This window comes from Patagioenas fasciata, chromosome 4 (assembly GCF_037038585.1).
Source record: "Patagioenas fasciata isolate bPatFas1 chromosome 4, bPatFas1.hap1, whole genome shotgun sequence".
Lineage (NCBI taxonomy): Eukaryota > Metazoa > Chordata > Aves > Columbiformes > Columbidae > Patagioenas > Patagioenas fasciata.
The window spans coordinates 45,921,382-45,983,892 of record NC_092523.1 but is presented as its reverse complement, the minus strand read 5'-3'; the positions used below and the strand labels follow the sequence as shown (position 1 = coordinate 45,983,892).

The following is a 62,511-nucleotide window of genomic DNA, read 5'->3' as shown; positions in this document are numbered from 1 at the left end:
TCTATGGACATAAAATCCAGCGCAACCAAACACAGGTCATTATCCACACAACCCAATTGCCTTCCTCCATTCTTCAGAAAATGTTGTATACAACAGGCTGATATTCTCCACAGTGTTAAATAAGCTTTAATAACTTCTGCAGCATGCATTTAAAAGTGTTCCATTTTTGTTTTATTTGTTGTGCAACACTTAACCGCTTTGGGCCAGTTAGAGGGTGTCATCTTCAGGCTGATGTGCTTCTAGCTGCAAAATTCTGTGTTGGATCTCTGTGCACATCAGGCAAGGATTTGGAAGTAGCCCAAGGGGACTTTCCTAATCATGTCATTATTTTCATTCTTATGATTAACATCGTAAAACTGAGCAATTAGCATGACAAAATCTTGCTGATCTCTACTTGGAGCATGGACATGCACTTGTGAAAAGGAAAAGAGAACGAATAGGCAGCAAAGTGATGCTAAATTGGGAGAAAATCTGTTGAAACTTTTAAACCACCTTGCTTCTACTGCCCTTATAGATGTGTCTCCTTTACTTTTCCAGTAAATCCAAATATTTTCTTAAACATCTTTAAAATTCTGTTGCCTTAATAGAACAGTAGTCATACATGAAAATACAAAAGCACCCTTACTTCTGCTCTGCTGCACAGCACACTTGCTATTATATAATTAATTGCTTGATACAATCTCATCACAAGCCATTGCTGGAAAAATATGCTGAATCAGCTGACCCTGGGCAAAACACCGGTCTTTGTGCTTTCTTCAGAGCTCCTTCTGCCATGTATGTTAGAAGAATCTGTAACTGAGCAGTGATTTCAGCTCTCCTTGCCAAAAGTGAGTGGAGTAAGCAAAAGTCACGTTATTTTTGTAGTTGCATGTTCTGTGCTTCATTTCACTGAAACTTTTGGCACAGCAGAAATAATACCAGTGTTCTTTTGTTTATTAGTCCTTAAAATACTAATTTATTTAGCCCTTTGTAGTAGAAGTAAAGAAAATAATAATTCTGATTGATAGCTACAAAACACTTTGATCTCTGAAATATGAGCTGTGCTAGATCACTATGTTTAATCTTTCCCCTGCTTTTCTTACCCAGGAGCCAGATAATACCTGATTCCTACTTCCAAAACCATCTTTTCTTCTGGCTCGGGCATTCCCAACTGTTTGAGGCTGGGAGAAGTCTTTAGAGAAATAGTACAGTGTGTTCGCTCTGTTCTTTCCATTCTCCCTCTGCCCTGTCCCACACACACCTCAGACACTGGGGTTAGACAGACCTTTTTGTATAGCTGCTGTTCCAAGTGTGCATGTGCTTGTTAAGTCAGGGGGGAGAGTCTTAGCAGAAATTACCAATAAAAAAGAGCAAGACAAAAATCTCCAAGTTAACCTTAAGGCCTCTCAAGCCTACAGTTACTGAGGAGTGAAATAAAGGCATCTCTTTCTAGGAAGGAAGACATTTCCTGTATTTCCCAAATTGCTTATCCTAGGGCTTATGTTGAAGGGAAGTTGTTGTCAATGATGACCAAGTGGTAGCATTTTCATTACTTTATCCCTAACCTTAAGGACTTGGCTGCTTAATAGGTACACTTCTTTTGTAGAAACTAACTTATTTTTAGCCACTGAATTTGGGCAGATGGTATGGAAGAATAGTGGGAATTGCGGAGCATGGCTATGGCTGATGGCTCACCTGGAGTTTCAGGCACAGCATTGACATGATTTAAGAGCACGGAGACTGGGTTGACTGAGGGTTGCAGGGCCCTGACACTGACTGGGGAGCAGTGGCTCAGAAGGTATGATGTAGCCTTTGTGAGCTTTCTAGTGTAAAAATGTTTTGATTATCAAAGTCTATATTGTGCTAGTCAGAAGTCTAGACAACTTTCTGTAAGTTTTCAAATAAAGAGATGTCTCTTGCTGTTATATATAGTTAATTGAATAGAAATTGGCTTCAAATCAGGATAATCTTTTAGCTTGTAGTCTTAAATTTAGTCTTGGGTACGTCTTGTCCAAGATTGTTTTGTGTCTATATTTCCATAAGGTTTTCCATCCACGTTCTGTTTGGTACCTCCAAACACATCAAAAGCTCTGATTGATAGACTCTGGGAGCAGACTTGGGCAACTGTGGGTTTATTCGCAACTGTATTCAGGGACCTGTTCTAGGGGAAGAAATGTACTAAAGGTACATTTGCTGTTTGTGAAGACATAGTTAAAAAGAAAAATCACCTAAGTTGTCTTTAAACATGTAAGAGTCTAAACCACTAATGCTTAATAGGTCAACATGGATGTAGGAAGGCACAGAAACTTTTCTGAACAATTTCAAAGCAATAAACTTTGAGCAAGCCTGATTCAGCACCAAAGCCACAAAATTCTTACTCACCAATTTTTAGTAAGACTTAAATGAAGCCTTTAGTCTTTATAATCATCTTTCATGATGTTAAACATTGAACTTAGCCTATGTTAGCCTACTTGCCATCTGCTTAGATGCCCTATATTTGTCTAGTTTTGTATTTGTGGTAGTTCTCAGATTAATGAGATTTGGTTTTTGGATGCATTTCAGACAAACAGATAATTCACTGTAGAAGTTACTGTTATTAGGCACACTCCTAATTCTGAATGAAAAGCTACCATATTCTTCATCATTAGTAAGGAATCTGCTCTTTCAGCATGGCCATGTTTCATCTTTATGGCAGTTTAGGAACTTGGCACATGTGTTAGTTTGGCATATGTATTAATTCTCCTCACACAAAATACAGAAGATATAAACTGAGTCAGGCGTGTTAAGTTGCATTGTACATCAGTATTGTTTGCTATGTTACTTTAAAACATCGGTAATTCTTTAAAATAAAACTTTTCTAGGTAAAGTTCACATATTTCTTCACATGAGAAAGAGAGTGAGGCTTTCCAAAGTTCACTTTTCAAGGATATCCAGCACAGATAAATAGTTTTAGGCAATAAATGACACAGGAAGAATATGGAGCACAGAGAAGGGAGAAAAGCAAAATATTATTGTCTCCTTTGTATCTTAAAAAGGAAGTTGCAGGAACAGCTAGTTTTCTGCTTCTACAAGCTGCTAACATTCTTGTATTCCCATCTTTTTTTCCTTGTGTGTTGCTTGGTTCTGGGATGGACTATTCCACTGAGGCATTTCAGGAGCTTTCAATAGAAGGAAGATGCACATCCAACAGAAGTTAGTAAAAATATACTCCAGCAGTTCTATGATTGTAATCATACTGGCACCACAAAACAATCCAAGCTGGCCACCTACATCAGCTGTAATAGATGGAAATAAACATATGTCATCCTAAGCATTTGATTTAGTCTAGCAAGCAAAAAAAAAAAAACCCTGCCAGGTTCAAGTGTTAAATAAATTCAATAGATGTAATCCATCACTTTAAGAAAACAGAATTCATATTCTTAAGAATGTTAAGAAAGATATTAGTCTTTCCAATAAACATTCTAAATAAAGCAAGTACAACACAACACATCGTACTATGAAACAGATACTTAAAATATTTCCTACTTGTATGCCTTTTTAACCATTCTCTTGCTTCTCCTTCCCATGCTCTTACAGTCCTTCCTGTGCTATAGACATAAACTAGTGCCAAACTTAATTCTTGCTCTCAGCTGTTGTCCATACTGCAGGTTCTTTAATGCGATGACAGGAGACATATCAAAATTTACCATGAGACAGACATGATTATTACCATTATAATATAAAAAGTATTGCTTTTTGTTTAGAAACCCACATAGGCTATGACTCAGGATGGAGAGACTGAATAAAACAGGTTTGCTTCTGTGGGGTTTTTATTTTTAGATTAATTATTAACCAGCAATAAATAAATACTAAACATTCACTTACCTATCAACTCTGATATAGTCAAGGCCTTCTGCTGCTGTGTTATTTTGTAGCTCAGATCATTATATTTAATGTCAATACACACAAGGTTCTTCCTAATGACAAATGCATATTGTATTACTTGAAACAGTCAGAAGTGCTGTTCATTTTTACCAACATTTATCACCTGGGACCAGGTTCAGGGAGAGTGATGGTGTCTTTTACAGAGAAATTAGATGAGTGTTATCAAAATGAGTTAGGTGACTGAAGAAAGTAAAAGTATCCTAATAACAACAGTGGTAACAGGAGTTTCTCAGATGAGTAGATCTTCAGGCTGCATTGAAAAAGTAACTCTAGATCTATACTGTGAGACTTGTACTTTTTAATGGTCACAGAGATAAGTTTGAGTGGAATTGTCAAGCATCCTGACCTACAACAGAGAGTGCTTGGAAGTGTACCCTACCACTCTTGATTATATGCAGCTGCATATTTAATTGTGCTTATTTTCATGGGCATGTTTGTGCAGAAGAGCCCTTGTCCTACACTTGCATGTTTACTTCTATCCTCTGCTAATAGCCTCGCTTACCTAATTATATTCTTGTCTGCTGCAAAAGTGGAAGAGTAGGTAAATCTCAGTTGGAGCAAGACCTGTGGAATGATTCAGTGTGAGTAAAGAGCTCATCTTTATTATATTATGTCTACATAAAGATTCTGCCTGACACCTAAGTAGAATATAAACATAACAGTTGTGGAATAAAACAGACCACAACTGATTGCACGCAAAATGTTGTGACCTTTAAGAATAAAAGTAGCAATTATTCTTCGGAAGTCTGAACAGCTGCAGGATTTGGGTTGATGGTGATAATGAGCTCATTAAAAATATTAATGAAAATAAAGTATTTGCTATACAGAAAGATCACTGCTATCTCTTTAGGTGATAATTCTAAAACTCAGGTAGCACTGAGTAATAAAAAAATTCTTATTCTCTCCACTTCTATTAATAAGACCTCCCGTCATTGTCATGGAGTTGCTAGCAGAGCTATCCAATAAATATTTGTCTTTTCCCTTCTTGCATCTTCAGAAATCAATAGATTTCTACATCTTATAGTTTGGAATATGTACTTGTTAATATGTGGGCAGGATTTCTATTGGTTTAAGGCTTGGTAACAAGAGAATGTTCTGGATTTTCACTTGCTTAATTGAATAATAACTGTGTTGCGCATGATGTTTACAGACAATAAAATAATCAACAAAGATAAAATGTTCTCAAAGGATTAGTATCTTTTGCGTATAACAAGAGGTTTAATTTTCATAATCTTCAGTGGGGACAGAGTCTTTAGTAGGGCCTGTAACGATAGCACAAGGGATAATGGTTTTAGACTAAATGAGGAGGACTTTTTTATGATGAAGGGGGTGAACCACAATGGAATAGGTTTCCCAGAGAGGTGGTGGATGCCCCATCCCCTGAGACATTCAAAGCCAGGCTGGACGGGGCTCTGAGCAACCTGATCTAGTTGAAGATATCCAAGCTCATTGCAGGGGGGTTGGACTAGATGACCTTTGAAGGTCCCTTCCAACCCAAACTATTCTGTGATTCATATAGGTCCTGTTCACATATAAACATATATGATCATCTGAAGACTGATGGCTTCAAGAATGAGAAAACTGAAGTCACTGAAAGAGTGAAACACTCCTATTTCATTACTCATATTTTCCACAGTTCTTCATAAACATATTTTGATATTGTGGATATTATGAGTTCATGTAGCATCTTAGTACTTATTTGTACTGCTGACATCTGTGTCTGTGAGGAAGAGGCAGTTCAGTTCATTGACTTCAGTTGTGGAAGGAGGATGGATTGCTTATGTGGATAGTAGATAGGTTTGATAACCCTGCCCTTTCTTTATTCTTAATTGTGAAAGTGGTCAAAATTTTGTTATAAGAGATCAATGACACAGAAGGTAACACAAAACATTACTTTTTAACTGCAGTATCTATTTTACGTTATCCAAAAGCCTTAGATGTATCTAAATATATTTTAATATATATGAACATGGATAGATGTTAACAAATTTTGTCTAAGAGATTATCTCACAGACATCATTAATACTACCCATAAGAATATATTTTTAAATTGATAATTTCTTTATTAGACAAGGTGTTAAGTGAGATTACCTGATGTATTCTGTGCTTTTCTTCAGTTTTTCAGAAAAGTATTTTATGGCCTTTTCTCCTCCAAAATTTGAATAGGTGACAGTAGTAGGATAATCTGTTTCTTCACATGGGACAGGGCAAGTAGAATTGTGAGCTCCTACTGTACATAATCCTTTTATTTCTATATCATCTGAAATTTTGTGAGACGGAATTTACATAGCGTTTATTAAAAAGTACACAGTTTAAAGACTTTTTAAAACTTACAAAGTTACCTTTCACCAACTTTGATAAACATATGGGTTAGGTATCCTGAGAGAAGCAGATACTTAACAGTTTTGAAGGATCAAATAAGTATTTTTAACTGGCACTTGGGAAATCAGTGCACAGTAATAAGGACTGAGATTTTTCTTTTTGGTCATTTTTTCCGAAGAAATTCAGCATGCATGAGTCTTTCTTCCTTCATTGGGGCCTTGTGCGTTTACTATTTCTCATCCACAGTTAAACAGTAGGACTACAGAAAACTTTTAGCGTTCTGTGCTTGCTTTCTAATCACATACATAACTAGTATACGTACATATATAATCCTTGGTCTTGATGTCTGCCTGCAGTATTTTCCAGAAAGTCTGTTGTAGTGACTTAAAAATTTTGTATCTACTGTGTGCAGACTATTTGCTTATGGAAGTGAGTTGCATTTGGAGCACTCTGAAAATAGAGAATTCATTTTACTTTTGAAAATATAAAACCTTTAAGGCCAGTGATTTAGAACTATATTTTGTCAGTTAGCAAACCTGTTATTTTTATATCTCTATATAAATAAGTATATTTTTATATAACTCTGCTCTTCACTTTTCTATCACAAACAAGAAGAATACAACATTTGAGCTGTAAGGGTGATACCACAAAGATGCAAAAATGCAAGCCAGAGGCTTGATAATTGAAAACAGATTAAGTGAACGTTCTTCCTTTTTAAACCATTTTCGATTACTAAAATGAATTATTAGTTCTGTGGGGTTTTTTGTTTGGTTTTGGTTTGTTTTTAATTGGCATCTATTTAATGCTCTCTCTGGTTCCTATTTTTAGAATATTAAATGAACTGGGATGTACTCCATTTCAGTATTACTTTCAGTATTTTGTTTTAAGTGATAGATATTGCCTACTATTTGGAATTGGCTTTGAAAACATGAAGTTATTACTTACAGACTGCTGGATAAACACAACTGTAAAACTTCAGCAAATCACATTCTGTTCCATTTCCTTAAAAATAAACAACAAGCTTCAGGAACTCCAATTAACAATCTAACACTTAGCTCTGATTTGTACTAAACTGCAATGTCATGCCATTAAAACCTGCTCGTCACTTCATGCTTATCGTCATTATACAATTGAGAAATCAATTCAGTTGGGCCCAGTGCAGTTACCAACACTAGAAGGGGAACATAGTGAGGAGAGACAATGGACTGAGCCAGGAAGCTTGCTGTTTGTGCAAACATCTTTACAATGTGTGCCACCCAGAACTGCCTTTAAGATTGTAGCTCACTCTGTTTTTCCTAGTGGATATGAAAAAACAAAGTTTTCTGATTTCAAATGGTCTCAATTTCAGCCCAGGTTTTTCCCCTTGCATGGAAATACTCCTTAGCAGTTTAGCACACCATTAAAAAAGCATTGCCCTCCTTTAGCAATCACTGTATAAAGCTTTGACCCTGGGTATGGGAGACCTAGGCTTAATTTCCTTCTCAAACCCCTTTCCATGAGAGTTTCCAGGCAATTACCAACCTCATTTCCAAGAGACTGTCAAAAAAACAGGCTAGAGACTACTCATTACTGGGTCTCCCTTAGTGAAAACATTCTACCTTGCTTCAGGATATTTGAAAGTACATTGAGTCAAAAGTTCAGGCGTGACACTGACTTTCTTGCCCACTAATTGACAAAGAAGAGCTGTGAGAGTGGAGATTTTTGGTTCCAGCTCTTGCTTCAGAGAGAGGTGACAGTATTATAATTACTTTTAATGCTGAAAAAGTGGGAAGGAGAAGTTAGATCTGGTTAGATCTCAGTGTTACTGTGTTACATTTTTCAAGTGATTAAGATGCCTGGATTCTTGAGTGGGGAGTATTACAGCATACACTTGTACTCCACATTTTGGGATGATTAGGTGGCTCCATGCAGCCTTTTGGCTTTTACAGAGCCCTCTTCTGGTGCTAGACTCTTTCCAGGGTTCATGTGGAAGACTTCAGTTTCTGTTTTCAAGTAATCAGTCCTGTCTTGGCTGCTAAACACCTGCAAGATAGGTTTTCTATGGTACATGTGAAAATCTCTGACTACTTATGTATTTAGTTCCAACTCTTTAGGAATTCAGGTTGAAGAGTACAGACTTGTCTCACAACCCTAAGGCATAATTTTTTCTTGCAAGCTTTTTGGTCTGTATCCTAAGCATAGTCAATGACCCAGATGCTAGATCTAGAGCTGACCTGATATTTTGCTTTTTTCTATGAACTGAAAAAAAGAAAAAAGAGACTAGTTTTAATGAATCCCAGCTGTAGATATCCCTCAAGCATATGCCTCATCTCCTTTGCTGCTCAATAACAGGTGAGGTCTCCTATTAAGATCATCAGCATATAGTAAAATGATATTTCTGAGAAATACCTGGAAGAATGAATGGCAAACAGCCACACCAGTCCTGTATGTACCGAGCTTTGCATTCCTGCAAACATCCATTAGTACTGTAAGTCTTGTGGTACTGAAGCTTTATATCAGGGTTGCACTCTCCCCATGGGTATTCTTGGATAATTGACTGTAGGATAACAGTAACAGAAGATAATTTTTTTTTGCCTCTTTTTAAAATTTAGATATTATTTTCTCACATTTTGAAGTGCTGAAGGAAGGCTGTTGAAGACATGAGCAGTAGCATTGTGATTTAATTGGAGGCAATTGCAGTCCATGCTTTTAGGATTATAAAATCATCTCCCCTCTCTCACAGCAAAAGCAGGATCTGATCAGACAGACTAGCATAAAAGGGTAGTCAGGTCCCCTTGGATTCCGCTAGGAATCTGAGATAACCGTAATGGTAACAGAATGTGTTGATGGGGAGATGCCATGGTGTACTTGTGTTGTTATATGTCAGAGAGACTGTAAGATGTTAGTAAAGAAAGGCTGACTTTAATAGATACAGATTATGAAGACCAATGACATCCCCTCCAAAAATAGCTGTAATTTTGTTTGTGGCTGGAGGAAATGTTTTTTTTTAGGAGTCACTTTGGCATGATAAATACTTTAATTTCCAAAATGTGTAATTCATTGTCTCACTTCAGAATAGAATTAGAGACAATAAAGACCAATTATTTCCACTTACCTTCAGCTGTCGGATTGCGACCTGTGCATGCATGCCAACTGGTGTTAATAAACCTAAACCATCAAAGCGTGGATGCTCTTTGGGTGAATGGATAACAAAAGTCATACCAGCATCAGTATAACCAAGAGCAGGTTCATCAGTGAATTGTTCCTGATAGAAAAGGAATTTAAAATTATTTTGGCTTTGCTTACCATCTGAAGCTTTAGGTATATTTAAAATGGTGCTATACTTTTTGTATTTGGACTCGTATCTCTACTCACAGTTATGGCACTTTACAGAGAAGTATAGAAGCAAACTGACTTGAATTTATTTTGTTGATTACCTCTGTGAGTTTCCTTCCAGTTACTATAAACTTTAAGGTTTTTTATTCCCTCTGGCATCTCCCAATTTCAAACCAAGAAGACATAAATGAACATTTACTCATGACCTTGATACTTGTGCCTTTTATATGCAACTACTCATCACATTTTGGCAAACTTTCCATTACTTTTCCAGAACCTGTCACTCCTGCCTCATAATTCCTAGAGAACAAAAGTGAATGTCTAAGTTATTTATCAATCTAGATTTTAGTTTTGTCTGGATGGTCGGGTAGTGAGGTGAGCTGGGAACTGGCTGAAGGAAAGAAACCAGAGAGTCATGGTCAATGGGGCAGAGTCTAGTTGGAGGTCTGTATCTAGTGGAGTGCCTCAAGGGTTGGTACTGGGTCCAGTATTATTCAATATATTCATCAATGACTTGGATGAGGGAATAGAGTGTACTATCAGCAAGTTCGCTGATGACACCAAGCTGGGAGGAGTGGCTGACATGCCAGAAGGCTGTGCTGCCATCCAGCGGGACCTGGACAGACTGGAGAGTTGGGCAGGGAAAAATTTAATGAAATATAACAAGGGCAAGTGTAGAGTCTTGCATCTGGGCAGGAACAACCCCAGGTTTCAGTATAGGTTGGGGAATGACCTATTAGAGAGCAGTGCAGGGGAAAGGGACCTGGGCGTCCTGGTGGACAGCAGGATGACCATGAGCCAGCACTGTGCCCTTGTGGCCAGGAAGGCCAATGGCATCCTGCGGTGTATTAGAAGGGGGGTGGTTAGTAGGTATAGAGAGGTTCTCCTTCCTCTCTACTCTGCCCTGTTGAGATCACACCTGGAATGTTGTGTCCAGTTCTGGGCCCCTCAGTTCAAGAAGGACAGGGAACTGCTGGAGAGAGTCCAGCGCAGGGCAATGAAGATGATTAAGGGAGTAGAGCATCTCCCTTGTGAGGAAAGGCTGAGGAGCTGGGTCTCTCTAGCTTGGAGGAGACTGAGGGACGGCCTCATTAATGTTTACAGATATATAGAGGGTGAGTGTCACGAGGATGGAGCCAGGCTCTTCTTGGTGACAACCAATGGTAGGACAAGGGGTAATGGGTTCAAGCTGGAACACAAGAGGTTCCACTCTAAATTTGAGAAGAAACTTCTTCACAGTGAGGGTGACAGAGCACTGGAACAGGCTGCCCAGGGGCGTTGTGGAGTCGCCTTCCCTGGAGACATTCAAAACCTGCCTGGACACCTTTCTGTGTAACCTCATCTAGGTGTTCCTGCTCTGGCAGGAGGATTGGACTAGATGATCTTTTGAGGTCCCTTCCAATCCCTAACATCCTTTGATTTTGTGATATCACAAGGTGATATTCCCTGAGCTTTCTGGGTTTTGTTGGTCAAAGACAATTCTAATAAGGTCAGAGAGTACAGTGCAAAGACCAGATCTTAACTAGCATTGAGAACTTAGTGCTGCTGCTGCTACAACTGAAATTCAGTATTGTTTAGAAACTGGCACCATATGAACTTCTCTAATGGGCCTTTTATTAAAATGAAATTATGTTATCCCAAAGTGCTTGTATAAAATTAAATTACTACTTTGACATGTTTCAGTTTTAGGTGAAATGTATGTATATACATATGTATGCCTCTCACAACTTTCAAAATCATTTAGCTGGGAATAGAGTCAATAATAATTCTGACTTTTAAAATCTGTATTAGAACTTTCCTTTAAAATACCCTCTCATAAATAATCTTGATACAGAATTTTGTGCATGAAATTGTGAAGATATGTCTAAAACCAACCAACAAACCAAGCCCAAACCAAAACAACTCTGCTTATTTATAAGTTATTAGATGATTTGTTGTTTATAATCATTAGGATAGCTGTACCTGTTGGACATCAAAAAGCAAATGCAAACCTCTTCCAGACAAATTCACTCTTCTTGTCGAAATATCATTGTGATTAAAAGTAAAGCAGTTTCCATATTCAGTGAAAACATGTTTAAAATCCTTCAATAAAGGAAAATAGGGAAGAGTAAAATGAAAGAAAGATCACTTGAAGTTTTCTTAGTGAATTACAGTGCAAGAGATGGACTACTGTAATTGTGTGGGTTGTGTTTGTTTTTTGGGGAGGTCTTGTGTGTGTGTGGTTTTTTATTTCTTTTCCAAAGGTAATGCTAAATATTACAATCAGAAAAGTGGTAATTGGTGAAAATATTCAAAAATATTTCATCCCTTTCTGTAGAAAATAAAGCTTAAAGGATAAATTTCACATAGTTTATTAATATCTATGAGCATCTCATTATTTAAAATTCCTGTGGACTCTGCATACAGTTACCCTGGCTCTCTATATTCTTGGTCTCAAGAACAAAACTACACAGTCGTGTCATGCAAAAACCTCTGTCCAAACTGACCGTCATTATAGGCCATTTATGGAAGAGGTTGTTGGATACAGCCTGCAGGTGTGCCAGCTTTCAGAGGCGGCTGTCTGTGCAGAAGTGGCACTAAGCAGAAAGCAATTTAGCCTGAAATCCCCTTGTGCAGCTCAGGGAGTCCAGCGGGCTGTCTCTGCAGTCAATGGGAGAACTGGGGCCCTCAGAGTGCTTTAGAGCAGAGCTGTTTTCTCCATTGGCTGACTCTAAAGGGAAAACAGGGGGATTGCTGCAAAGCTAGATGTCTCAAGTTGAGTGATAAGACTACATCCCCTTCCCCTCTATGCTACTGTTTTAGTAAAATGAATATGTTTACCTGTGGATTACATGGCTTTCCAAAGAAATCACATTCTAGCAATGTGCTGCTGTTCAGATAAAACCCATTTTTTCTCGTAAACTCTTTGATGCTGAAGTTCTGGTTCCCAAGAAGAAAATCATGTAGCTCTTGAGAATATTTCTTTTCCACATGAGATTTTTGTTGAGCTCCAGACACAATGTTCCAAATTAAAAAAATTATTTTGAGGTTGCTTACTGCATGAGCTTGAAATCTGTCAATGGGAAGGAGAAAGAGTTGCTTAGAACTCTGCAGAGTCATAGGACTGGTCTCAAGGCTGGTCTCACCAAATCTGTGACATGATTTGTTGTCTGTTCACAAGCTGTAAGTAATTATTGCTCACCACATTGCACTTTGATCTCTACAACACGAATAAACAATATCGTCTCCATTTCTACGAAGGTGTTTCCCATATCTGAAACTAGAAAATAGACACCTTCCCAAGGCTATTCTGGACAGTCATATTGGAAACATTTCTGTTGTGTGGTTGTTTATTAAAAAACAAAGAAAAACAACAATGAAAGAGAGTAGATTATCCATCTGCATAAACTACCAAGCAGATTTGTAGAACTGATGAGAAGCTGAACAGCTTACATGTGGAAAGCTACCTGGGAGGAGCTGTTCCTTTCAAAAAAGCTGTCTTGATCATTTAGAAAATTGATTTCGAAGTGCATCTGCAGTAGTCTCTTATACCTGCTTTACTGATGCAGTACACCCCAGTGTAGAGACAGTCTAGCTTCCCATGAGCTCTGTGCATGGTGACACAGTGGTATAAACCAAGGAGGATCCTTACTCTAGAATCCACTTGAAAAATCTCAAAAACATGATGAGGCATTGGAGGTCCTTTCCTGAGGTACAGCACTGAAGTCCTTTATTGAAGTAACAGTTTGCAGAACAGTTGTAAATATAAAAAGAGAATAAATACAAATGAAACTACACTACCATGTTCTTTAGAATTGCCATTTTATGTGATCCTATTTTTAAAAACCTATCGATGCATTTGTATAATAGATCGTAATGCCCCAGTTTAGGGAAGATTAGTAGGAATAACTCTTTGTGACTGAATTTGAGTCAGAAAATAAAGACAAAGGTAGATTTGTGCCTCTTTGTCCTGCCAACAGAAAAAGCCAGTTACTAAAAACAGGAGGGAAGGATAAGCAACAGATGGATGTGGCAGCAAACTGTCACTTGGACAACCACCCTGCTTGGTAGCTGACTACTTGCAATGTGCTGCTGCTATAGTTACAAGAAGTGAGGCATTTTTATAATAGATAGCCCACTGTAACTAGAAGGGACTTGTATCTGCAGTGCACGTCACGCACTATAGCCCAGGATGGATTTATGTAGGGCGATGGGAAGGACGCACAGCAAGGCAAAGCAGCTCCAGATATGTGAGACTTGGACTTCTGGCTGAATCTACCAGCAAAAGGTACAAGATAAGGAAACAATTCTTGAGGAAACAATGTGGATAAACTTTCTGTATTTCTAAACCTGTTCCTAAATCGTATATTTACCCTAGAAATCAAGCACAGGTTTGTTACATAATTTTCAAAGTGGCTGCATCTGAATCTTGGCCATTATATTCAAATGTAGAAATCTGTAGTGAAGTTCCTGCTTAGATACTTTGACTTCCAAAGAAACCAGACGCTTCTCTCGTGTAAATCCCACTGTCATCAGCTGGAAACATAAAGGCTGAGCACCTCAGAAAAAGAAAGTGTCTGCTTTGCCTAAGACTTCCATATTTGTATGAGGTTTCTATTGTAATATCTCTATTTGCAAATCTTCTGTTTTTAACTTAGATGTGACTGATAACTGTCCCTTAATTAAGATGTAGAAGCAACACTCATACACGAAAGAACAAAAAACAACCACCTCCCTTCCTTGATTCTGATATTTTTGTCTTCCTTTAAATCTCATGTGGTGGTGTGGAACACGTGCTCCTCAGAGCCATATTTTCCTTATTTCATGTGATTTGTTCAAGCAAGTTGTGGAACCTGACTGCTTTCAGATAAAGAGGTGTTGCTTCTCAAGAGCAAACAACAAACATAACTTTTACCTGTTCAAGTTGCAAAAAGTCACAGCAGGGAATTTGACATTTTCCACATACTGAACTACCACTGTAGTTGTGGTTGGCCAGCTGAAGTAGTACATGAAACGACTGCGGATTTGCCAAATGACAATGGTAAGGCAGCCTGTGACTACTAACAGCCACAGCACTTTGCGAGTCTTGCTCCGCGTTTGAACAATATTGTGCACTCCATGAAATGAAGTGGATGAGGCAAACTCCTGATGATACTTCCTTCTGCCTTCCAAATGTGGCAGCAGTTTCTCCGTCAAGCACAATCGCATCTTTTCCAACATTCCTTAATATGGAGCAAAGTGAAAACACAATTTTAAAACTAGCATTTAAATGGCACTTAAGTAAACCATGTAATTTTGATATTGGAAAGCAGTTGTAAAATTACTCTTTGTTTGTAAATTCTCTCTTTAAGTAGTGAACTTGCTTCTGAGGATAAAAGATCTGTGTACTAAGAGATGAGCTCAGTGCAGCCTGACAACAGAGTGTATCTTGTAATATTTTAAGCACACACATTTTTAAGCACATTATTATAAAAAAGTGGTTCCCCTTCTGTGGAAAAGATTAGATTTTTATATGCTTCAGTGATCTAAACCCATGGGTTGCTGTGAACCTCCTGTAAAAAGTGAAGCATCTGATTTTTACCATAACATCCCATTAAAGGCCAGGTCCTTCATACTTGCTCTGAGAAATAAAGTAAAAAGGGAATGATATGAAAGGGATTTTCACTCTTTCACTATTTAAAGTTTCCATGTACAACTTGAAAGGTTACAGGTTCAAAAGGAAATCTGCTCCTTTTTTTTTTTTTTTTTTAAGATTTGTATTTGTCTGATTTTTGTGACTTTGAAACAAGGATGTTGTTAGTTGTCATCTACCTCAATTTTTTTCTACAAACTGATGTAAAAAAACCCCACCCAAATCAAACCATTTTAAATTCTAAATTTCAGAGCTATAAATAGTAAATAATAAATAGTATCTGAAGATATATTATTTAGATCAATGCTTAACAGCAATTAAATGCTTCCCTGATTCAATTTAAAAAAAAAAAAAATAGATGTAATAGTGTGGCATGCATAGTAGGAAGAGAATTTATCCTCTATAAGACTGATTTACTTGGGGCTATTACAGTTTGGCAAAGGAGCGAAGGGAGCTAAGAGTGATCTGCCAAAGCTGTCATGACCACAACAGTGCTCTAGGACATTGCTTTGAACTCTACACAGTTTCTGGACTGTGATAATGAAATCCCAGGTAGTGCTGCATTTCAAAATGTTTCTGAAGGGCAACAGTTTTATGTTGTTCTCTAAAGCTCTACGTAAGAACTTCGGTCAATACTGGTATAATTTACTGTGACCCCTTTTTATCATCAATACAATAAAAGTATTTTTGTCAAAGATGTGAATAAACTTGGTATTTATAGAAGATGCAGAGGATGGATAAGTAAAAAAGCAAGGAGGTAACTGAATGAGAGGAATCCAGGTCCAGGAACAGTTTGGAGCCAAATATAGAACATGCATGGAAGAACTAGTAAGGCAGCTCATATATTCAGGATGGGCTGCAAACTCTTCAGCTTGGGAAATTGATTACTGGAGGAGCCCTGAGAACCATCATGGTCAGTCGGATAAGCTTGATTTTCCAGTCATTGTTGTTAAAGAAGAAATGACTTCCCTGAGTGTATAACCAAGGATACACGGCCAGGGACACACTATTAAAAGCTTATATAAAAAACCTCAGGAATTCACAGGATCTTTAATGTTAACACTGTAAATTGAATTTAAAGGGGTTTAAAAAAATTAGTCATCAAATAATTGATCACAATCTGTAACTACTTGTAAAGTGAACTGGTAGATAATAATAATAGGCTCTTTGATCTAGTGGAGAAAAAGATGTAACAGGATGCACTGGAAAGAAGAGGAAGCCAAGCTCTTGCATCGCAAAAATAAGGTAGGTACAACGTATTTATTTTTATATTCCCAGTGTTTAATTGTGATTGGATTTTCATTAATAGACATATTAAGAAAGAGTGGCTTTTTACAAGTTAGCTCATCTTCAGCTGGAGCTCTTAACTGGAAGGAGTTCTTTCAGGAAGGTTAAACGTGGCCTCTGTGCAAGGGTTAGTTAGTTTAGATAGATTTGTGATTTCCTCTTTGCCTTAAACTAAAAATCATTAAAGTATGGTATCATTCAGAGAAGTAATTGCCTGGTTAGAACTATGGTAGCTTTATTTTAAACACATAAAGAAGCAACAGCTAGAAACTTTTACTCACTTCTTAGCTAACAGTACAGGTGTTTTTCTAAAAGCTTTTTTCATCTCTCCCTTCTTCTTTATAACTTGCAAATGCACACTACTGCTATTTTTGGACAAAGTTACAAGAGAAAGGAGACAGATTTTCTCATTTTGGTTGTCAGTCCTGAAAAAAAAGAACTGTGAAAATGTAACAAAACTCTTAGTAAAGCACTCTAAGATGTCTAGTCACATACCTTTAGCATCTGATCGAATGAATCTCCCAAGTTGGTCCATGAGGCTGTACTTACTTCTGTAAGAAAGGAAAGGATGACAAGATGCCTTATCACTGTGATCACTACTAGGTAATGGCTTTTATAGAAAACTAAATGGGAGGTGATACTCAATCACACATAACACTGGGCAATTTACCTGCCAGGGTTGCTATGTTTTGCCTTTAAATAACATGGTCTGCAAAGTAAAAGAGAAGATTATTTTTACGACAGGATCAGATGTATTTATATACATTTCAGCTACATATTATACTAATAATGTTTTGGGTGTTGCATCACCTTGCAATAAGAAATACTAGAAAATTCAGACCTGGGATATGCTTGAAAAATGCTTTAGGAAATAATACTTAAAAAAACCCCTTCACATTCTGTCTCTGATCTGCAGGGGACGAGGAATGGCTGCTGCTGCTTTCATTCGTTCTCTCAGTAATGATCCAGCTGACTGCCCACAGTGTTCTTGCATTTTCAGGTGTCTTAGCTTGGCCCCTCAGTGCCTCACTGTCTAAATTTTTGCTAGCTGTTTTCTGGCCATATTATTCAAGCTGTGAGCCGCAAGGTAGAGCACTGAGTGCCATGTGCTCATTCCTGTGTGACAAGCAGAAGATTTCTGCACTCAGCTTCTTGGAAATCCCGGCTCCGTTTGCCACTTTTGCCTCACCGCTGAGGCTCTCTGCCAGGACAAGCTTTGCACAGCACCTGCATCCACTCAAGCAGCAAAGTGCTTAACAGTTAACTGGTTTTCAACATTTGTATGTAACTAATCCACATCTAATGCGCTGCCAAGCAGTTATTTGCAGATCCATTGAGTCTTATTATTGCAAACCATTCATGGAACCCAGACGACGCCTCTTGCTTGAGTTCTTAAACCAAACTATGTTGGTCTTTTATATTGCTATGTGCATACAATTAAAAAGTACAAGGTTTTAAGTTGCTCTCTACAGAGCAAATATGATTCATCTTACTTGGTTTAAAAAACCAAAACAAACCAAAAAACCTGTGAGTTGGTGCCTCACAAAGAGCCTTTATGCTTATGCAATATTTTGGACAAACATGACTTGTGTTCTCCAGTTGTGTTTTACAAAACAAAATAGTTTTAAAAATATTATTTCTCTTATGGTTGTTTTACATTAATTCTTAAGCAAACACTAGGGGGCGAAGGCCAGCCATCTTGTATTCATCTTTCCCAAATGGCTTGCACAAATAGCTTTCAGATTATAAATTGGTTACCAGGAGATTGGTTTGTCTGCTTACTCCTTGCAGTGTGTATCTCATTATCTAAACAGCACATTTCCTAAAGCTTAATGCAGTAAAGGTAAGGAAAACCAACCAATGACAGAGGTGGTCATGGCTTTTTGTATTCATACATATTACAAATTTTGTATTCACAATGTTATTTGAAGTCAGTTTTGTGGCAAATGCTAGGATATGAGGAAAATTGGTAACTAATTGTATATACAACCATCTGTCTTGCTCTTTCCTTCAAAGTAGGTACATCAGTGGATTCGGTAAGGAGGGGTGGGTCACTGCAGAAGAAGGGGCTCAAGGAATCTGAGGACTCATTGGGTCTCTGTCTGCATTGAGGCAGAATCAGCTATGACTGGAAAAATTATGAGCTCTCATCAATGTTTTCTAGTGCTCTACAGATACTAGAAATTTATTTATTTTTTGTTTTCTGATGTCTGTATTATCTTGCCATTATTTAAATAAGGTTACTCCTTTTCCCATCCATATACAGGAAATTGTTTATTATTCTTCCCTTTGAATCACAGAATCACAGAATGGTTAGGGTTGGAAGGGACCTCTGGAGATCATCTCGTCCAACCCACCTGCTAAAGCAGGTTCACCCAGAGCAGATCACACAGGAAGGTGTCCAGGCGGGTCTGGAATGTCTCCAGAGAAGGAGACTCCACAGCCTCTCTGGGCAGCCTGTTCCAGTGCTCTGGCACCCTCAAAGTAAAAAAGCTTTTCCTCATATTCAGCTGAAACTTCCTGTGCTTTAGTCTGTGCCCTTTGCCCCTCATCCTGTTGTTGGACACCACTGAGTGTGGTCCCATCTTCTTGACATCTACCCTTGAGATATTTATAAACATTGATGAGATCCCCTCTCAGCCTTCTCTTCTCCAGGCTGAACAAACCCAGCTCTCTCAGTCTCTCCTTGTAAGAAAGGTGCTGCAGACCCCAGTCATCTTCATAGCCCACTGCTGGACTCCCTCCAGTAATTCCTTTTCTTTCTTAAACTGCGGAGCCCAGAACTGGATGCAGTATTCCAGATGCGGCCTCAGCAGGGCAGAGTAGAGGGGGAGGATAATGTCCGTTGACCTGCTGGTCACTCTCTTCTAGGGTGCATTAAGAATGAGTTTCCATTTAAAATTTCCAGCATAAAATTTTCTCTTTTCACAGTTTTGCCTTTTGTTGCTTAACATGTTATTTTTTTGAATAATTGAAACATCCAGACAATTTCTAAAGAATTTCTTATTCACTAATTTGGTTATCACAACTGAAGTTCAAAAGAGCTATTCTTTGCATCACTGAAACTGCATATTACTTGTTTCAGTGCATTAAAATAATTTTGAATTTTGCCCCCATCTGGTATCATGTGACTATACCTTCCAGTCTGTTTTCGTTCATTCATTTAAGAGGTGTGCAACATATTCCATTATCCAAACCATTAATGATAATATTGAATAGCATCAGATTAGTAGATTGTTATCAGTTTTTGTCCAGCCCTTTGCACTTGCTAGCCAGCTGTGCCATGGAGCAAACAGCAGCACGAGTACAGCCACGTGGAGGCATTGGAGTAGCTTATGGCTCCAGGTGTACCTGACTGGTAACCAGGATTCAGGTGTTTAGGAGGGGAAAAAACAACAGCCTTCCTAAAGAATTGCACCTTGCCACGTGTGGCTGCAAGGCATTAAAAGAGCATAGGTTTGCCTTGGGACAACTCCGTGGCATGCATTCAAGATATGTTGTTTTTCCCAAGTTTATAGTTTGGTTTATACCGATGCATTTCATTGCTGAAAGGAGGAGGTTTTGGCAATAACAATGAATGAACATTTTCTCCATACTTGGGAAATAATTAGCAGACAGACATGAGGAAGGTAAATTGTTCCTCTGGGACAATTCAGAGAAGAGGCTGCTTCACCATCAGAGTACAGCTTGTAGGCAACCCATGTAAGCATGATCAGCATGAGTGCTGTATATGTACAAAATGCAAGTGTAGGAGGAACTGGTGGTAATCTAAGAGTTCCCTTTCAAGCACAGTTTTGAGACAGGAGATTTGGTACCAGCATTAACAGAGTCAGATACTGTCTGATGTGAAAGAAATTCTGCTGCGTTCCTCTGAGCCACAAATGATAGACAGCAGTGGCGAAATTGTGCTGGGATATGTGAAACATAAATGGAGGTTAAAGGTATGCTGGGAAGTGACGACACAGTTCTTTGTGTTTAAGAAGTAGAACAAATACAATATTAAAAAAAAAAAAATAAAAATTCCTCGCAGCACTATCTCTTCTCTTTGTTTGTAGTTTACAAGACCTTGAACTCTGTTCCTCCCCCACATACAAATGTCTGATTGGATTATTAATATTGCATCAACTTTAAGCTTGTTTGGTTTAGCTTTGAGTCACTACATTTTATTTTTCTTAAAACCAACTGTTAATTTCAAATGCTACTCAAATAGCAAGTCCAGTTTTGAAAAATCACGAAACAGTCATTTGAAAATAGGGCATGTTTTGGTACCAAATTTATCTTGTCCTCTTCGCCTTTCTTTCATGTGTCTTTATTCCCCTCTCTGTCTCTTGTTATATTATTAAGTTGGCTGGGGAAGTGATTTTTGTTCAGTGCTTGTATAGCAGCCAGCGCAGTGAGGTTCTGGCTTATGTCCCAGGGTGCTTCACCTGTGCAATTTGAGTTGCACCTTGTCAACCTAAACTTACCACTAGCTGCTGTGCTGCATTTCACTATTATGGTTGTGTTTGTTATCCAGGAGACAAATTATTTCATCACTAATAATTTTGTGGGACTAACAATGCTCACATCTATACATTAAAAATATATTTGCCTTTTGAATGCTTCATCTCAAAAAGGTCACAACACAATCTACACAAGTGCAAGGAAGGATGACTGGTACTATAAAGGTATAGTACAGTTATTTCTCATAAGCCTATAAGCCATGACTTAGTACCAAACGGAAATTAAAATCACTTGATTACTTGTCAGGAAGTTTGAAACTAGCACAGGGAAATATTCTTTCGTGTGATATACACTTCAGTTATGGATATCATTGCTGCAGGCTGTGGATTCACATAAGGAGGGTTATGAAGTGCAAGGACACAGGCATCTTAGGAAGTCCTGGACTATCAACATTGGAAAGTTAGATGGATATACTGGGGAAATTATCTCACTATAAGCTTGCTTCTTAGTTTTGTTTTGGTTGTGTTTTAATATTTGATTGTTCTGCTCTAATAGCTCTTCCCAAGGCACTTACTGGCATGACCTACTTGGATCTTTTGTCCAACTCACTGCAGCCACCATTACATAGGTAGAAGCCATCTCTGCTGGATAACTCCTGGTCTGTAATTCTGGGACAACAGCGTTGGGAAGCTTCAAGTGCCACTTGTTTGTAGCCAGAAGGTCTTCAAGCTCTTTGTTCAATTTAGTGAACACTGGAAAAACAAATTGTTCTGTGATGATTTTGTAATCAAAATGAGAGTTTGAGCAGAAAAATAGGTAACACTGTCCAAACTATTTGTGTGTGCATTTTTTCTTCTCCATAAGTGGTTTCATGTAAGATAACTTGAGATTTGGCTTGGGTGAACAGGTTACTTCTAATTTAGTAGGAGAGAAGACCCTTGTTGGATTCATGACAATGCATCGGAGGTCATTCTTAACTGTCCTCATCAGATGGATGTTTTAGACATGGGGCCCCACACAATAAGAACATGCAGATTCTTGGCTCCAGCTGTATCTACAAAATATACTGCAGGACATCTCTGCCTTACATCAAACCTCTCCTTGGCCAGGCTGGAGGGATGCTCCCTTTTTGCCTTTACAGCAAGTAAGTTCAGTTTGCCTGTGCTCTGCAACCTTGTTTCAGCCGAGATGAGTAAAGCTATCCCAGCTTCCCCATGTCAACAACTGGGGAAGGGAAGGGGGGCGGGAAACAAAATAAGGGGAAGAGGGTGGACTAAAACTTTCCCATGCTCGCTCATGAAGGCCATGATGGTTCACCTGAAGGCCACAAAGTGCAGTTCTTGGAAGCTGTGGATTTTTTTTTTTTTTCTGCTGTGTTTAACTGTTTGTCTTCTATTCAGCCCAGTCACGAAACCATTCTCACTCTCTACTAAAGGTTAGAGTCCTCTGATGTGTTTCTGGGATGAACAGGGGTCTCTCTGTCTTGACTTTCATGTGTTAAAAGTAAATAAATAAATAACTACATAAAAGCTCAAGGGCACACACACACTCTTGGTTTTCATAGCCTTGCTCGGTCATCCACAGCATGAACAGAGAGTTGTGTGTGTGGTTACATCTTCTTTGTGGTTATGAGTGTTCAGCACAAAAAAGGGAAATGAGGTGCATTTTGAGAAAAAAGCAGTACCATCAATTAAAATAAAGGTTACATTTTGCTTCCAGATATATTCACATGGATGATCTTTTTCATCAAGACTCATTTATGATTCTGCTAGTATAAAGAGATGGCAAAGTAGCTGTAAAATCTCTGTCAGGGTATGAAGGCCACTCAAACCATTTAAAGAAAATTCAGATCCCTACAGTGAGCCCTAAATTTGAGCAGCATGGCAGAAGCACGTGTATTTCTAAGGGTGTCTGCAACCAAGCTGGAGTTGAAGGCTCTGAGTTGGGCCAAACCTGAGAGCTCTTTTAATCTGTGCTGTTATCTACACTGCCAACCGACAGTTTCATCATCAGGTAGTACAAGTCACTTTTAAAAAAAAAAAAAAATAATTTAGCACCAGGTTCATTACACATTTGTGAAGCCTTACTGAGATCACCTGAACGTAGCCAGTAAGATGAATGAATGACAGCTCTGCATTGTCTGTAGTTTTATTTATTTATTAAGACCTATTTCTCCACTGATCTTGGATAGTTTGAGATCTGTTGTAGTTGGAATGGCTAGAGAGCAGAACTCAGCTAGCATGAGATTAAATTTCCTTAAATGAATGGTTGCAAGGATAATGTTATCCATGATATTATCCAGTTTTTTGGTAAATGGTTGGTCTACAGACCTTGGCCTGGCTAGATATGCAATGCAGGTAGGAGTTACTAACTTTAAGTCCAATACTACTTTTTGTTTCTCTCTATAAAACATGAATACAGTGGTCTCACTTTGCTTGTTTTTGAGGCAGGGCAGGGAAGAGGTCAGGCTTTTGCTCAAGAAGTTGACATGAAGCTACTTCCAACATTTCTAGATTTCGAAGTGAATTGTGGACTGTTAAATTACTGAAGCATCAGATCAGACTCATTGAATTTACTTACATTTTAGACAGAACATTTATTTAATTTGGGATTAGCTATGAGAGATGATAGAAAAGAGAGAGTAAATTATTTCTGGTTTGTGTGCAAAATCAGAGACTTCATGTACTTTGCCTGGTAAACATGGGTTTGCATTTAATGTGAAGAATATAGTCTGTACTATTCTCTCTATAAAGCATATACAAAATATAGAGTATGTATTCTAGATGCTAAAAACATTTGAAAACAAATTTACTAAGTAGTCTTTTCTTAAAAACATATATTTTTTCTCATAAAAATATATAACTTTAGCTTACTATCTTCATTCTGCATTGTATATGAAAGTAACAGCTTACTTACTTTTAATTATCCCCGCTAGGAAAAGGAATTGTTAAATTGTTGAGGCTTTTCTGGGATCTGAGTGAATATTGTGATAGCAGTGTTTCATGTATTGAGAGCACCACAAAAAATATTTCTGTTTCTTATTTTAAATTGAAGTACAACATACAAACATGTTTAGAGGAATATATTTTTCACTCAAGTGTAGGCCTGAAACAAACTGCTTGTGTTTCTTTTTTCCAATGTCTTTGCAGTTTTCTGATGATTTGGAGAATCATATTTTTGAATCCTCTCATGGATATCATAGAGTTCTTTGTTGATAGTGAAATACAAGAGGAACTGATGCAAAGGCAGATATTGATGATAAAGGACGCAGGGGTGCTTGGGAAAGTCCTCTCAGCAGGAGGGTCCTGGGGATAGCTAAGCTTTCTGAATACACTAGTACAAGAGGGTTTAAGTGGAGAAAGTGAACATGGTCATCAAGCAAGAGCAAGGAGAAGAGGCCATGTTTAATTCAGATTGCCATGTTTCATAAGTGTTACTAGGCTGGTGTTTTTTAGGACAAAGGTGCTTAGGGACCAGTCAGCTCTGAGGCCCTTAGAGAGTTTTAACATGTTGGAAATACTGGAAATAATTTTCTAAATCATGGTAGTCTCGCTGATTTATTTGGTTGACTGAACCTTGTCAGTCGCTGAATCAGGTGAGAAGTTTGTATAGTGCTTGGTTCAGATAGCATCCTCAGCTAGGTTTTGAGACAGTTCGGTAACCCTGAATTGATTAAGGGTAGTATTACTTCCCAAATAGGGAGCTGATGTTCTGTTAAGCACAGAGTTTAAAAGGACTCTGAGACTTCAAAGTCCTTCACCTACTGAGTAGATAATACAAAGCCTGCAAGCCAGAGACCATTGCTCTGGAGTTTTATTACACTCTGTGTCCCACAGAAGAAATTGAAACCGCACAAGGAAACAGACCGTTAACTTATTTGGTGGGGTTAAGAGTTCGATGTTTTTCAACTGTCCTTCTTTTTGTTAGTTTTTCACTCTTTCTTCACTTGTACTGTGAGAAAAGGTAACAGAAAGTTTGTTTTCACTGTGGAGTCTCAGTCCAGATGCTTCAATTGAAGGTATAGAAATGACAAGATAAGCCTTCCTTATGCATGCCTTTGAGATCTGTGGATGCAAGAGGAGATTACTATGTTTGTAACCAGGCTGTTTGAGTGCAAACTGGATGGTGAAAAGCCATTTTCAACGTTCAATTTCTGATGTATATGCCAGTGCACTCTTCGTTTTCATCTCTATTGCCAACATCCTGAGCAGATATGTACCTGTGTGTGGTGAGTGGATTATTTTACTCTGTCAGGCTTTACATCATAAAGGAGGAACACCTTGACCTTGCTGATAGGTTTCCCTAGTGAAGTCCTACTTTTCTTGTGGCTCAGTTTAGTTTTAAGCTAATATTTGTACAGCTTGACATACAGCATGAGGCTTAGCAGAGTGTGTGTCCCATCCCCCATGAAGTACAAATGACATTTTTATGAGGCAACTATTCTTAAGTGGCTGGAACAGCCAAAACCACTACACAGACACCATCAAACAGTGGAAGCCTTGCAGACAGCAAATGGTTTGGGGTCACAGGGGCCCTGGAGCTTTGTTTGCAGTAAAACTGAGCTTTAACTTTTTTTTTTTTTTTTTTTCAGAAAATGCTGGCAGGCAGGAAAGAAGCACACACTGGTTACATGTTACTTCATTGTGTGTTAAGCTGATGATCAAACAGAATTGGGTAACATTTGTCAACAAACGAGAGTAAAACTTCTGTGTGAGGAAATAAAATTAAGGAATTTTCATGAATTAAACCTCTGGAAAAATAGCATGAGATGTACCTGATTATTTTTATTTTTTTTACTTAACCTTTGTGCATTTTTTTGAAAGTATGTCTATTACTTGAGATCCATTACAAGCATTATTCAATCTTCCATATAAATATGTTTTCCCTCCCTTTCCTCTTCCATATGTTTCAGCTCTTAAACTTAAAAGTATCTTTTGATACAGAGGGCTGCAAGTTACAAACCTGCTTTAACAATTCCTGAATTTATTAAATATTGCCTTTTTCTCACAAACAGACCTCTCATTCACTTACCCCTTACACCAGTGTTGATCCTCAAAGAAGCAACTGATGGAAATCTTGCAGTAAAAACTACAAAAAGTGTTTTTCATAGGACAAAGCACGTATGCCAGCCATTCCTGTTTTGACTGACCAAAAAAAAAAAAAAAATCCTGGAGAGCAAACACAACATGAAATTACTGACCTTTGTGCTGCGATAGTTTCTGTAATTACTGAATAGCGGGGATGGGCTGAGGGCTAAGGAGGAGAATTTGGGGGCTGGCCTAGGCGGTGAGCTAAGGTTACATATAGAGTGGCTGCAGTGGATTTGGGAACAGTAACAGAGTATATTCCCTGGTGCACAGCTTGGCGAGTTTGGATCCTGGAATCATGAGCGGGTGCCCCTTCGCGGGGAACAACTACCCGTGAGTCCCTCATCCCTGTGTTTTGCTTCATAACATCAGTTCAAATGATATTTTGTTAATGTAAAATATGTAAGCTCAGAAAGGAATTAATGATTATCGACAGACAGCTGTAGTGATTGCTGAAGGAAAAGGGATTGTACAGGGACTTGTCAAGCACTTGTTATTTGATGAATTAGATGTAATGCTACCAGCTGTTACAGTGACAAGAGATATTTCAGGTGTACTGTTTTTGTCAAAAGCCTGTTTCAGTGATTCATCTTCTCAAAACAAAGCATTGTTTCAATTTTAGATGCATCTGTTAGTGAAAAGGCAGGTATATTCATAGTTATTTAATTGAATAGTTTCCATATTTACCTAATTATTTTCTTAGATTTAATTTTAACAAGCTATCTTTGGAAGATGAAAAAGAAGACAAATCACAAGAAGGGATAAATAAAGCCAGCAAAGGTGGACTTGTCTATGGAGATTACCTACAGGTAAGTTCAAGGATTTCATGTGTACTGCTCTGGTTACTTTTAAGACTTGAGCCAGGACCTGTGACTGACTCTTCTGGCAGTCATTAAGACAGGTGCTAGTCTCCGCTGGGAGGGTCGGAGGTGGACTGTGGGATGGCTTCTCAAACTGCAGGCAAGCTGGCTATTTTGGGAGTTTCACAGGGAATTAATTTGTGTTGGTATATCTAAATTGTGAAGCGGTGCACCAGGAAAGTCTTTCTTTGGCCTGACAGTCACCACTTGGCAATTATTCCATGTCAGTAAGGCTGTGTGCAATTTCCCTGAATTATTGCATGGAAGCCCGCGCTGGAAAAATACATTGCAGAAATTGGGAGTACAAAAATAATGAATAAAAAAGCCCACAACTAAAAAGAATTTTAAAATAAGTAAAATTTAACTGGCAGAAGTAAGAAAAGAATCAGACATTTCCTTCTTTTTTTTTGGACAGCAGGAACTGAAATGAGCAGAATTACTCTGTACTTGTGAACAGAAGTCTAATTTGTTGACATATTAGATGGAATCTTGCACAGATTTCTTTTAAAGCAAGAATGATGAGATTGTGAATTTGACTCAGTAAAAAAATCAGTAATGCCAGAACTGAAATAACTAGTACAGTCTCAAATCAGAGCTCTTGTGCAGATATGTTATTGCATGATTACAGAGAGTTTAACTATCGGATCTCTGTTTTCCCTAAACAATGACAGCATTAATATAAGATATGGAAAAATGTGCTTGATATTTTGCTTCCTCTCTCTGTCTCTCTCTCTCTTTTTTTTTTTTTTTTGGTAAATGATTAAAAATACTTTAAAAATTATTTTCTGAGCTTTACTAGTTGAAATACTTATACCAACTTAGGCAAGATTTTTTAAAAATTAAAAATAAGTTTGACACCTGAGACCATTTAGCCTAACTTCTCATACAACCTGGAATGTGAGGCCTATATATAGATATATTTAATATTATCCTTAAATATTAGTTCTACACTGTAGGAATACCATTACTAATAGCAGAATTAAGAACTTTACAGAACAGTCTTATCTTTATTTTTAAGCTGAACAAAATATTGAATGCTCAAGAACTTCAGAGTGAGAAGAAAGGAAAAAAAATCCATGATGAGCATCTTTTCATTGTGACACATCAAGGCAAGTGGTTGGGAGGAGTTCAGTGGTGGCTGACCAGTGCTTTTGCCACAGTGTGTTATTTAATGCTGAAATGTGCAGTACACAATTTGTTTTCATTTTAGACACAATCACTACAATTGCTCTGTCTTTATTTATGTTAATATTCACATATATATCCCTATATAATTTGTAAGATTGTAATCAGCTCTGTGCCTAAGAAGCCATAAATATAACTTTTGGATTTGGCAAACCGAAATTTGGTTGGTTCCATTTCTAGAGAAATTAAGGTAGTGAAATTCATCCCTGTCTGACTAATAAAGGCCGCTATAAAGTTTATTGTAGGCAAATTTTGTGTGCTGGCTTCTGCGTTCTCTGGAACTTCAGTCCAGTTTTAACCACCTAGAGGGTCTCCAGAAGCCTGCATACTTGTTAGGTGCTCCCTAACTGCTAATATCCACGTGTTTTGCAGGCACTGACATGGTGAATTTTTCCTGTTATTGATAGGAAACATGTAGATGACATTAAAAATGTAAGCAGTTCTGGAGTTAGCTTTTACTGGAGTATCAGATCTAGATTTTCTATTTTTCCCCTCTTGTAATGAACATTCTGTATGTTAAATACCTGATGTGTTATAACATGCCTAAAAAAAAAATCTTTTAACATTCTTGATGCTAGATTATTTCATATAACAGTTTACATAACGTACACCACATTGCAACAGGCAATACGTTTGTGTATCAGCCTCTTTGTGTACACAGCAGTGTAAATGTAGACTATTCATTTCAAATCAAAATGAAAGAATTTTACTTCTTCAGTGTTATGAAAAAAAAAAGTAATGTTGAAGTTAACGTTAACAATGCCTTTCTTGTTGTAGCTTATGAACTTTGGTTTAAGCAGATTCTGTGGGAAATGGACTCTGTGCGAGTGATCTTTCAAAATGGCCACGTAAGTTAAGAACAAACATTAATTTTGGGAAAATTCAGCCCTCTCTTTCTCTTGGCTCCTGCCTTCCAGCCTGATATATTTGCGATTACTAAAGCAACACATGCTCTTTTATAAAAACAGCATGAAAAAACCCCAATGAAATTTGGCTGAGTGGCTCTTATATCCTGATAGTGCAGATAGTTGATCTGCAAAATCTCTTTCCCTCCTGAAGTCTGCCTTTTGCATAGATCACTCTCCAAGACCAATTCGATTGGCCAAAATGCTCTCACGTTCTCCTACTAGTACTGGATGACTGCTGAAACTTAACTTGGGAATATTCTACCTCAGAATAAGCATGCTCAGAGGCAAAACTGAAAACCAAAGGGCTAGCAGGTATTTTTATGTTGAAATGTCACTTCTCCCTTTGTTCAAATTTTTGAAGTCTGCAGACTATATTCTTCCATCCAATATCTGCTATATGAAAGGAAGACTCTCATCAGTAATTAAGTATTAAGAAATCAAACAGAAGAGCAATAATAAATGACAGTGTACAATAGTATGAGATTTTCTGAAGTTTGAACATCTCTGAACACTTAAAGCTAAATATGTCTCATAACAACAGATAACAAAGGAAAACTCCTGACCTGATATGACGTGGAGGGTGTTGGCCTCTTCTCCCAAATAACAAGTGATGGGACGAGAGGAAATGGCCTCAAGTTGCACCAGGGGAGGTTTAGATTGGATATTAGGAGAAAATTCCTCACTGCAAGGGTTATCAGTCACTGGAAAAGGCTGCCCAGGGAAGTGGTGGAGTCACCATCACTGGAGGTATTTAAAAGACATATAGATGAGGTTCTTAGGAACATGGCTTAGTGCCAGAGTTAGGTTATGGTTGGACTCAGTGATCATGAGGGTCTCTTCCAACCAAAATGATTCTATGACATCCACAGAATAAGGCTGACTGCATGTTATTTGAGAAATACCTTGAATAACATCATCAGTATGTGTATATGAAGAAAATTTGAAACTAGACCAGACTGAAAGAAGGAACCTTTTTATCATAATGCCCAATTAAGATGTTATTTGTCCTCCACATTAATGATTTTGTTGACTTTTTAGTTGAACATTATATCAAATTATAACCGATCAAAATAATTTCTTTAGCAGAATAATTTTTCATTATTTATTTTTGTGAAAAATGAAACTTTGCTTATAATCAGAATATGAAATGTCAGTGTTAAGGTTAAGTGGACAGCAAGATAATTAAGGAAATGGTTATAATCTGTCATTTTTGTAGTTTGGCACTTCCCGGTTGTGTGCCCTGGTCTTAGAGGGAAACTTGATCCCATTAAAGCTGTAGGCAAAGTGTTCATCTTATCCAGAAGAGAACTTCTGTTTTGTATTTAATATTTTCTGCTTCCTGCCAGATGTAGTCATCTCTGTTTGCTGATGCACGTCTTATTAACATTTTTAGACATGCTTTGCTGATGTATCTCTCAGATTATTCTGTTTCTGAACTTTTAAGTGCTTTCCACACCTGCCTTATTACTTGTTCCTTCACAATAACATAAATTATCAAATAAGTGATTATAATAGAAAGCATAATATATTACATTATCTATCTTTGAAAATCATATTGTAATCATTGGACATGATAATGATATAAAGTATTTTGATCTAGAATTTGATTTCTTGTGGTGACTTCTATTTCAGTCAGAAATGTAGAGAAGAAAAAAAATCCTATATATTTAGCCTAGTTGTAATGTATCATCAGTCAGATAAAAACAGATTTCAGTCTTTGAAAATTATAGGTTTGTTTTCCAGTTAAAAACAGGACTCTCTGTTCAATATGAGATTCTGCTGCTGCTGTGGATGTCATGTTGTGAAAGGACTTGGGAGCTATAGTGATGTACAACAGTTAAGAGACCTGAGATAAAGAGGCAGAATATACAGAGAACAGCGTTCTGTCTGGTTACAATCTTTATTTTTTTCTACAGGTAAGAGATGAGAGGAACATGCTGAAGGTTATTACTCGAATGAACAGAATTTCAATGATTCTGAAATTACTTGTGGAACAGTTCTCAGTTTTGGAAACTATGACTGCATTGGACTTCTTTGATTTCAGGTAAATACTTACTACTCCTCCACAGTAAGCCGTGAGCTGATCATTCCCATCCTTAGAACTGATTGCCAATTTCGCATGTGCCCAGGCAGCCTGTAGTTACCTGCACCATCCAGCAAAGTGAGAGCACACCCTTGAGAGGCAACCATGACTTTAGAGTGCAAGGGTCAATTCAGAAGTTGAGCCTGAGTGTGAGTCCAGCATCCTCTGCAAAGAAATACAAGTTAATTGTTGATGTTTGTGTGGTGCTGCTGATTGGCTTTAAACTAAGAAGCTGAAACAATAGAAACAGCTCACAGTTCTGTTACCAATTTATTTGAAACAGCACTGCGAGTTCCATGGGAAATCATAGAAGTGCTTGAGTGAGACAAATGCACTCTCTGTAGATTGTCAAACAGGTATTTCAGCTGTCTTGGATTGCAGTGTTTCCTTGCTTTATGTTTTCAGTGGGTCTGCAGTGCTGGAGGCTTCAAGTGGCTAAAGGAACCATTGCTGTCTCTTTCTCCCTGATAACTTCTGCTCTCCAGTACCTGCCCAATGTGTCGCTGAGCCAGTGGGTGGCAACTCTTCTGCCTTCTGCCCAGACTTTTTTTGGTATCCCCTGGCTTGCCTCACTCCTCCATGGTCCTTCCACTCCACTACCTTGTCTGACAGCTTCATCTCATCTACCTTCCTGTTCTTGTTCTGCTTGTGTCCCTGACCCATCTGGCTCATTAGCTCAGTGTGGTCCAGCCTCCCATCCACTCCTGCATTTTTTAGTATCCTTTCCTTTCTATCTTTTAATGATACGTAACTAAAGAACACATGAAACTACAATTTTGCTTCTCTTGGGAGTTTGAAACATCTGTATCATCTAGCATTATGCTACAGCAGATGAAATCCATGGGCTAATCATCTGTTTTGATGCATCCCTGCTTCTGCTTTTCAACAACATACTGTCATTTGATAAACAAACATAAGATCAGATCAGTGATCTGTTTCTGCCATAGAATGTCCTGAGTTGGAAGGGACCCACAAGGATCATTGAGTCCAACTCCTGTCGCTGCATGTGACAACCCCACAGTTCATACCATGTGTCTGAGGGTGTTGTCCAGTCTCTTCTTGAACACTGTCAGGCTTGGGGTCTGCCAGTACCATTATCTAGCGATGTGGGATTTCAGATTACTTTTACTAATAGTGTTTTTTTCAGCATGGTCACGCGATTTAACTCTGAAAGGATCCCATTAATGAATTCCTTAAACAAAACCCACTAAATGTTTTTCTGAACGTTATTGTATACATAGAAATTATTCTGTATAACAAGCCTATTTAAAATGCACTCATTTGCACTTTTATGATGTGGAAATTTTTGTAATAGCTATTTGGAGTGAAGCTGCTTATTCTGTCTGGGAAGGAAAGGATATGCACTAACGTTTTTTCCTGTTTGTCACACACATAATGCTGCTATTTTAAAATACAGTACAAACACAAGCGTGTGTGTGCATATCTGTGCAGGCATAAACAATATGTAGCTAGAAAATGAGAATATTTTATACATACGTTGTAGCTGCATTAAAATAGCTTCTTTTTTCTTAATTGCAAACATGTAAAAAATGCTCAGATATCTAGCTGATATCTTCAAATGTGAAATATCTGTATTTTTTGAGAGCCAGAGAACCCCATAATTGTGAAATAATATCCTACTTTTTTGTATCTTATTTTCTTCTGTTCCCAAAGATACTACCTAAGCCCAGCCTCAGGTTTCCAGAGCCTGCAGTTTCGCTTGCTAGAGAACAAAATTGGTGTTCCCCAAAGTCTGAGAGTCCCCTATAACAGAAGGCATTATCGTGATAACTTCAAGGGACAGGATTATGAACTACTGCTTAAATCAGAGCAAGAACCTACGCTACTGCAACTTGTGGAGGTAACAATGTCGGTCTTAGACCTTGCTTTGTTTTCCCATTTCCCAAGAATGTCCTTCATCGGTGTCAGTGACCAATTCTTCTTCCTTGAGAGAATCAAGAGTGCTGGCAATTTCCTAGTCAGTTGTGTTTTGGATTTTTACCGAATTTTCAATGAAAGAGAGTTAGTCATTAGTAAACCACCTGATTTTTCACAGCATTTCCTCTTGTCTGAAAAGTCCATTAAACTAGTAAATTGCACTGCGGAAATATGAGCTAAGAATACAAATGTACTGTTTCATTTGCATTGTTTTTCATGACGCTGAACCCTTTTTAGAAGAAAACTAAAAGTATTTTCACTGTTAGTGATGGTTACTAGGGAATTCAAAAATTAAAGGAAAAATGACAGTGCAAAATGGAAAGGAGAAAAGATGTTTAACCAATGTTTCATTATCGCTTACCTTGATTGAATTACTTCATTTTAGAGTTATGAATGACTCAGTAATATGTCTAACTCCCTTGTCATTTTCATACACAAAATTAACATAACTTTCTGGAGAATAATGCAGTATAAACCTCAATAAAAGCATCCACTCTTATTAGTCCTATCCATTTGCCTGATGACACCTGATGTAGAATATATAAGAAATTTCTCTAGCTTTTCTTCATTGATTAATACTTCATGCTCTTGTATCTTTCAGATGAGGAGCTGAATTAAGTGATCTCTAAAGGGAGTTGGACTATAAAGATTCCTAATTTTTTCCCTTTCTAATTTCAGTCTCATTATTAAAAGGAAATCATAGAGAACGCTTTGCTATCTGCCAAATAAATTTGTGTCTTGTATCATCACATACTGTGGTGTAAATTAATGACAGACTGCTTGATCAGTATTCAGCCTGCCTGACATGACAAAAACTGGTTGCATAGATGCTACTGTATCTTCCTCCTGAGATGTATCTTTACAATGATCCTGTATATCTGGGATAAGACTGTTTTTCTGTATCTATGAGGGAGTTGGTTTTAAAGATACTGCTAGAATGGAACAGCTTTTGTCTTCCGACACTGATTATTTAATCTGCAACCTGTGAGTGTGTTTGCACAGCACCGTTATGCAGGTAGAAATCTTCTATGTGGATGTGCTTCCTCCAGCAATAAAAAGCTCTATGGGATATTAAACCAGAAAAATTGTACCAGTGCAATTTATGTTGCTATACCATGAAATTCTAGGGTAACGTGCTTGCATTGTTAATGTTTGAACACATTGTTATTATTATTAAAGGCATGGCTGGAAAGAACTCCAGGACTCGAGGCAGAAGGATTTGATTTCTGGGGACAATTTGAAGTGAATGTTTTAAAAGGTCTAGAAGAGGAATTTTCCTTGGTGCAGGTATATAGTGTACTCTTTATCTAGCCATAAGCAAAGACAGATGGCAAAATGACATCCTGACATAAATTTGACTTTTGGCGCACTCACAGTTTCCCACTCAATCTTCAGCAGCCTCTGTCTGCAAGAAGGAAATACAAGCTTGTAATTTGACACCTTAGACAGTTTAAAATGTGATATATGGGTGATTTTGATTGCAAAACTAAATAGATAGTAGCAATGGAAGGGTTGAAATCAATTTTAACTTCACCTTTAGTTGATACTTGCATCTACAGTTCACAGTAAACACAAAGTTTGGGCCCCTGAACTGTGAGTATGGAGTGTCACTATAAACAGCCCATTTTTTAACAGTATGTGGCATTTTGTTGCTATGTGATCATTTTACAATCAATTACACTGGCAAATCAGTACAAGAAAATCCCTGAATATTGTAAGACCTGTAGCTTTAACTACATTTTAATGGAAAAAAAAACCCCACAGGAATTAAATTGATTTCCTGAGAATATCTGTTCAGAAAGTTGTAAACTCATCTAACTCTTTTATTTACAACTTTCTTACCCATAGCTGTGCAAGGATACCTTTTTTTTGCCTTGAAATAAACAATCAGATTTCAAACAAAGGAAGTTTAAGTGCTTTTAAGGCCTCTAGACCAAAATAAGTGATAAGCTGCCAGTTTGTTTGAACATTCATTCATCTGAATTGTGTTGACAACTATTTAATTGTACATTTTGTGTTAACTGTATTTTTTAAAGGACAGTGAGTCAGTGACTCATCAATCCTTTTTGAAAATACAGTTCTTATGTTTAAGAGGTAAACTTAGAGTATTTAAGATTAAAATAGAAGTTACGTCATGGATCATTCCAGTGCTTTGTTTGCCCTGTTGAATTCTAAAAGAAGTTTTTGTTTTAAATATCAAAGGCCAAACCAGAATCAGAAGAAAAAGATGACTTATTATCTGAATTCCAGAAACAGAAAGATGTATTGCTTTCATTATTTGATGAAAAACGCCATGAACACCTGCTTAGTAAAGGTAGATTTTATTAATCTACGTCAATATGCACTTTTTTTTTTTTTTATATACTTGATACATATAATCGCATAATAGCATTAAATTTGCAGGAGAATCAGTAACAAGTAAGGACACCTGTATTTTGCAGGAGAAAGACGATTGTCTTATAAAGCACTGAAGGGTGCCTTGATGATCTACTTCTACAGGTAATGTTAAAAATTATATCTTTAATGATTACTGGCAGGAGGAGCAGTGAAGGTTAAGGACAGCAGCACAGGTTTATTTAGGTTGGAAGAGGCCTTGGAAAGGAATCTAATCCAATCCTCCATGAAAACCCAGATTAGTTAGATCCAGCTGGAAGGTCAGATCAGGCTGCTCAGGGCTATATCCAGTTGAGTTTTGAATATCTTCAAGGATGGATGTTACGTGGCCTCTCCAGGCAGCTGGTTTGTGTCTGACCAGATGTTGCTCTTCAGACTGAAACCAGCCAGTGCCTGGTTCACACTGTTCTACAAAGTGTCCTAGAAAGATTTAGAGTATTTTTCCAAGTATGAGGGAAAAGGCAGAGATCAAGACTTACACGGCAGAAGCATGTGTTAGGATATCTAATGACATTTCAATACTATTTAAGCGAAAATATATATTAAGTCATTGTTATGCATTGGTGAAGCAATACTTGAAAAATAGTGTTTCATAAGAGATCTCACTGTCTTCTCTTTCATTTTTCAAGGGAGGAGCCTCGCTTTCAGGTTCCCTTTCAGCTTCTTACCTCCCTTATGGATATCGATGCACTCATGACCAAATGGAGATGTAAGTTTCCCTTTTGGACTGTGACATTTTCTCTTTCAGATGCAACTGAACTGTTCTGTTTCACCCTCTTTTAAACAAGTTGTACCCAGAGTTTTAAAACTGAGCTTCTGACATCATCCTTTATGAATGACTTTTTCGTGTTTGTACTTCAACCAGGAGGAAAGATGAACAGCTTCTTCTGTGATCATTACATACATAGCTATAGCTACACTTCTATGACATGCTTTAAGTTAGGTGAACAATGTCATTTCAGGGACAGGTCTACATTTGTTCGATGTTTGCCAAAACATCATCATGACAGCTCTTCATATGCAAACATTCCTTCTGCTTCTTCCATATCTAGAGATCCATAAATGAATGGATTAATTCTGTATTAGCAGAGCATAACTGTGTATAATTAGTGTATTCATTCTGTATTAACAATAATTTTATATTAGTTGACTGAAGAGTGGCATAATTAACTCCTGCATTGCTGAAGACCTACCTGTTCTGTATCTCTGTAAAGATCTCTGTACGATTTATAATATTTCAGTGATACACCTTGATGTTACCCTTTGGTTATAACTTAACACTGAACATATGCCCTGTCCTTTTTTTGCATTGCTAAGATAACCACGTCTGCATGGTGCACAGAATGATTGGCAGCAAGGCTGGCACCGGAGGCTCCTCAGGCTACCAATATTTGCGCTCAACAGTGAGGTAAGATTAATATGTTGCCTTCAATTAATGTAGTTTGTAGATACTCTTAATGCCAGGAGACAGATTTCAGGCAGCTCACTGGAGGCTGAAGGGCTGTTGTTTCTCTTTTGGGATTCCAGAATTTCCTCCTGGCTGTTGTACTTTTACTTACCAGGTTGATATATATAAACACCGAGCCTTTTGGGGCAAAAAAACCTCCTTTTGATCACTGACGCAAAGTGCCAGTTATAGTTCTCAGTCAACGGATCTACGCATGACTGTAACAGCAATAATATTAATCCTGCATTGTATCGTTTGTGTGCAGGCTAGTCCAAGTTAATGAGGTGATACAGGCTGGAAGTGAGTCCCATCTACTATCCAAGTGATGACAGTTTCTTTATTCCTTAGCATGACCTCTAACTGTACAACCTAAGCTACTTCAGCTTAGGATTTATTATATTCTCGAAGCTGGTAGTAATTAACACTCTCAAGCTGTGCAGAGCAAAAATCGGAAACGTTTCCTTCTGTTGGATGAAGCAGAAAAGGAACTTAAAAGGGATGGTTGGGGCCTGAGCACAGAACTCTCTGAATGGGTAGAACTTTTTTATATAAAGTTTGAGGATTCAGCTCATTAGACAATTCAAGCCTTTTAACTGCAGCTATGTCCTGACAGCCCCGAACAACACTTAGGTCAAAAAGCACAAGGCTATTCAAAGAATCTTCTGCTAAGAGCAGCTTCTTTGAGGTTTGTTATCAAAGAGAAACTGTATGTAGCTGGTGACTGCCATGTATGGCTGTGGGCAACAATTCCCATCGCAAACATCATAATAGAGGGTGGAAGAGAAAGCACACAGATTGAATTTGAAGACTAAAGGTTCAATGTTGGGTTTTTTTTGTTTATTTTGGTTTTTTTTTTTCAGCAAGGCTTCTCATTCTTAATTCCAGGTTAACATTCTTCCTAAATTCTGCTTTGTATCTACCACAACAATGGAGGTCAGGAGATTATAGCCTACATACTCTGCATTTTCAGAAGAAAGATGTGACTACGTCAACCATATTTCCTTTTTACATCTGATCTGCTAAAGCCTAGAAACAGTTAGGATTGGATTTTTGCTTTGGAGTATTCAGGAGGAGAGTTAGTGCAGAAACCTTATTAAAGAAATAGAAGATATGGAATGATTCCTAAGGATTTTGAAATTCTGTCCTTCTATGATGTTATCACAGTATTAATTGTTCTGATTGTCTCTTCCAGTGACAGATACAAGGTGTTTGTGGATTTGTTCAATCTTTCAACGTTTCTAGTGCCAAGACACTGGATACCAAAGATGAATCCAACCATTCACAAATTCCTTTACACGGCAGAATACTGCGACAGCTCCTATTTTAGCAGTGACGACTCTGACTAGCCCGCCTTTCTAGACTGGTTGCTGCAAAGAACTTCAGGGCTTTCACCTTGAGTGGTGCTGCCCCTCAAATACAACAGCTGCTCTCATGGAGTATGGGTGTGTAAATATGTATTTATGTATGACAGCTATGTGAATAGAATGATTGGCTTATGGAAGAAACTTAATTGTGGAAAAAAATCATCTGTATTGAGTTAGCCTACATTAAGACTAAAATGATACCCCAATTCAACTCAATGACCAAATTAACTCTTAGTTGGCTTCTTAAAAGCTACACCTAGAGAAGATTGCTCAGAATTATCATTAACAGGTCTTATTTGTACGTATTTTTATATTTGTTTGTGTAATGGCAACTTCTAGTTGAAGATGTAATTAGTCTCATCATCTTCAGAAGAATATTGGTTTCTGAGCTCCAGTGGAATTTCAAAATGAATTTTGGGTTAAGAGTTTCAAAGGTTAGATTTGAAAAAGTCCTGAATCTATAGAAACCAAAGTAGCTTGAACTTTTACATACATCAAGAATCATGTTGCTATATGTTACATGTGAATGTAAATCCCTTCTGTAGAAATACTGTTAAGAACAGCAGATATAAATAAGTACTTACTTTGCACTTCAAATAAAGCAGCATTAAAGCTCATAGTTTGTTAAGTCTTCTTCTAAAGCAAGCATAAAGTCCAAACAACAATACGACAGGTGTTTAAAGTGTTTTTTATTAAAAATTTCATTGAAATAAGGATAAAATGGATATATGATAAAAGCAAGGCAAATTTGGCCATAGAATATTGATAAAGCTGTGTTGTCTTCTTATTGATGGATTCTCATCTTTTTAAATGCTTCCCTTGGAAATACACTGTAGGCCTTAATTTCTGGTGAGTTGCTCTTTATCTTAGCACTTTAGGTACTTATACTTGGTAGTACCACCTCAAAAACACTGGTGGAACGTCTGTTTTTGATACTACTATAACAACATTACTCTCATCAATGCCAATTAGGACCTTTGGCTATTGTTTTCCAGTTACAGAGGAGTGCTATTGTTGTTTGTAAACTGCTAAGGGAAGGCCATACTACAGAAGACTGTAAGACTACAGAAGACTTCCCCTCTTGTTAATCTGAAGTTTTCAGCCAGTAAACTCAGTAAGTAGCAGAACATGAAATAGTGAGAACATAGCACTTGGTCTTCCTTTAATTTAAAATATTAACACTTAGAAGTAGAAGGACTAAAATTATAATACTCACAATAGACTATTATGATTGCATTTGTCATAAAAAGATAATAATGCAGTGATCTATTGACACGGTACAGTAACTGAATGCAAAAAATTACAGAATTGCTTCAATACTTTTCATAGTAGTGCTTTAGAAAGGATACAGGTAAAGCATTCAAGATTAAAGACTCAAAGCATTTTGGAATTACATGTTTGGTTGTGAATTTTAGTTACCTTTGTCTGCAAATGCAATTTTACAGGTCAACAGGGCTGGAACCAACTTTTGATTGCCAGCAAGTCCCACCTATATTAATTCAATTCATGTAGGGAAATTTAACATCCATTCTATTTGGAGTATTGTATAACTGCTGATTTTCTAAACGTGCCCAATATATATTAACAAACCCCACCCTCACCATTTTTTCTATAATAAATAAGGTTTTTAATTTCTGCTTTGCACTGGCTTAACTTAGTTATGAAGTAGAGAAGAGAGGAGGCATGGACCTGACACAGCCCTCAAAGCACGGAAAGGCTGATTTGCAAACACATACATCCTGCCAGGACAAAGGATGTTAAACCAACTAGAACTGCCTCAGTTTGTCTCGAATACAGTTACTACTTTTCTATCCATCTAACAACTATTCCAGGCACTTTCCAAAACACACTCCCAGCTCTGAAGAGCTCTGAAGTTGTATTTACCTGATAAAGGTCTGAAGACTGAAACTGAAGGACTGCGGCACTTCAGAAACAGTGGATGCTCAGAAAACAACTTTGGCTCTCCATTTCCCTCTTCTATTATTCTAGCTGTAGAGAAAAAGTAGGATTTCACAAAAATGAGGCAAAAATGTATTTGTCAGAGGTGCTAGAAAAGCCAAGAGAGGCATCAAAGCAAAACAGAGAGAATATATTCTTCCACCTGCCCTTCCTTCCCAGCCAATAAAAGCAGACCTAATCATGGTTCTTCTTATATTCAAAGCATTTTGATTATATTCTGTCATACTATTGATCATTTCATCCAATTCCTTATTTTTCATCACTACTTTCCTTGTAAGCTTTTTTTTTTTAATGGAGTAGTATTCAACAGCTGGATAGACTTCACATTCACAGTTTCAGTCCATCTTTGTAACTTCTTTTCGTGTACTCTGCAGTTGATTCAGAGTCTTCTGATTCCATGAGAGCTTTGATATGCAACACACATTCCAAATAAAACCACATTTAAAAACTCCCACCAACTTATTCCTGTACTGCCTAAGAGCAGGAATTGTCCTTACAGTCATTTCTTATTTCAGAAAATGTTGCTTTGAAGTAAATCTTCTCATAAAGTGTGTGCCAAACTATTATCCAAATGTTAATCATAGTCTTGGGCCAGTAAGTGTCAAACAAATACCGATGAAACTGTATCTGCTATACCTACAAATGAAACAAAAAAAAATAATAAATACCAGAAGTGGAGGCCTGCCAGAAGTAAGTTCCTAGAATTCACATTCATACAATGGCCTCTCTTCTCCATGCCATGACAACAGGTGAACTGCTGGTGGTGGGGTATGGACTCAGCTGCAACCTTTCTATTTCTTCATTGCCTCGCACCATTTTAGCTGTGCTTTACAATCCTGCCTCCCCTGCTTTCATGTTCAAAACTTTAGATCCTTTTTGAAGATACAGCATTGGCCCAATCTGGTGCTGAAAAGCAACCTAAACCTTAATATTCTCTTAGCTTTTTAATCATATTCCTTAGCAATGGATAGACGACATGAAGCTATGCAGCTTTCAAAGCTCAGCAAGAGACTAGTGGTCACAAATTCCATTACAAGATGCATTTTGGCACACAGACACAGGACAAACTGGGCTTTTACTTATGCTCAGTTCTTTTTGCATTGGTGCATTCATTGCAGCACTGAAAGCAAAGTCTGACTACAGCCTGTGAAGGTATTAAAGGGCAACGGCTCTTATACCCTCAAAAGTGTTGTCAGAGCACATCTAAATCAGAAGACATCTGTGGGGGAAAACAGCAACTACTGGCCTTTCCTAGATTCTTCTTGTGGGACACACTACAGAAAATGTGAAAGATCCTGCTTTATTGAGAGAATGGATTTTGAAAACAACACAACTGTTCTTCCAGACTACTTCTACAATTGTTTTAATTATCACTACTTCTAAATTTCTCTTCCCAAACTGTTTATATGACAACAACAAGAACAAAAGTTTCAGCAACATGGGAAAGCTGTGATTGGATACATTGTGCTGATCTTCACTGAGTGTAGGGAAACTGAATATTATCAATTCTTATCTGCAGATGACTTACATCATCTAACACCTTTTACAATTACTGCGAGAGCTACTGTGAAACATCCATGGAAGGGAAAAGCCAACAGAGGACCTACAGTGTTAATCTAACAGGCAAAAACTCAATGGACACACACCACTCACTATCTAGCAGTCCAATCCCAGCAATTTGGGTCAGCAATGTTCGCTGGTAAACAGGAGCTTCACCTGCCTTACCTCCATATTCAGTAACTCAGAAGAAACTGTGTACTTAACGCTACAAAATGCCCTCAAACACCAAGAAAAATCTCAGGCTAATGGTAATAGGGTGGGAGAGGGAGCTAGCACTGAACGTATATACCTGTATCCTACAAGAAAAGTCACAAGCAGGGTACACAATTCCCATCATGGCCAAATCCACTTTCCATCTTCGTGTGCTAAACTGAGCCCAGAGAAAATTGCACCCAACAGAAAAGGACAGCAGCTGTTTACCTACACTGAATATAGCGATGGCACTGATCTAGAACGGTGACACATAACTGTATACTTTACAGTGCCATTACCTCCATGTGGTGAGGTACAAGAGCACTTTATTTGTTATACCTTATATGGCTCTACCTTTGTATGGTGTTTTTCAGTTATTCAACCATATGTCCTGGTGAACTAGCAACTGCTTTATGTATTTTTCCACCTGGACTCATCTAACCTTTCTCAAAACATGGCAATGATTCATATTTCCTCTCCGAGGATCCCATTATATTGCTTTACTTATATGGAGGAACAGATCCCAGCATATGGGCTTTAACACTTCAATTATTTTTGCCAGACTCACCACAGACATTGCTGCCTATCTTAACGCGAACATAGCCATCTATTCCCCACGTAGGTCCCCATGAGTTCTGTACAATCCAGTAAGGGATACTACCTGGAAGAGACATTTTCATAAACAATAGGCAACATGAAATGTGGGAATCATAAAAAACTTCTAGCACTCTACACAGATAATTACCATTTTAGTATCTTATAGTTTCTGATGGTTTTTATGATATAGTACAGTGAAGCCTACTGCTGTTCACAAAGAGGACAGAGCTAATAGTCAGTGTTGAACAGACTGGATATATCCTCTGCCAGTGTAAAGCTGTATCTGCGGCTTTACAAGAGCATGAAGTCCCACAGAACTGAAGAAGCACAGATGAGTTTTTCTTCTGAGATCAGACAGTGCTTCCAGAACTGATATGACACCAAAGCAAAGAGCTCTCAATAGAACATTCAGATCTGTATTTTAATCACTTGCCCCACAGGAAAATAAGTTTCCAGTACGAGAAAAAGCATGTTAAAGTTCAGTTGATGGAAACATACCTGTTCTGTCAAAACCAGTGATGAGAACAGCATGATTTGCTCTTCCACTGGAGCAGTGATACTGTATGATCCCCCCAAGATAATCCTGCCAGCTGACCGCATCTACTGTTACTGCCAAAGGACCCCAGTTAATGAGCATCCTCATCATTTCTTCTTCCTGGCCGCTGTGAAAGGAGTTAGTGATAATGCAGAGTGACTTATGTTAGCACATTAAAGCAACTGGAAAGGTAGTAATCTACTTGTTATGTATAATTTAAAGATCAAATAACTAAACTCTTTCCTCTTAAGTTCTACACGCCACATAACATACATCAATAAATATGTATTTCATATACTACAACATAGTAATACAAATATAGGGCATGCAGACTACAGGAAAGGTCTAGATACAAATATACAGTGCTATTAAAAAGAAGCAGGTTTCTGGGTCAAGTCAGTGGGCAATGGTGAGCACTATGCACCTTTTATCCATCACTCAATTAAAAACCAGCTTTGGACAAAACATTAGTCTGTATTATTATTTCCCATTAGTTCTTGCAACACGCAGAAGTACCTCTGATATTATACATAATAATGGACTAAAATATGTGTCTCAAACATATCAAAACACAGGACATTACACTATCAGATATTACCATTAGCATCTGGAATAGGAAATCTTTATCACTGCATGGTATGTGTAATGACTAAACTTGGCAAATACAGACTGGCAAAGATATAATTGATCTAAGTTACTTCTATCTGGCAGTAATTCAATTTCTACTCAAAATTAAGTTTCTTGTCTTGAAGTTCAGCTTGTTGTACTGATAAAAATTAGAAACAAACTTTCTTGGTACAGAAATCTTTAAAACTATCAGTTGTATTTACAAAATACAGTTGGCAACACTGTTTGCTAAGTCATGGACTGGAAGAGGATGTGGGTGGGTATGTAAATGGATGAATACTGAAGTAACTAATTAGTTACTAAATTTTTTGACAAATTCCAGTTACTATTGGTAGGATATAACTTTTCTGATACTTAAGCAATGTAATGTTCACTTAGCATATATTTAAAATGGTAACTGACTCAATGTTCTACTTTAAACCCAGCCAACTGAAAAGATCTAATTTCAAAACACTGACTTAAGCTTTCTAATTTGAACAAGGTTAGTGGTGGCAGGGTTGAGTGGATTCACTGTGGCAAGTCATAACCCTAAAAAGCGTTATGTATTAATGCAGTGAACAGTTACAACACTGACGCAATCAACCTCATGACCTTTGGCTGATCAATGCACTATTGGCCCCCGCTTACTCCACAGTCAGCGAAAACAGAAGGAAAGGTACAGCAAATAAAAAGAATCAATAGCAGCTACCTGAAGTCATATGCAGCAAATCCTGTTATTGAAACTCCAAAATCCGAGTGACCAAAATAATGGCACAGTCCTGTCTGAGCTTTAAAAGCGTATTCTGAATCTCTCACGAGTTTTACCTTTGTCTGCAAGAAGACAAATTACTGAGAATTTAATGCATTTGACTTTAACACTATGCAGATCAAAGCACATTGAAAATGACCACAGAACTCACTCGAAATTCAGTGTGTTCTTAGTGAGACTAGAAATAAGAATGTCCTGTTGGAAAGTAAGATATATACTATCTCTAGTTTCTTTTTTTTTGCAGAGAAAGTTCCAGAAGGTGTTCAGAAATCTTTAAATAATGAAAAAAATGTAAAAGGTATCTCTGGTTTAAACTAGCCTTATAAGCAATTTCATAGATTTCAAGACACAGAGACTCTGCATTCATTTAATGAATGACTACTCATTCTCTTCAAATGACATCTACACACAAAATTATCCCCTCCATGGGACAGTTGAAGAACCACAAATATCCCTGGAACAGGTATATAAAACATTGAAATTCAGTCCAATTCTGCTATTAGCATCAAATCCTCATGCTAGTGTATAAAGTATTATAATGGCTGAGACAGTTCAAAGTCCAGCTATAAAGCTATTGCTTCAACCTTTTACACTTTCCTTGTCTTCTGCAGAGTGGTTTGCTTGTGACAGTGTCTCCTCCAGTCTAATTCATTTGGAGTCCCTCTGTTGTCAAACAAGACAGAATTTTGCTTCAGAGGACTCCAGATGAATATCTTCTGTCTTTCTTGAAACGCAAACTTAAGCAAGTTATCTAGACTGTTACTAGCTGGGGTTATATGAATCTTTAAGGGTAGAATTACAGTTTTTTAAAAAGGACAATCAGCTTCTTTTCAAAACTTCAGAAAACTATGGAACTATTTTTATATTATTGCAACTCAAACTATTGTCCTAGATATTCAAAGATACTAAAATGTTTCTGCTTACATATATTAAAACACATTTTGCATTTTTCATCAATAAAATGTGTTAGCTACAACTAAAGTAGAAATTATATCTGCGTTTTCATTGTTTTGGGTGGCAAGTAAAACAAAGTCAATTTCATCCTGAGGTTCTCCATGCTCCTACATGATTTTACAGGGTTTGCAACAAAAACCACTGGCATTTGAAAGCAGGAAAATCTCAACATCTCTCCTTTTCCCCAGATACTGGTGACTAAACTGGACACTCAAATCCACAAAACAACGCATGGATAAATGGATCTTTCTCGACTGGTACGGTATGTCTGCAGTTCCAATTGGAATCAGTGGAAATACTGTAGCTTTCAAGGAACATTATTTTCAATCCCTGCAGATTGTTTTGTTACATTCACAAGAACATAAAGAGACTGTAAAACTCCAATCAAGTTTCAGTTCTGCTTGAAAAAACTGTCTCTTGATTCCAGACTAAGTACGCATACATATATATACACACACATATGTATATGAATATATACATACATGTACACACATACATTAAAAAAAAATAAAATCAGATGAGCTGTACACTCATCTGCCCCACCACTTTTTCCCAGTAAAAAAGAATTTCAATATGAAAGTTAAGGAAGCATTTAAGATTTATGAAAAGTTTCAAACCTGGTTCAGCCAGCTCAAAGCACTAACAGTGGATCCCCCGCTGCAGCCATAATTATTGTATGAGCAGTCAATAACCTGCTGCACACTGAGCTCTTCCAGGTTATGTCCTTTAATTGCATAGGCAGACTCTATACCACCCACAACGCTGAAAGCCCAGCAGCCTCCACACTGGTACAAAGAGAAGGGAAACAGGAGAAAGAAAAAGTCAGCTCTGTTTCTGAAGCCCAACAGGAATAGTCAAAAGGGTCTTCTAATGCTCTTACTTTACTACATCATCCTTGAACTTCATTTTTAAGGTAATAATACAGAAATTTATTCAGCCATTTAAAATACTGAACTCCTTTCCCTGCCTTGTACTGCTCTCTGAAAGCCAGAAATGCATTATAGGTGTCTTATTTTAAGGATTCCTTCCTGACTCATTTTTGCCTTCTAATATAGGCCTGAGGATGCTTTTTACTGTGAGATACCTGTTTTCTTAAAGAAGGATTTGAGGATGAAATTATTTTTTAACCACATTAATAAGTTTTTGAAAAGGATGCACTTAAGGAGACAGTCTACAACTTTCTATAGTCTGAAGAATTTTATAGAAACATATTTGATTACAGATTAAGAAACAGTAAACTGAAATTAAACATAATAGAAAAATTCTTAGACAGTAACAGAATCTGTACTCCAGTTCTAGTCTCTTTAAACTGTGGCATTTAAAATAGGAAGTGGAATTCATTCCTAGGCAAGGTCCAGATTATACTATGTGAAGCGCAGAAAACCACTTGGGATTTAACAGCTTCTTTGTTTCTTACCAGTGGCCATAACAACCTTGAGATAAGCTGTAATCATGTGGGGTCTGGTTCTCTTTCTATCATGAATGCATCCCCTGAGTTGTTTGATGACAAAGATACGGGTGCTGACCAGCCAAGAGCATTCAGTCATGAGAGAAAACAACAGCAAAGGATCTACAGTCATCCAGGTGAAACTGGGGGATGAGGTCAGGTACTGGACTTACCTCAGTCTCTTCATGAAAATATAAACTACGCATGATGCAAAATATTTCCAGATTTAGCTAACTAGATCAAAAAATATGTATTACACACAGTTTATACTTGCACAACTTCTAAATGCACAACTTTCACATCTCATGGTTTTAAGTTTAATCTTGCTTTGCATAAAATGCTCCATGACTTCGTATATGTTCAACTGTCCATACTTGTGCCAGCGCTCCAAGAAGCCTTGATGCAGTGCTGCTCCCTTCCAAAACCTTCACTGTGCTCTACAACGTACCTGCTGGAACTGGCTCTGAGCAGTAGTGCTTGAGAACCATGAAAGGAAAACACCAGTACTTACTGTTTGCTGATTTCTCACTTCTGCAATTACTTTCTTGTCCCTCCAGTCAAACTTCTTTGGCAAAGGTTTTTCCTCTCCCTTTGGCACTTTTAAGTATCTGGGAAGTTTGTGAGGTATGCTTCTTAAGTAAATAGCTAAACACAGAATACAAACATCTATAAATCTACTAACTTAAAAAAAACCTCATAAACAACTGTTTCACTAGAAGCCATAGAGGTAACTTTGGTCTGTAGTTATGATCATGAGATTATATCTCATTCTCAAATCCACATTATCATTACACTCCAGAATGAATATAAATATTCCTACAGTTCTAGAAAGAACAGAAATATTCTATGAAGGGAATGTGGGTACAAAATATGGAGATTTATTACTACTGATCAGTAATCACTCCAAAAAACAAGCTTGGGGTTTGTTTTTGGTTTGTTTGTTTTGGGGTTTTTTTGGTTGTTGTTGTTTTGGTTTGTGTTTGGTTTTTTTTTTTTTTTTAGTTTTCAGAACATTTTACTTATTGGAAAAATATGACTTTATTTTAGTCAAGTAAAGAGGGAAAAATAAGAGAATTATATAAACAACCTGAAACACATACAAATTGCTAGTTTTTCACTAAAATAAAGCTTGCTGAATTATTTAAAGCTAAAAAAATATGTGAAATCCCCCAATGAATAGAACATATAACAGCAGACTTGAACAGCAAGAAGGGAAAATTAGGTTAGCTACCAGACAAATTTTCTTGGTTAAAAAAAATGAAGTGTGTCATATTGCTCCTGCAAGTCATAGCTAATACTTGTCCAGCTCTGGACCTCTACACATTGTTTGGACTGTAGTCAATTTTGTTTTGGGGTAGAGAACAGAAACTTAAGAGCACTCAAGAACCTTGCGTATTTTCCAATTTCAGAACTGTTGCAACTGAAGAAAGCTTTAAGGCCCAGTCAGAAGAAAGAAGGAAATAAGGAAAGCAGGAAAGAGAAAAAGTCTGTATACTAAATCATGTTCAGCCTCTGAGCAATTCAACTTCACAAAACTATAGCAACATAAAGAAGATTGTTGTAGCCTTCAGAAGTACTTACAGTTTGGTACCAGACATTGTAAACTAGCTGACTATCAGCACTGGAAGAATCTGTAAATATGAAAGACACAAGGTTCTGGGAAATAATAGGAAAAACAACAGAAAAGGCATTAGCAGCAGCCAGAAAACGTACCTTTGAACTCCTCAGGAAATAGGTGAGAAAACTGATTGATTCCATAGAAAGCAGTCATATTATCTTTTGAAGATGAATTCAGTAATCTAATTCTTTTAGTGCTTTCCTGAAGGAAAAAAATATTTTGGACATTATTAAGTCAGCAGTAGTGACAAATCATAAGAGCAGAAAAAGCAAAGGTTAGCAACAGTAAACATGAACTTAGATAAAAGACATCTCTTAATTTCTTCACCTCAGATTAATTGTGGATTCCTATCAAACCAATAGGAAAGGCATTAGACTAATTTCACCTCGAAGAAAGATACCAAAAACATTTGTTAAGTGCATAGTGGGTAAAAAAAATGAGACAGACAAAACAGGCAAGCTGAGAACAAACTGTCACTCATGTGATGTCCTTCGACAGCAAAACAAACCTTGTGGTTCAGAGATATGTAAAAATGACTTCCGATAAGAGTTAACTCAGGTTTGCTTTATGTTCTTATTAAGCAAAAGAACAGTGTTATGGCTTAAGGACACTAAAAAAACTCACACTTTAAGCTATCAGTACTCGCGGCGCGGTCCCTCAGCCCCGGGCAGCTTCTGCTGCCCGGCGAGCCCGACACCGGCCCGGCCCCTCAGGCGCCCCCCCCGGCACGGCGGGGACAGGGGTTCGCCGCCCTGCCCGATTGCTGCCTCTCGCCCCGCTTCCCCGGGAAAAGACTCTGACAGCAGCGCCGCGCAGCCGGGACGTGGGGCCGCCTCCCCACCGCGCCAAGCCCGAGCACCGGGGACACGACTGGGGACGCCGCCTCGGCGCGAGGCTGACACCTGGCGTTAGAAACGGGGAAGAAGAGAAAAGCGACTGCACCCCAGGGCCGAGAAAACGAAACAGCGAAGGATGCCGGAGCGGGTTTCGGTACTCGGGGCCGAATCCGCCCCACCTTCCTCCGCCTCTGTCCCTCCAGTCGCCCGGCCAGCAGCGACAGAGCGCCGCCCGCCACCTCTCCTCCTCCGTTGGCGCCACAGGGCCCGCTGTGCAGCTTGGGTGACAAGTGTAAGTGCGGGCAGGGGCACCTACCCGCAGGGCCGCCGCTGCTGCTGCTGGTGCTGCTTCTTGGCCGCCTGCGTCCCGCGGCGGGCGGCCCGGCCCGCCGCCCTCCTCCCGAAGCCGGGTGCCTGCAGGCGCCAGGGGGGTAGCGCTGCCCGCCCGCAGCAGGCAGCACAGAAGCACCAGCACCAACATCCCCGTCAATCGCCCGGGGACGCGCCACAGCCGTGCAGCAGAGCGTACCCCACTCCCTGACGGGTACCCAGCCACCTCCGCCCCTCCCCTGGCCGCCATGTCATGCCGGGGTGGGGCCTGGAGGCCGCACCCCCACGCTGCGGAGCTCTCCCCAGTCTCCAGCTTCCTCCCCTAGTGGGTTCGGAGTTGGTACCTTGCTGGGCTGCCCCGCCGTACGGGGCGGGGCGGGGCGGGGCGGAGCGGGGCGGGGCGGGGCGGGGCGGGGCATGAAATGGTGGCAGCCCGCCCCAGGACCTGGGCGTGCTGTGGCTGGCCGCTGAGCTGGGGGCTGCTGCTTCCTCCAGGTGTCCTGCCGGCTTTGGGGTGCCCTGGGGTGCCCGGCAGCACTTGGAAAAAGCCCGTGTTTCAGGCAGTGTGTCTCGGTGCGGGAGATGCGCCACGGAGGTGCAACCGAGGGGACACGAGGTGCTGAACGTTCAGTTGACTGCGAGGTTAAAAGTTAATGCCAGGCTTTCCCCGAGAGGAAGGGTTGTTGGTACCTACAAACTGGGCAGCGAGTAGGAAAGAGGACGTGTAGCTGCTTCTTTCGGGTGGCAGAAACAGAGTTGTTGGGGTGTAGCACGGGGAGGCTTTGGTGGGGACAGAAGAGCCTTCATGAGCTGCACAGCCAGTATCTGCAGCCTCTGGCGCTCTGGTGTCCAGTCTGGTTAAGTTATGCTGGAAGAAAATGTTTGGAAGAAGACTGTGTGTGCTCATGTAGGTCATTTGTTGCTTTAAAGACTAGTCGTGTGCTGATACTCGAGCAAGGAGGTTAGTGTTTGGCATCTAAAATTTCCATTATGCAGGCTGAAGTTAGTAATCCTTTTTGTTTATATCCTTAGTCAGATGTTTTTACACACTCAATGTTTATAAGTAGAACATCTGTATATGTAAACCTCTTCTATGTTCACTTTTCTCTGTTGAGTTCCCTCCCACCACACCAGCTTGTTTACCATAATGTGGAAGCCCAGGTGTCCCATCCCACAGCACCAGCAGCAAACCTTGCAGTGCTATGTTTGGGGAACACAAGGTTTTCTTCACACTGAAGTCTAAAGTTACTGGGTGTGACGTTTTGCTGCCCTCCCTGTGTTTTGTAACAGCAAACTTTGTGTCGGAGCACGTGCTTCCTTAAAGGCGAGGTGCAAAGTCATGCCAATGCAGGTCTACCTTTAGCAGTTCAAGTGCTTGACTGGTGTCTCACATCTCCCCACTGGTAACTGGAGAAGGATTTAAGTAACTTTTAGCAGCAGCACTACAGAGTCCTCTGCATTACATAAGCATTTAAAACTTAACCTCTTTCTCCCTTCACATAGAATGGCATCTTGCTCTTTTCTGTGACCAGATTGGCAAAAGTATTTTGATATGGGCTTTGTCTATGCTTTTTTTTTTTTTTTTTTTAATGAGCAACTAAACAGCAATGGCTTTCTGGAGTGAGACTACAATACCAGAGGTGTTAGCTATCAGGGGAAAAGAGAATGAAAACCAAGACTTTATTAATAAGATGACAACAGTTCCCTCCTGTCCACCCCACAGCAGTTGCCTTTATTTGCAGAACACTTCTCATGCAGGTAGCTGTTCTTAATGATGGAAAGGAAAATTCATTATTCTGCTTTATAGCCTGGAGTTCTACATATTTCTGTAGTGAAGAGAGAAGTTAACATGCTGTCGTTACAGAGAGTTTGAGGCATTTTAAAGGCACTCATGGTGGCAGCTAGATTAACCATAAAACAGTCATGGCAGTTCAGGAACAGCCCCTGGCAGTATAAACAAAAGTTTATGATCTGATCCTACCAAATAGCTCATGTCCAGGGTTGAATAAGTCTGTGGGGATCATGATCCAGCTCTACTTTTGCCTTCCTTCTCCTGTGGAATGGCCTTTGGAGGGTTGGGTGAACTGTCACCAGTTTTGGTACAAGAAGGCTATTTATGGCTTATAGCCAGAGTATGAAAAAGCTTGTTAGCAAAGCAGATGTTATTGGTTGTTCTCATATTTTATCACTGTAAACCCAGGATTGGCATAAGAGATGTTATTATAACTTATTGCAAACTCATATTGATATGATGAGGTCTGGGATCAGCATAGGGAGTAACACATGAAGTAAACGGTGAAGCCTTTTTAAGGACAGTCTCAAACTCAGCAGCATCAGTGTCCGTGTCAGGGCGAGACCATTGGGAGGAGCGCAGGACAGTGGCTGGTGGGAGTGTCGAAGGAGAGCTTGATACAGAAACCATGGCTTCGGATGTGCTGATCATGAGAGTAACAGAAGCCTTAATGCAACAGTCACACGATGTTATTCTGCATGGTAAAGTATAATGGAACAGGAAAGAAGTTGTTTTGCCCGTCAGTGTAAGCAGCAGAAAGATGCTGAAATTAGCTTTAATGAAAAGTAACTTATAAAATAAGCCATTTCAGATTTTTGCACCAGGGTAACATCATCGACTTTCAATAAATTGGCCTGCTAGCTTTGAAATCTATTGCTTGGAAATTATTATTATCTCAAGGTGAATACATTTCCATATTTTTAATTTATCATGATTATATTCTAAACCAGTCAGCTTTACTAGAAGAAAGAAATAAACTTTCAGGTATTTTTCAGTTAATTATTTCCATGGACTATGTCTTGTTCATAACAGACAAGCTGTTTTCTTCTTGGAGAAGCTATTTTATTTTGTATATAGACTTTAAGAGTTACTTTTCCTGTGGAACACGTGAGGGCAGCAAAGGACTTTTGGAAAGGTGGTTGCAAACCATGCAGTTTTAATTTTTATTTTGATTAAAAAATAAACCAAAGCCAAATAAACAAACAAAATCCTCTCCTATTTTAGGAAAATAGATATATCCCAGGTTGTTTTCTGGTAAAAATTCTGTGCAGCAGAGCAAGAGGAAAAAGTGTGTTTCCTCTGGATTTGTCCTCACTGTGTGCTGAGTAGATGTGTCAATTCATCTTGTTCAAGAGGAGAAAGTGTTGGAGAAGTCTGTCTCCTCTGATGCCTGGCTCAGGGAGAACAGAAGTGTAATAAACAGCAAAAGGTAGGCGGCTGACAACTGAAGTGTTTCAGAATGCTCTATTTTTCCACTAAACCACCATGCTATTAAAGCATTTTGTACTTCTGCTTAGATGAACAAACCCCCACCAAAGTACATAAAGAGAGCTCTGTCTGTAGGCATGCAGTCCCTGCTCTGTTTTGAATTACTCCACTGTAAATCTAGCTTTGCTTCATTAAGATAAAATACACTCATATTAAGAAAATTTGTTCCTCATCAGGTGCAAAACACCCATTTGTAAAATTATTTGTAACTTACAGCAGTGTAAGTAGTTGGTGGCTTTTAATTATATTACAGGGTCAGAGTGAGAGAGCAGATTAATATTTAGTAGACTAGCTTTTTTTTTTTTTCCCCAGTGATTTTTGCATGGCTGTTTGAAATAGTTGAGTCTTGTTGGACAGCCTAGCTTCAGTGTCCTTTATCCTCTGTGTTTATAATTATCATAGCAAACAAGGGCAAAGTAAAATACATTACTTATGAGTTGAAGGCAAGTCTTCCAAGGATGGGTACTGCTGCTGCTAAGGGCAGTAATGGGATTTGTTAATGGATGTGTGGGGAGGAGAGGAAGAGGGATGCCTTTTGCTTTGATAGGCATCTGCATAGCAGCAGTTTGGATTTTTGCCTTTTGCATGCATACAAGATGTCTAACAAGTGGAAAATAATTCCCTTTGTGTAGCGCAGTCCTTGCTCTTGGAGAGAAATGCTCTGAATTTGGCAGCAGATGGAGCTGAGTGCCTTTTCTTAAAAAGACTTGGTAAAAATTATTTCAGGGTAAGTTTAAGGATTTGTTTATTTTAAGACCTTGCAGTTGTGGTGTTTGCTAATATAATTGCACTGGTAACAGTTATTAAATGGAAGCAAAGCAAGTGAGAATTACAGTCTTGGGATAAAATCTGTTCCTGTTCAAGCCAGTGTGAGGGTCAGTTAGCAGCATTGCTGAAGCTGATGTTTGGATGTTGTCTTTTCTGAGCCCCAAGATAGACTTTGAAGTTTGTGAGAAGCAGAAATGGTAGTAGTTGGGTTTGCAGGAATAACCAAGGTGTGCAAGGAGTTGCCTTAGCTAGATCATGGTAAATACTTGTGTTGACCAGGAAGCCTCTCCTGGTAGACCTATCTTCCTTTACAAATAATGAAATAACTGTAGGAGTGCTTCTCAAACCCAACTCTTCTGTATTTCAGCTGAATATCCTAGGCACCAGTGAGTCTCTAGCTCTTTTTTTTTCTTCAGTCTTGTCAGTAGGGGGTGTATTATGGATGAAGATGGCTGGCAGTGGAATTAATAATTCAAATCAAATGGTGAATTGAAATTTGAAAATGCAGAAAGATGTGGTTAGGAGCAACACCTGTTCTGAGTGAGACTGAAGTAAGAAGCCTTGGCAGTTTTAGGGAGCTGAGAATTGGCTTTTAAGATGGTGACTGTGCCATTTCTGATTTTCTCTGTTTTCACTGAAAATTCCACTTGTCAGTGTATATTAATAGCTTGTCATTAAGTATTCTCAGCTGAGAAAACTTTGCAGATCCAGATAATTAAAATCTTATTTTCCCATTGGCTTTTTTTTTTTTTTTTTTTAAATATTTAATGATCCACAGAAAGTGGGGTAAGTGGGCATCTTTTCAGGATGAAATTCAGGCAATATTGGGTGCAGCCTGGTAAAAGGGCACAAGCATTCATAAACATGTATTCACTTTACATGTTCTTATTTCTTCCATCTTCTATTATAGGAGGTGGACAAAGTGCTCATAAGTGCAATTAATGCTGTTTTGCAGAATCTACTTGGCAAATTTCTGTAAATCCTCCAGTTAATTTGTTTATACATCCTTCATGAACTCATCAGTGACTTTGTTGGTAAAGGAATTTAGCAAGATGGTAGGAGGACTCGTCAAATTCCAACAGGGGAAACAAAATTAAAGAAGTAAGTACGTTTCAGGGATCCATATATTTCTATCCTACATAGATTTTTACACTCATTTTTAGAGGATCTGGTTACTGACTTTCTCCACTGTTGATTACAACTCAAAAATGCTGCATCCCAACCTTATATTGTTTCTGTTTCATATATGACACCTATTTTTGTTTTACTGTGGTACTCAAAAGGACTGTTTTTCCAGTTACATTGACATGAATCAGTTGTGACTAGTGCTGCTATGCTTATAATACTATTGAAATTACGCCTTGTCCCTATAGTGCTTTATATCCATAGATTTCCAGTGCTCTTTGTGGGAAGGTCAGCAATGTAAAACCAATGTCAAATTTGCACCTCAAGCATGAGGTCTGTGTCCATGACTCACCTGTGCACAGAAACGGGGGCTCTGTTTTGCATCGGTGGCTGACTTCAGGCTTGCTTGGATTTTGTTGTTTATGTGCCACATGCTGTTAAGGTCTGGCATAAAGTAAAATATTTCCAAGGAGATATACTACTGTTGTGTAAAGTTCTGGTGGAAGGTTAGCTTTTTTTGGTTGTTGCTGCTTTGTGCTTTTTTCTAACAGCAGGCTTTTAGGCAAGAGGAGTGACTGTCCTGTCTTCCCTACTGCTGCTTGTGTGAAATTCACCCCTGTGTTGTCACCATTTCTGTTCGTGCTGCCAAAGGTGCTGTGCTTTTCTTGTCTTGTAGCTTTTCAAGCTGGTTAGGACCCAGCTGCCTGTTGTGAGTGGGAGGATTAATATGCAGAAAAGAGATTTAGGGAAAAAGTGAGGAATAGGACTGTGCCCTTGGCTTTCTCTTTTGAAAGCACATAACCCACCATGATTATCATCTTTGTCAGTCAGCATCTACAGGCAGTATATCAGCGCTATGTCATAGTCCTGTATTTTAGCCTTCTGATCCCAAGTGGTGGTGCAAACACACCTGTGGAATTTCCATCTTTCTATTAATCCAGTTTCCCTATGGATGCAGTGCCAAACTAGAAGAGCAATGCTTGAGCTTTTACATTGTTGATCCATTTTACCTCTGTTCATGTTAACCTTTACTGTGCATTCTAATATCTGTTTGCTTGTAGGCTTTTTTTCTTTATTATGAAGCCTTCTACAGGCTTTGATTAGGATGTGTATGTGAATTTATATATACGAACCCATTCAGACAAGGCAGTAAATATTAATCAATACTGCAGACTTTACAAATATTTAAATTAATATAGAATGCGCTTAGAGCATGGAGCTGCTAACAAAGAAGATATCCACTGGATATTTATAAACAATGTGTTGGAAAAGGTTCACTTGCTGAAAGGCAAGGAAATTAACTGGATGACAGATGAGGAACCTTGGCTTTTATTTGTGTAACTCAATGATTGTTTTTCCACTGGAATCCCTTCCTTATTCTGTGCTATTTGCTATTCAGTTGTGAGAACTGATTTTGCTGTTTGGAAAGAAGTGCAGTAAGAATGAATCATATATAGTTATTATGCTGATTAAAAATCTGGTGCCAAGGAAAAGGCAAAGTGCTTTCATTATTCAGAAAGGCAAAATGCTTTGGGGTTCATACAGGTTTCCTTTCACTGAAATCAATAATCATTTTATGAATCAGAATTTGAGCATACTTGGAAGTTAGGGTGTCACAGGAAAAGATATTATGCCTATGTAAATTCAGTGTCAGTGAAGCAAAGTGATGCTGGGCTTATAGTTGTTTATACTTAATGTGATTTTTGGACTTAGAATCTTATTTTAACAGAATTTCAAAGAAATGTGGACAGCTTGATTAAGCTGATGCTTTTTTTTTTTTTAGGACTGTAAACAGAAGTATGTTTCCACTATTATTCTGTGGTCTTTGTAGTGGTTTCAGATGGTGTAAACCAGGAGGAGCTCCATTTAAGTGTGTGGAATTATACTGATACAAAATTAATGCCATGGTGAGCACAGCTGAGCCTTGTATATTTATCTTAGTTATGGACCTTGAACTTGCGTCTACAGCTTGTCGAGGCAAAGGGAGAAATCTTGTTACAGCTTCTAGTTTTCTTCTTAGAAACCAGTACTGTCAGCCTCCTGTGTAAGACCATACATGGCAGTGCAAGTAGAGTTTCCCAGATGATTAAATTACATTGTTTTGAAAAAATTAGATGATGTCAGGAACTGTAGCACAAAGAAACAAAGTTCCATTAATTAGTCAAATGTTTATTGTATTGGGGGGTAATTTAAAACATGACAGCTCAGTTCACCCTTTGTTAGCAAAACTCTAAACCTAGTTTTAAAAGGGTACTGCCAAGTCTTTGGGTCTCAAGGTCTGGCTTGTTTTGGTTCATGAGGATACTACACTGCTCTTCTAATTTGCCCAGGAAGTGGGAACTTTATAGGTTGTATTTTTATGAAGTGGTTTCTTAATGATGAGGTTAGCATTCCCTGTTCTATACCGCATAGCTTCTCACATGTAGCTAAGCACAAAGGAGAACTGGAGAGGCAATTTCTTTTGAAAATCCTGATCATGGCAAGTGTTACATGTTACCTTCTAAAGAGGAAAACTTTCTTGTATCTCAGCTTTTTCTTTGTCTTGTATCTCAGCTTTTTCTTTAGGAGGCTGAAAGTTTACTCAGCTTGAAGCCCTTCATCCTAGAGATCAATGTAAAGGTCATCCTTTAAAAAGGACTCAAGAAGTACATTCTGCTTTTACAAAAAGCATTTGATATTTTTATTTTTCTCATATAGTTTTCAAAGTGCATTTTAGTTACGAGGCTAGCCATGTACACAGCATCCATAGTGCATTTGTTGCCATAGCTGAGTATCCAAAGAGTATAAAAACACAATGTGGTAGAATTTGAGGGATAGTAATCCTTACTTAATACTGCATCTAATTTACCATCTATGTTTAAGTCTCAGTTAAAATGAACACCATTACTGTAATACTGTTTTAAACAACTTTTGTTAAATAGATAGAGGTAGTTCATAAGGGAGCATATTCTCTGAAGAAATTAGTATGTGTTTAGAAGACATTCCAGCTAAAACTGTGTGAAAGCTGTACCTGTAGCTTCTTATACTTTGAGCGTGTCAGCCTCATCTAGATGTCTGTGTTAAGTTATCAGTGTCACTGGGTTGTACTAGTGCTGGTGAAATGTAGCATCTTAGCTATGTTGTTTTTTTTGTCTTTGTGTGGTCATTTTTGGGGAATATAGGTGTGACATGCATGGACAGATGAGGATGTGTGGCTGAGATTGGTACCTGCTCTGTGTTCTCTGACTAAGAGAAGCAACTAATTCTGAGAGTTGTTCATGGTGTGCTGCCATTTGCTCTGGAGTAGAGTGCTGATATTTATTGACAGGCTACTATGTACAGATACATAGCATTTTTATTTTGAGGTTGAGATGCTTATCTGTCCTTTTAACTTGATCAGAATTTCTCTTTGGGGCGGTTAAAGAACTTGTAGTAACCTTGCTACCAGGCTAGAGCCAACAACAGACATGCTTCTTCGTTTGTTTGACCATGAACATAAAACAACAACTTCAGTATTTTCTGTGCTCGAAACACAGACAGTTCGACTCACTGAATTTGTCATGCTTAGGTATTTTGAGATGGCTGAAAACTAAGGGAAATCAAATTATATGTAGTTTGAGCTGAGGAGAATTGTGGATGTGTTTGGAGTATGTTTCTTAAACCAATGTACTTCATTTTTGATGATAAGAAGAGAGGATTTCTTTTTTTTTTTGTTTTCCCAGTTAACATGAGCATTTGTTCCCAGCCAAAATGAATGCAGAGTATGAAGTGCAACCAAATTAGATTTTACATTTGTAGACTGCAGAAGGAAATGAGCACTAACGAGTGCTTAGGAGTTTGTTATTATGTACCTTTGTGGTCCAGTGTTGGGAAGAACTTACGTTACCTGAAATGTGGTCCATATTTAAAGAACAGACTGGCTGGCCCAAGCAATTACATAGCTGAAGTGTTATTTCCGTTAACAATTTATTGTAATGTGGAGCCAATGTTGTGGTGAACTGTGTGCAATTAAAATGGAAAACTGACTACTGTGGCAAGAGGTGCTCACTGAAGCCCAGGATCAAGAGCTGGCAGGAGCTCGTTTCCCCCCGCAAACCTGCCTGATGACACCCTGTCCTTGCTGATTGTATGGGCCACCTGCCTTAAGCAGCACTGGGGAGGGTTCAGTGCTGAGCCTGAAATCCCAGAGGACTTTCACTTTCTTTATAAAGATGGGTGTAGTAGATTGGAGCTTGCAAACACAGTGCCCTAGCTATAACCAGTGGACTCCTCTTTCCCATGTGGTAGGTGGCAGAAGTGGAATGCTTATCAGCAAAACAAAGGCTGGGAGTGCGCTTTTCTTTAAGCCTGGTCTAATAGCTGTGGGAGAATTTTATTCAGAGATTCTAGGGTTTGGGTCTGTATAGATTTAATTTTGCTCCTTTGTTTGAGCTTTATGAAAGGGGATTTAATAATTCTCATTCTCCTATTCTGAGCATGATTTTGCATAGTCAAAGATATCCTCTGGGTCCTGCAGTAGGGGTGGCCAGCTGGGCAGGGGTAGGGAGGTAATCCAGGGAAGCACGACCAGGGAAATGACCACAAAGCCATGATTGCCAGGTAGGCCTGGCCTGGATGTTTCTCCAGTGCATTGCAGGAAAGGAAATGAACCCATTAGGGTGGGGTGAATTTATCCCTTTATATGCATTAAAAATACTTTCTTGATGGAGCCAAATGCATTGAAGGGAGAGAGATTTCTGCCTGTCCTGGCAGTATGTGGCCACTTCAGGAGTTCCGGGTGTACCCCGCGGCAGCTGCCTGTGTCCCTGGTGAGCAGCTGGTACAGCCATCCCATGCTCAAAAGATATCAGGTGACATGGACATATTAATTGTTTTATTTGGATGTTGCGACAAATGGCTGATACTTTCTCATTTTCCTTATAGATTTTCCTTTTTGTCAATGTTGACCATTTTAAGGATCACAAAGTTAAGACTTAACCTAAATGCCATCTCACTTGAAAGCCAGGTATGCATTGTGCTAATTGCTAATTAGCAATTTCCTTGCTAATTACGAGAATATCCCAATCATCTTAGAAAGGGAAGATTTTTTTTTTTCCCAACCTCTGTTGCAAGTCATAATATGAAGACAAAGAACAATATCCGGTCTGTTTGCCATAAATCTAAGCATAGTCTTTCCTAAAGTGTGGATATAGTGCATAACTAGAATAGCAAGAACTACTGGACCGTGAACACTTGATAAGTCACTGATAAGTTGCACATCCCTCTGGCTTGCCTGCTTAGCCTTCCTTAAATTCATTAAACTCTCAAGTGGCTTTTAGCCTCTGACTGCTTTTTTCTGGATTAATCCTGCAGTTATTGAATTACCACCTCTGGGGACTAGGAAAAGAGTCTAACAAGATGATAAAAATCTAAAAATGCCTCCATTACTTGCGAAGTGAAATACCCTACAAATGCATCTGATTCATTGAAGCATCAAACTACATATTGTTGAAGTAGTTTTCAGTAATTGTAAAGAAGAAAGATAAAGTGGTTTGAATACAGGCTTAGCACTTAAATACTGATTAGTCATCAGAGGTGACTCAAATTTTGACTTCACAACTTCGTCCTTGCCAGTTCAATTTGATTCTTGTAATGATTCTGAAAACTGAAAATGTCAGGGCAACAGCTGTATCAATAGCCAAAATGTGGTACTAAATTTGATGCTTATCGGGCTTCACTTAATAGTCTTTTGTACTAGTAAGAACGAAATCTTAATGATAAGTAGTCCCACTAAGCTGGGAAATAAATAATTGAAAGGGATGATTAATTTGTGATTTCTTTTCACTTTCATTTTAAATAAATTACTGTGGAGGCAATTAAGAAATTCTTCCCATGTAATAAGTTAACTTGATGAATTGTGGTGGTCCAGAAAAGACTTAGATTTATTTGGGGTAAGTACAGTCTATCAACTTAAGGTTAGTAATACATTTTTCTAACAGCCTTTCAATAAACAAAGAAGTTTCCCTGCAACTGGTTTTATAAACACTATTTGCAAATGATTTATCTTCACCTCACTCTTTGAGGGTTTTGTCCAAGTGCAACTTTTACCTGATATTATTCAACAGGGAGAACAGTTCATATGTATGAGTGTGCTGCTTTTGGCTGGGATAGAGTTAATTTTCTTCACATTACCTGCTATAGGGCCGTGTTCTGAATTTGTGCTGAAAACACCGTGATAACACAGGGATGTTTTTGTTACTGCAGAAATGCTTATACAGAGTCAAGGCTTTTGCTGCTGCTCACACCACCCCACCAGCGAGTAGGCTGGGATGCACAAGGGGTTGGGAGGGGACACAGCGGGGACAGCTGACCCCAAGTGACCAAAGGGATATGCCATAACATATGATGTCATGCTTGGTATAAAAGCTGAGGGAAGAAGAAGGAAGGGTGTGATGTTTTGTCTTCTCAAGTCACCGCTACATATGATGGAGCCCGGCTGTCCTGGAGATGGCTGAACACCTGCCTGCCCATGGGGAGTGGTGAATGCATCCCTTGTTTTGTTTTGCTTGTGTGCACAGCTTTTGCTTTACCTATTAAACTCTCTTTATCTCAATCCACACATTTTCTCACTTTTACTCCTCTGATTCTCTCCCCCATCCCACTGGAGAGTGGTTGTGTGGTGCTTAGTTGTTGGCTGGAGTTAAACCACAATGAGTCAGTGCATTATGAACAAAAGATGTTGTTTTGCTGAATAGTTTTAATCTGATTAAAATCAATTTAGTGAACTATTTATAATATTTCAGTTACCACGTTTGAAAGTTCTATGAGCAATTTTACTTTTTTTGCACTACAGGTATATAACAATAGTTACGTGATGTGCTAAAATCCCATGGAGGGATATAAAGCATTATAATAGCTTCATTGTGTTAAAGAGATAATTTACAGGAGAAATTAACAAAATTTTGTTGATGAGGGTTCACTTGAATATGACATTGGAGTGGGGACTGAATAATAACATTTGACCTTAAAGAGTTCCATATGTAGCTGTTTGAGTGGCACTTTGGAAATCATAATTTAAAGCCTGTGGAGACCCTGTATATCTTACCACCAATTTCTAGTCTTGAGGACTTTTGCATCTTTTCTAAACAAAAAGACTAACTAGTGGTTTACTATGGAATTATTTTACTATTGGTTAACAGAACTAAACCAAGAAGGATGAAAGGTCAGGTTCTTGTAAGAGGACTTGAACAGTGTATTATTTCATCAACTGCCAGCTAATTCTCATTAACCAGTAGCTAATGAGGTGCTCAGCTAATAGCATAGTATCTTGGGTATTATGAAGACATTCAAGTCCTGCAGTGAGCAAGAAGAGTTCTCCAGGAAGGCAGATGGCACAGAAGGGAGCAATGCAGAGATGCTGTCATTCCCTAGGGATCCTCTCACTTCTGAGTGGTCCGTGCCAGCTCATACTGGCTGCGAGATACTCCTTTCCCAATCTAGAAATAGACTGATGATAGATGACTTAATAATAAAATAATTAATAAAATTATGTATAGTAGTAGAAGAAAAGTGTGTTTTGAGTGGAAAAAGCTTGCAGGTGTGGGAGTGGCATATATATGTATATAATTAACACTGTACAGTCTTAAACACATATGATAGTTTTTGATTATAGAATATGTATCTACTTTATAGACATAACTAAAATTGCCTAAAGTTATAAGCTTGACTTACAGTAACTTCATATGAAGTGCAAATTATAAAAAAAATTATTAATATACTATACTATACGATACTATAAAAAATATATTATAAAAAAGGCATTTTTGGAAT

The 62,511-nt window shown here is 38.4% G+C and overlaps 3 protein-coding genes and 1 long non-coding RNA gene across 4 annotated transcripts in view; 2 read left to right on the top strand and 2 right to left on the bottom strand.

Moving 5' to 3' along the window:
- Positions 1-2,816: 2,816 nt before the first annotated feature.
- On the bottom strand, positions 2,817-16,973 carry ASIC5 (acid sensing ion channel subunit family member 5). Its single transcript, XM_065837959.2, has 10 exons — positions 16,934-16,973; positions 14,435-14,741; positions 12,361-12,592; positions 11,503-11,622; positions 9,320-9,469; positions 8,614-8,761; positions 7,171-7,227; positions 5,995-6,163; positions 3,844-3,935; positions 2,817-3,254 (listed from the first exon to the last, which is right to left on the bottom strand). Exons 1-10 carry the CDS (start codon positions 16,971-16,973, stop codon positions 3,055-3,057), a joined length of 1,515 nt encoding a protein of 504 aa, XP_065694031.2. The 3' UTR covers positions 2,817-3,054.
- Positions 16,974-26,191: 9,218 nt separating this feature from the next.
- TDO2 (tryptophan 2,3-dioxygenase) lies at positions 26,192-38,764 on the top strand. Its single transcript, XM_065837349.2, has 12 exons — positions 26,192-26,301; positions 26,672-26,777; positions 27,847-27,937; positions 28,791-28,861; positions 30,838-30,965; positions 32,679-32,865; positions 34,122-34,229; positions 35,145-35,256; positions 35,384-35,441; positions 35,966-36,045; positions 36,654-36,744; positions 37,976-38,764. The coding sequence occupies exons 1-12, from the start codon at positions 26,267-26,269 to the stop codon at positions 38,127-38,129; spliced, it is 1,221 nt and encodes a 406-aa protein (XP_065693421.1). The 5' UTR covers positions 26,192-26,266; the 3' UTR covers positions 38,130-38,764.
- Positions 38,765-40,155: 1,391 nt separating this feature from the next.
- CTSO (cathepsin O) lies at positions 40,156-49,820 on the bottom strand. The gene is given in 9 exon segments (XM_065837350.2): positions 40,156-40,742; positions 42,427-42,519; positions 42,954-43,117; positions 44,306-44,427; positions 45,937-46,104; positions 47,278-47,411; positions 48,480-48,585; positions 49,537-49,751; positions 49,754-49,820. Coding segments are annotated over 9 exon segments (1,089 nt in total). The 5' UTR covers positions 49,806-49,820; the 3' UTR covers positions 40,156-40,707.
- A 3,543-nt stretch (positions 49,821-53,363) lies between these two features.
- The window catches only part of LOC139827922 (uncharacterized), a 13,712-nt gene continuing 4,564 nt past the window's right edge, over positions 53,364-62,511 (top strand). Inside the window, exons 1-2 of the long non-coding RNA XR_011739060.1 lie at positions 53,364-53,557; positions 54,554-54,699. This is a non-coding gene — a long non-coding RNA (uncharacterized lncRNA). The remainder of the gene's footprint in view (positions 53,558-54,553; positions 54,700-62,511) is intronic.

What these genes read in the sequence shown, in the direction of transcription:
- TDO2 (XM_065837349.2), top strand. Translation starts at nt 26,267, where the DNA reads ATGAGCGGGTGCCCCTTCGCGGGGAACAACTACCC. An exon ending in TGAACACCTGCTTAGTAAAG is followed by an intron (nt 35,257 to 35,383) that starts GTAGATTTTATT and finishes TGTATTTTGCAG; the next exon opens with GAGAAAGACGATTGTCTTAT. An exon ending in TATTTGCGCTCAACAGTGAG is followed by an intron (nt 36,745 to 37,975) that starts GTAAGATTAATA and finishes TGTCTCTTCCAG; the next exon opens with TGACAGATACAAGGTGTTTG.
- ASIC5 (XM_065837959.2), bottom strand. Translation starts at nt 16,973, where the DNA reads ATGGACCAACTTGGGAGATTCATTCGATCAGATGCTAAAG. An exon ending in TCGCAATCCGACAGCTGAAG is followed by an intron (nt 8,762 to 9,319) that starts GTAAGTGGAAAT and finishes GTTATCCTACAG; the next exon opens with TCAATTATCCAAGAATACCC. An exon ending in AAAAGCACAGAATACATCAG is followed by an intron (nt 3,936 to 5,994) that starts GTAATCTCACTT and finishes ATTTGTCATTAG; the next exon opens with GAAGAACCTTGTGTGTATTG.